The sequence below is a fragment of the Tachypleus tridentatus genome, chromosome 6 (genome assembly GCF_004210375.1).
Source record: "Tachypleus tridentatus isolate NWPU-2018 chromosome 6, ASM421037v1, whole genome shotgun sequence".
Taxonomy (NCBI): Eukaryota; Metazoa; Arthropoda; class Merostomata; order Xiphosura; family Limulidae; genus Tachypleus; species Tachypleus tridentatus.
Genome location: NC_134830.1, coordinates 167,888,057 through 167,960,145, shown reverse-complemented (window position 1 = coordinate 167,960,145; position 72,089 = coordinate 167,888,057). Strand labels below are relative to the sequence as shown.

Genomic DNA, 72,089 nt, shown 5'->3' with positions numbered 1-72,089 from the left:
GCTGTTGTAAGAGCTTGGTTGTCAGTCGGCTGTGGTCGATAAACGGCTTGAGACGAGAGGAGAAGTTTTCACTTTTTACAATAAATCATCGTAAATACCAGTAAATTAAGTTTAATTGTGTGAATGTACGATCTCATAGCAAACAGCTTAGCAACGTACAGGAAAACTGCACAACTGTTCGTAGCTCCGGTCCAGGCAGTTTGTGATTCCAACGATATGGTTCATCAGCAAGTCGATATGACAGTTCATAGCCTCCTCGGGCATTCAGCGTTTAAAAATTCGACTGTCGGTGACACATCATTGTCTTGGGTATATTCAAAAGGTATGTTCACTCGGCTAATTTCCAATTCTACTGGTTAAGGAAAGCACAAGGCTGGTGAAAGTTGATAAATACAAGTTCGTTCATGACCGTTTTTACAGATCTCTTGATTTAGTTGTTGTAACACGAGTTTATGATTGTAATGTGAATTATCTAACACTATTAATAATATTGAGTAAAGAAAACGTACTCATTGCTATGCACAAATTGTAACAAAGCTTTAATAATCGTGTTTCAGATGTACGTGGTTTTTAATATGTGTATTATGAAATAAGATCTATTTTAATATTTAATATATTTTATTTTCAGATGGCTTTATGTCCGAGCTTACAGGCGATGTCCTTGAACCAGACAAATGTCAACTTCTGTCACAAAAACTAGCATCCTGCTTAAAGGAAGCTAAAGATAAACAACTACAGTGTGCTGAAGTGCTAATTCCATCGAATCTCATAGACCGTATTGTGCGGGATATATTACTGATGTCCGAGAAGGAACCTTGTGGAATCCGGGGATGTGCAGTGTACGTAAATCTTGAAGAAAAGCACCTGTGTCGTCGAATTGGCAAAGTGAAGTGTGATCCTGACACTGTTGCGACCTTTGAAGTCATATTAACCCTTAAACAGGACTGTAGTAGTTGGTTAAGTCTACGGCATCTCATACCAGTGAGGCTACTGAAGAGTATAGGGAGGAACTCACCACTTGTTCTAAGCGAAAACTACACACTCAACAAGAAAAAACTGTATCGCTCGTCAAGTTTACATTGATGAAATTTGTTCCGAACGCACAATTACAGAACATTTGTGTGACTGTATGCTTGTATTTGTGTATGAATGATTCTACTGCATGAAAGAGGTGTTGGCTAATATAAACACTTATGAAACAACCGCTGGTCCGGGTTTTCTTGTATGAAATTTGGACCTAACCTTGGAGTATATTCGTTTCTTTGTTGTATATATAAACCTTTGGCATTGTAATATTCATGTGCTGTTTGCTCGAGACTGTGATCAGTAATTTTGTGAAACAGCAACTTAAGTTTTTGTGTTTACTTTTGCTTTATGGATTACGTAACATAAAAGTGAGATTAACAGAAAATAGAAAAACTTCACCATAAAAAGATCTTAAACGTTCATATGTTTCATTGTATCTGCTAGTCAACGAATCATCGCATTTTGTACACCGAACTGTTTAAAACGAGCTTACTTTTAAATTTAAAACCATAAAATAATTCAGCTTGTATTTTATTCTAGTCTTTTTGTCAATTATCCATGCGCTAAACAACAGTACCATTATCTACCACCAGAGAGCACCTTTCGTCACTGTAAACAAAATGTACGAAATGGCCCTTCTTTTGTGCAGCATAGTTTCTACCAGTATTTTACAATAAATATCACATATAAAATAAAATAAAATAAACTATTTTTGACTTAGAATGAAAGTGTTTGGTGTTATTTCTTTTAAAAAAACGTATTTTCAGAATATTTATAACACATACATTCAGTGATCATATGTTATTTATACGTGTCATTTTAACATGTTAATACAGTATATAAACAAGAACATTCAGATATATTACACAATATGCGGATCCGTACCAGACTTAAGGAGGAGCGACCTACGGGGACATCCTATCTCTTGTTAAAAAAAAAAAAAATCATATATGTGTGTTTTCTTATAGCAAAGCCACATCGGGCTATCTACTGTATACACCGTGGGAAATCGAACCCCTGATTTTAGCGTTGTAAATCCGAAGACTTGCCGCTGTCCCAGCGGGGTACAAAAAATCAATTTATTGTTTTTCGATATACGTCTTCGGACATACATACGGATCTTAATAATAGGTTTATCAATGAATAACTATAATTATGTATACACTTGCTTTTGCAATGAACTGTTTATAAACCTCATAAAGTACTGCTATATAGAAAGAAAACTAAAACTGAATTTTCAAGTTTATTCCAAATTCACATCGCCGATTCGAATCTCCGTTACACCAAACATGCTCGCCCTTTCAGCCGTGGGGCGTTATAATTTGACGGTCAATCCCACTATTCGTTGGTAAAAGAGTTGGCGGTGGGTAGTGATGACTAGCTGCTTTCTCTCTAGTCTTACACTGCTAAATTAGGAACGGCTAGCGCAGATAGCCCTCGCGTAGTTTTGCCCGAAATTCAAAAATAAAAAAAAATGGATTGTTGTAATTTTCAATTCGTAATGTATTTAGCGCCATCTGTTTATTCATTTATGAAAACAATATAAACACGACTGCACTGAAGATTAGGCCTCCTAGTGGAACTACTACAAGTATGTGGACCTACAACGATAAAAATTGCTTTTCGGTACCAGTAGTGGGCACAACACAGATAGCCCATTATGTAGTTTTATTCTTAACTTACAAACTTAATAAAATTATTATTCATTTTTGTAGGCTTGTACGAAAGTAAAGTCTAATTTTAACTTCGCAAGTTAATTAAAATTATTTTTATTTCATTTTTTAGAGAATTAATAAACATCATTAACTGTATAAGTGAAAGCTAGAGGTTTCTTTGTTGATTTGTTTAAAATTATCTTGTCAAGCTAAATTTGCACTGTTTCACAGTGTAAAACCTTTTGTCGATTTTGCGGTTCTAAGTATACGAAAGGTTAAACAATGAAAGTCGTACCCTAAGGTTTTAGTAATAATTATAAAAGTAACAAATACTTTCACAGCCAAGCTCACAGAATATGTGGTGCTGGTGAGATTATTACACAATACCAGTATAAAAGTTTGAAATTTATTCGTTATCATATATTTGATTATGATGCAATAATGATAAAAAAAAGATACTTGTCTCGCGCAAACCAGTTTCCCCAAGCCTGCTTAGTGATGTTTTACATGTTTTTTTTACTATATATAAAATTCTACTCTTTTATTAAACCACACTTATATTCTACTTTTGAAAATGGGTTGCAGAAAAAAGAACAAAATCTATTTGAAATAATTACTTTTTTTTTCTGTTAATTAAACACCCTACACTATTTGTAAGAATAATTCCTTTTTGTTCAACACCCTACATTCTTGGTAATAATTAATTGGACTTTTGACAAGAAAAAAGAATTATTTATAGAGTTTGAGATACAACTGTGATATCCATAGTGTAAAAAATTTTTGTACGTAGTGTGACTTGTTTTTAATATATTATTTCAAAGAATATGTGTGTGTTTTCTTATAGCAAAGTCACATCGGGCTATCTGCTGAGTCCACCGAGGTGAATCGAACCCCTGATTTTAGCGTTGCAAATCCGAAGACTTACCGCTGTACAACAAGCGGGGGACTATTTTAAAGAAATGGAGTCTATGCTGTCTGTTCATTGTCCAATTTATCGCCAACAAGTTACAGACATCCGCTACAGAAGAATCATTAACTTAAATATGTATAAAATCTTGACGTTCGTTCTTCAACACTCTACAGTATTATTCCTTCCTCTTAATTAAACAGTTAAAACATTTATGTCTGTGGGTGCAGTAACTAAAATTCATATATATATATATATACTATGTCTATGGATGCAGTGATGAAAACCCACGGATACAGAGCTTCCTGTATCGTGATACATTGTGGTGATCAGAAATTAGACATAAATCTGAATTATCATGTGAAAAATATTTCTATTAATCTGCATGCGTTATTTGATTCGAAATATTTCAGAAAACGTATATATAATATATATATATATGCAAACACACACACACACACATATATATATATATATTACTATCTTTCATTTCTTATTTATTTCCAGTTGACCCGGTATGGCCAGGTGGTTAAGGCATTCGACGCGTAATCCGAGGATCGCAAATTCGAATCCCCATCATATTAAACACGCTCGCCCTTTCAGCCATGGGAGCGTTGTAATGTGAGGGCTAATCCCACTATTCGTTGGTAAAAGAGTAGCCCAAGAGTTGGCGGTGGGTGGTGATTACTAGCTGCCTTCTTCTAGCCTTACACTGCTAATTTAGGGACGGCCAGCACAGATAGCCCTCGTGTAGCTTTGAGCGAAATTCTAAACAAACCAAACTAAACCAACTTTTGGCGTTATTATAAGCCCACTGAATTTCCGCTAAGCCACTGGGGCGATAAATGAAAAATTAAAATTGGTACTCTAAACACAGTTTGTTTTTAATATATACTGTTAATCAAATATCTTAATGCAATAATGTTTGTCCTTATTTTTTTTACAAATTTTCGTGCCACGTTATACACAACAGTGATAAAAAACAACATTACTTAAGTATAGAGGTAATTTAATTGATATACAAATACGCTGACCAAACAAAGTTCTACCTTAATTCAAATATGAGATATGATAGTTCTGCGATTTTTGTCGTACATTATTTGAACTTAGTGCACATAACACAACAGTTTATAAGACAACAGCAAAATATATTAACATATAGGACACGTATGTGTCAACGAAAAAACATAATAAACGTAGAGTTTCCACGAAAACAACCCAAATTTTATATTTTGGGTTTTATTTGACTAATTGTTATTTTCTGGTATTTAAAATACGGCATCTGTTCCTCATAGTGTTTTCTACATCTTCAAAAACAACAAAATAAAAAGTGTTATTTATTATATAAAACAATTCTGATACGAAGAGGTTTTCCAGGTAAAAGAAAAATCAAATATATAAAGTATTTAACCTTTGGGAGCAGCGTAACTCTTTAGCTGATGCTTTGAACTCATAGGTGACAGGTTGCGAGTTAAGACTTGTTGTGTCCTTTACCCTAATTGTTTCAGTCCACTCAAATGTATGATTGGTACCAGCTGTTAGGGTGGAATAACCTGTAATGGACTGGTATCCTGTAAGATTATCATTCTTCTTCTCTTGTGCCACTGAAACCGGAGTTTCATCACCAGCTTTGAGATGTCGTCTGCGTATTGAAAGGATATAACTTTGATTTGTCTTAATCCTAAATCCCAAAATAGAATAATTTACTATTTTTCATAGAAAAAAAAAACCCCTGTGATTACAAGGTTTCAGAATTGAGAGATGGAAGACTAAAAACTTTGATTTCTGGAATAATCGTTTTAACAGTAAAATAAATGTTAGAAGTTTCATTCTGAAAGAATATTATTTTGATACAAAAACGGAAGTAAAGGATTCAATCTTCGAAAATAACTTTTTAGTACCAAAAAAAAGAAGTTCCAACCTTTAGCAATTTAGTTTTAACACACAAACAACAGCTAGAGGCTAAAATATTAGTACATATCGCTTTACTATGTGTAAATATAAATATAATATAATATAAATAAATAAATATAAATATTAGGAAATATTGTTTAAATACAAACAGTTTGGTTTTGAATTTCGCGCAAAGCTGCACGAGGCCTATCTGTGTTAGCCGACCCTAATTTAACACTGTAAGACAAGAGGGAAAGCAGCTAGTCATCACCACCTACCACTAACTCTTGGGCTACGCTTTTACCAACGAATAGTGGGATTGACTGTCACATTATAACGCCCTCACAAGCATGTTTGGTGCGACCGGGATTCAAACCCGCGACCCTTAGATTGGGAGTCGAACGCCTTAACCCATCTGGCCATGCCGGGCATAGATACAGAGGCATAAGCTACGATCTTTGGAAATATCAATTTCGTATAAAAAATATAAAGTAGCAAAATACAAGTCGTTATCGTCAAAATATGTAACGGTTTCAAACATTTCTAAACACTAAATAGACAAAACTCAATGTTGTAAGCCAGATTACTTTTTTCTAAAATGATAAATATCTAAGCCTACATTGGAGAAATTAAAAAAGCTGTCACAGAAAACTTACTAAATACACCGACACCTACAAAATATAAGATTCTTTGAACAGAAGAAGGAGTTTTCAAATGTTCGCGTAAAGATACACAAATGGCTTTCTGCCCAAAGATATCCCTAACTTGCAACTGTCATCAGCCATTATAGCTAAGACTTATAGACTACTCTTTTTATGATCTAATCGTACGAGGAGAGTTTCTGTGGCAACAAGAAGTAAACCTTGAATTCTTGGATTCACACTAGAACATACTAACCATTATGCCACACCTGACTAGCGTTAAAGTGCACTAAACTGTCGAAGTTCTTTTTTTTTTTTTTTTCATGTTCAGAGCACCATCTTTGTTTTAAATGAATATTCTCGACGTGGCAAAATATTACGCAGTGAAAAAATGTTCGAAAAATTAAGGGTGATAAAGCATGATAATTAAGCTTAACCATTTTTTGAAGATCACTTTTTGGGTCTTAGAACTAAAAGAAATTACTTATCACTGGTATTTGTCTCTTAAAAATTGGTTATATTTAACATAACGAATAATATGAAGCACTCATTTTGCAAGTGACGTCATTTTATTAAAAACGAAGGCAAGAGAGCATATCAGCCTTAAGTATTAATATGGATTTAGTTAACCCTGGATTTGGAATAGTGTAATTCCAAATATTATAAGCTTGTGATTAATTGTATCTATAAAAATAATTTACAGATTAATCTGGTTAAGTATAAGTGTGAACAAAATGTTTAAAGTAGTTTATAAAATAGATATTTGAGAGAACTTCGTTGCAGACCCCTTCATAGATGGCGCTACTAATGTAAGCTGTTACGTACGCTAGGTAACTTAATGCAGTGATTTAATTGAAATGTATTTTAAGGGATTTAATAATTTAGATGTTAAACTGAACCTTTTCTTTACCGTTTGAATATTTAAGGAATACTATTCATTAGTCGGCTAGGAATTAGGTTCCTCTACAAGTAAAAGGGGTATTTGAGCTAAGCTTAATTCACTGCCTAATTGTCTAATTTCTAAATGCCATACAAATAATTGAGTTAGTTAAAAGTTATATCCTCGCAAATACTAGGCAACATTTAGAATTCTCCGAAACTCCGGTTTCTGGTGACTCAAGCAGATGAGAATGATGATACATTCACCTAGACGGAATGCTGCCCTTTCGCTAACAGCTGGGTAGACTGGAACAAGCTTCTTGGTCAAGGACACAACAACATGACGCGGGTCAGCCTGAAACTCATAATCGTCCGACTTCGAGTCAAAAATAAGACTTGCTAACAAACTAAGTGACTTTTTAGACCTCTTTAAAAAATATATTTAAACTGTTGACAAAGTTCTTTAAAACTTCATTATGTAAATACTATCGAAATTGTTAAGATTGCTAAGTAAATAAAATATTTAGAATTTATTTTAAAATTAATGGTTAGGGCAAGAAAATTTAAATTAAGACGCAAAACAGTCTAACATAAACGTTTAATAATAACACAAACGTTCTGTGATACAATGTTGTCACAAATTATAAATTCAGTTTAACCAAGTACGTGGAAAGGCTCGTTCGTCCTGATTCTGTGCAGCGAATATCTTCATTTCGTCTTTTTTAGAGCTAAAACTTTAATTTCTTTATGATGTTTTTAATTTTTTTTATAATATAATTATTAAAAATAATTGAATTAAACATTTTTCCACTATAGGACTGAGCATCGCCCATTGCTGTACTGTAGGGCTTTACTGAAAGGTTGGCCAGGTGGGTTAAGGCGTTCGACTCGTAATTTGAGGGTCGCGGGTTGGAATCCCGGTCGCACCAAACATGCTCGCCCTTTCAGCCGTGGGGGAGTTATAATGTAACGGTCAATCCCACTATTAGTTGGTAAAAGAGTAGCCCAAGAGTTGGCGGTGGGTGGTGATGACTAGCTGCCTTCCCTCTAGTCTTACACTGCTAAATTAGGGACAGTTAGCACAGATAGCCCTCGAGTAACTTTGCGCGAAATTCAAAAACAAACAAACAATCCACCTCTACATATTTACAAATTATTTATATTATTTTTCATTTTTTATTAATTATGAAATTAAAATAGCTTCACAATCAGTTTATTGGTATTAAATTGTTTTGTGGTATCACTTGAAAGTATAATTCATTTTTATTAATTATGAGACTAAAATAGCTTTACCATCAAACTATTGGTGTTAAATTGGTTTGTAATTTCAGTTGAAAATATGGTTCCTTTTTATTAAGTATAAGATTAAAATAACTTTACTATTATCTTATTGGTGTTATATTGTGTTGTGGCTTCAGTTGAAACTATGTTTCTTTTTTTAAAGTTACTGGATTAAAATAGCATTACCATCAAACTATTTGTGTTAAATTGTTAAATATAGCTCTACCATCAAACTGTTGGTGTTAAACTGGGAATTAGAAAACTATCTACGGTAGGTCACTAAAATATTACAAATATATTTAGTATAATGTTGAAAAAATTTGCCTGATGATACACTTGTGAAACACAAGAGGCTGAAACAATTTCATTAAAATCAAACAGTTTTTCTAAAACTGTCATATGTTTCATATATATGTATAAACGGCTCGTTTGGGTTGAGAAATTTTTACGTAGAGGAGTGAACAACGTTTCGACCTTCTTCGTGAACCTGACGATGACCGAAGAAGGTCGAAACGTTGTTCACTCCTCTACGTAAAAAGTTTTCTCAACCCAAACGAGCCGTTTATACATATATATTTCTCTACAAGTGGGTTTTCTCGACATCACTGATTGTCATATGTTTCTACCGAAGCAACTTCCTTCTAGTCTATTATAGCTTATAGGCGAATCGGAGACGTGGGACAGAAACGTAATTATTTTTACTAACAAATGCTTATTATAATTGATAAATAGAAATTTAAAGGGGTGGCCACAAATGTTACTTTGTTATTCGCTGTTGGTGTTTTTAGCGAAAATTTCTAAAAACACGAAAGATAAATAAAACCCCATCAAAACCTATGTTGAAGTAAATTCCTATTTTAAGAACAATAATAGTGATGGGCCACTAACGAATACACATAACAGTACAAAAAGTGAAACGAAACAATTTGAACATTTGTTCTGTAGTTATTTCCTTATCGTTTCATGTTGTTGGTGTTTTCATATAGCAAAGCCACATCGGGCTATCTGCTGAGTCCACCGAGTGGAATCAAATCCCTGATTTTAGCGTTGCAAATCCGAAGACTTACCGTTGTACCAGGGGGGACTCATGTTATTTGTTACCATTGAAAGTTACAGTAACTTGTAAGCGCAAAGACGCTTACAGTAACGTTAGTCGATGTTTCTTAGTAAAATGCAAACACCCTTTTGAAAATACATCATGTTAATATATTCTTACAATACAAGTAAAATGTGTCATAAACCATTTTTTCAGTTGTACAATCTGTAAGGTATAGTAGCTTCAGGTCAGAATAGAGTCTTGATGTAGCTTCACATTATACTAATGCAAACCTAAGATATCGTATATAAAATATAAGTTAAAACTTAGAATTGTCACAAAATTTAATTTTGTGATGTTCTTAGTTTGAAATTCAGTCCCTCAAATAGATAATAAGTTACACCATCCCGATCATATCAGCAGTACGCACACTTCAGTGGATATGCCTCCACCTTCAGATTTTTTCAGAGAAAAGGGTGCATTTTCGTCAACAATTTTTAACGAACGATTTAGCACATTCGAGGTGGCCTCGTTGGAAAGTCCAATTGTTTTTTTTTTCGCCTCAAAAATATAAGGCCCGACATGGCCAGGTGGATTAAGGCATTCGACTCGTAATCTGAGGGTCGCGGGTTCGAATCCCGCTCGCACCAAATATGCTCGTCCTTTTAGCAGTGGAGACGTTATAATGTCACGGTCAATTCCACTATTCGTTGGTAAAAGAGTAGCCCAAACAGTTGGTGGTGGGCGGTGATGACTAGCTGCCTTCCCTCTAGTTTTACACTGCTAACTTAGGGACGGCTAGCACAGATAGTCATCGTGTAGCTTTGCGCGAAATTCAAAAGTTAACAAACAAACAGAAATACTAAAATAAATTAAAGAAGATATCGATACAAAACAAACGAAGTGTAATTGTCGATGAACTATATATAGCTTTAACATTGTCACGTAGTGAGTATCTTGTTGTATGAAACGTATGTACAATTGTATTTGTTGCTGTATGTCACATGTGTATCACTATGTTCCTGTTTGTATGTCATCTACATGACAGTGCATATGTGACAAATAACAAGAAGCGCAGTGGTGCATAGTAGATATATAAAAAGAAACACAGCATTACACACACGTGTTTAATACAACAAGAGACACAGCAGTATACAAAAACAAAGTGGAAAGTCAAGTGTGTACCTTCGTGTTTTTTGCTGTGTGTCATATATTTATCATTGTTTATTGTGACAAGTATGTATATCATGGTGTTTCTTGTAGTGTGTTATGACATTTATTGTACAGCAACCATTTATGTAAAGACTTTAGTAAAGTTGTCCCCAATTAACTCAATCTCCACGATGTATTCCAATATACCGTATTAGAATTATAGGTAATTATATGCGAAGTACACCATGAAAATTATAATGTAAATAATGCTGGTACGTATGACAATGTACTGATATTAGACACTTGTAATACCGTATTTAAACAGAACGTTTATAATACATATCCGGTATCGAAAATACGGGCTCTGTTTTGTTTTTCTTCATTTTACAGAAAAATGAAATGACACCAAACTATGGCATTACTAATACTACATTTATTGTGGAATTCTCGAGGGAAGGGGCCCGCTTAAATATTTCATTTGAAAATACTGTACGAGGGGGATTGGGTAAGGGGCAGACGGAAAACATTTATTCCAGGCCAAAGAATTTCTGTGGGAAGTTCTAACTGTATTTAGTTCTTTAGGCAATTTATTTTCAACATTGGGATTAAAAACGAATATATAAGAAAGCATAACTCCCTATAGCAACTAACAGAGATCCCTATCACGAACAGCAAGAGGCCTACCAAGGTTGTTAGTGTTTGAGAGAGCCAGCCATTATTACATTTTTCATTGTTAAGAAACTTAATAATGCCTTCTCATCAGCAGTGAGTAACGTGTGTGAAAATGAGTTACATATTTTGCAAAACGCTCACATCGTTTATATCAAAGATAAAGCTCCACAAGAGGTCTCTTTTCTATCCAACGTACGTCTCGCTCTCTATTATTATAAATAAATAAAAGCTGGAAACCTTAGGTGGGTCGTTGTAGCATAATAACACTTAGTACGTATGTACCCTTCTCCATGACCTAACCTAAATATCGTGACGTTCCTTCTTGTTGCTAGGCTCTTCGAAAAGCCGTTGTTGCTAAGGCAGGCAGGCTCCGTTAGTTTCAAAACCAGTTTTTACATCAGCTAGGCTAGGAACTAGATGTCCGTTGAAAGGAACGAAGGACCTTTTCTGATCGACATTAAACTAAATCAAATGAAATAAAGATAGACAAATTCATAAGTAAGCAAATACAGGTGAAAATAGATAGATAAATAAACTTATGTTGTATATTTGTTGAGAAATTTAATGCTTGACAATACGTTTATATTCTGGAAATAACAGCAAATTAATACGTGAATTGTGAACAACGAATAAGTGGATATTTAAATCACAATATGTAATTAATTTTTAAGTTAAAATTATTCACTGGGTTTCGTAACACTAGCGGAAAGTGACAAGCGAAATTGGTAGTTTTAAATTCTCAAGCTTAAATATTTAAAAATAAAAAATCATAATAGTTTAATCTGGTTAGAAAATTGTATTCACGTGTTCCAATAATTGTTGTTTTTACTATTTCAAGGAACACCTGCGCTAGACGTCCCTAATTTCCAAGAGATAAGAGTAGAAACAAGGTTGTTAGCTAGTGAACATCACTCGAGGGCTACTCTAGACGAATACTGTGATTTTAGCGATGCTCGTATGATGCATCCACAGCCTCAAACTGCAAAGCACAATTTAACTGTAGCGGGACGCGAACCAAGGAACATTGAATCCACAGTCTGACACGCTAACGGAACTCGTCTCCTAAAAAACCAAATTAGCTTACAAATATGATTTAATTAAACAGGTACAATGTTGTGTCGAAAAAAAATCAATAAGCTTTTGAAAATGATTCGAATTTTGCACAAATATACAAATGTGATGTATGCGATATCTGTCCTTAATTTAGTAGTAAAAGGTTAGAGGGAAGGCAAATACAGGGGGATTGGCCATTATATTACAACGCCTTCACGGATGAAAGGGCGATCATGGTTGGTGGGAGAGAGATTCGAACATCAGACTGTCAGATTGCATGTCGAGCACTCTAACCACGTGGCCATGCCACGCCTCTTCTAACTGATAGATAAATAATAATAATACTCTGATTCGCTTTACTTTAATAATGAAATAATCAGTGTAAGTTTTATTGTAATCAGATACTCTGATGCATCTATCTATGAGAAGAATTTAGAACAATATATTTTAGAACAAAAGCTCAGTTGCAGTGAAAAAATAACTATTTAGCAAACTAAATATATTGGTTTGTTTCTCTGTCGAATTTTGCGCAAAACTACCAGAGTTGCAAGCTGCATTAGTTATCCCTAGATCTCAAGTCATTAAATATTAGGAGGTCGCGACCGAAAGTATTGCTAACACTTGTTACATAAAAGCCACACAGTATACAGTCTAAACATATACTGTTCTACAGAAGCTATACAGTAAAGTGTCCAAGCTTATAGTGAATTTCCATTTTTTAGCATTATTATAGCACAACTTTGTTATCTATAATTGTAAAAACACTTAGTTCCCAACTGGTCAGAGCTATTTGTCACACAGATCTATCGATGACAGGTAATTCTTCGAATGATGCACTGCCTTCAAATGGAGTAAAACTGTACGCAATGTTCAAATACGACCCCTTGCCACATGACTGTAAATTCCCAAATATTTTAAACGGATTTTATTAAAAATATACACTTTGTATGTTACAACATCGAATCACAATACAGTATTTTCCTTTTATGATACACATACCGTTCATTTGTTATAATTTCTCTATATTACTTTGTAATTATTGCAGAACTTTTCATATTTAAGCACAATTGTCAAGCATTTAGTTTTGAGGTATGCAAGTTCTGTATCCCACCAGGTTTCCACGTCAATATGCATCTTCTACAGCCAATGGCAACGCTAGCATGAGCAGACTAAACAATTGCTTAGTCCCCTGAGCAGTTTAAGGAGGTTCATGGGTATTTTTCCCCATTATAATTTTCATCTGTCTTAATATTGAACTCATCTGGGGGGAATAAAATTAATGCGATCCAAAGACATGTCACTCACTAACAGACAGACGTTTAACAATTATAGGATTTAGGAAATTTTCTGTCACGTACGCGCTAAGTGCTCGTGCGCTGATTGGTTACTAAGTGCAGTAAACGCATGCACTACATAATTTGAGAAAGATGCGGATGCAGTGGTTTTAACGTGTCAATACAAATTACATTTTAATAAGTTTATCACTTTGTTCTATGTTGATATGTTTTTTGGTTTGCAGAAATACAGCGATTAATGTTTGCTTCAAGAGGAGGCACAACTAAATTGATGATGTATTTTGATTAAATTTGGTGCACCGACACTACACTTAAATCACAAATACTTTGTTAATCTTGAGCGCACTTTCAAAATGGTGGTTGTTATATACATACATATGTATGTGTTTAATGACCTTACTTTAATGTGAAAATTTCAAACAGAGTAAGTTATCCTAAATCATCTCTACTACTAATACTACTTCTGACCACGTGGTTGCGTCGAGAGTTCGAATCCCCGTCGCACAAAACATGTTCGCCTTTTCAACCGTGGGGGGAGCATTATAATGTTACAGTCAATCCCACTATTCGTTGGTAAAATAGTAGTCCAAGAGTTGGCGGTGGGTGGTGATGACTAGCTGCCTTCCTTCTAGTCTTATACTGCTAAATTATAGACGGCTAGCGAAGATAGCCCTCGTGTAGGTGAGCGCGAAATTCAATAAACAAACAAATGAAGCTACTTCGAACAAATAACTGAAGTGTGAAGTGTTTTTTTTAATTGATCTAAATTTAAATAGTTGTTTTTGTTTCACCAAAATACTTGTAAGATGTAGAACTTAAATAATTATTACGCATTTGTTTGCTTTGTTTGTTTTTTTGAATTTCGCACAAAGATACTCGAGGGCTATTTGCGCTAGCCGTCCCTAATTTAGCAGTGTAAGACCAGGGGGAAGGCAGCTAGTCATCACCACCCACCGCCAACTCTTGGGCTACTCTTTTACCAACGAATAGTAATAGGATTGACCGTAACATTATAACGCCCCCACGGCTGAAAGGGCGAGCATGTTTGGCACGACGGGGATGCGAACCCGAGACCCTCAGATTACGAGTCGTACGCTCTTAACACGCTTGGCCATGCCGGGCCACATTTGTTTGCAAAATGTTTAATATTTGAATTAGGTTATTCAATAACAAAAGATATCCTGAACCATTTTCAGATTTCACTGGACAAGTTTATGACAGAGAGAAATGAATTCAAAGCACAATAGCTCGTATACTCAGGAGATTAAAAGATGACCTATATAAGACCCGTGAACTTACATCACCTGACCGATGTTTGTAACTTCATATCTGATATCTGTTAGACTTTTTCCACTATTCGTAAGTGGGGAAATAGGGCGAAGTTTTAGAGGTCTTATGTGATTAATATTTGTACCTGGCAGTGAATTTAAACCATAAAATTATCATCCAATCATAACTATGATCGCTATTATTTTTTTATTAATTTAGTAATGTTACCATTGTTGCTGTGGGAATGATATTCTACAAGAAAAGAAACACATTACGCGTTTATAAATCATCGTGTTTTAAGCTTAAACTTTATATTAATTATGATCAAATGTTTATTTTAATTTTTCGATATTTAACAGCCATGTTTGTCTTGTTTTTATTTATTTTTCTTAACAATTAAGTATTGCTGTTAAAACCGTGTTTCAATATTCATTGTGAACACGTCACAGTTAGCCTATTGTGTTGCTTTGTGAAGTTTGTGCATAAAATCGAACAAACAAAACGTATTTATTGTTGTTGATAATAATACCTGTTTTATTCATAATTAGTAGTGTTTAATATGTATCATAAACACAGTTAAACATTAATATTTAAAAATAATCCACGTTGTTTCCAGGCCTACATACACACAAGGTTTGAAATAAGGGTTTCTCATTTGCAAGATCAAAAGCTGAAACATATCGTGGGAAGCACAATTAACATGGAAAACGTGCTCATCAACGGAATTTGGGGTTATGTCCCCCAGAATATTTGTAAAAGGTAGGTGTTATGAGATTAGATCTGAAGCAACTTTGCATGAAATATAACTTAAACAATTGCATGGCTACTCACAAAAGATTCGCAAACATCCAAAGATTTGTTTGTTTTGAATTTCGCGCAAAGCTACACGAGGACTATCTGCGCTAGCTGTCCCTAATTTAGTAGTGTAAGACTAGAGGAAGGCAGTTAGTCATCACCACTCACCGCCAATTCTTGGGCTATTATTTTACCACTCAATAGTGAGATTGACCGTCACATTACAACACCCCACGACTGAAAGGGCGAATATGTTTGGTGCGAATGGGATTCGAACCCGCGAATTAGGAGTCGAGTGCCTTATCCACCAGGCCATGCCAGGCCAACATCCAAAGAAAGGTCAACAAGTCGTTATTGTATTCTAATACCACATGAGAAGCTAACTTAATTTACTATAAATACGTATGTTTTATTATAGTAAAGTACTGTACTGTTTACGTACAGAGTAGTTATTAACTGTTAAGTTATATTAGTAATTTATAAACTTTGTACAACAATAGTATATTAGGTATTTCAATCATTGGCTATCATATATACACTACTGAAATAACATGTCAGCATGCTACATTCTTTTGGAGTGGTTTTTCCATAAATAACTTACATACAGTCTTAATATTGATAGCAGTTTCATAATGATTATGTGTTAAAGCCAGAGCATGCTGTGATTTGTATGCATCTCAGATGATTATTCAACCGTCGAAGAACAGAAGACAAACGTTCACATGAACTTTGTGGCCAAGAGTTTCAGTAAAATAAAGAAACTTGGTACACTGAAGCACACTCGCCATCTTGTGTTATATCGATGAAGTTCTTCATTAAAAAAATATCAGGATATAATTAATAAATTTTTCTTGTAAAAAATCTATAGCCAATCTGATATAAGTGATATAAAACTTCTATGTGAGTTTTGATGGCATAAGTTTCTGAAACGATTGTACTTGCTTTACAATTGCATCAAACCAGGAGGAAAGATTACTGAAGAAAGTAAAAGAAAAAAATTAAAGTATTTCTCCACGTATCTTTATTCTGCATTTGCACGTTTGGGTTGTGATTGACTAACTCGTGACATGCTAACATTAATATTAGATTTGTTTGTTATATTACTGCTGTGCTTCAATATACGATGTGAATAATCATCTAAGTTTAATTTTGTTGAAGTCTTTTTTTTTTTTTTTTTACAGCTTTGTTCTACAAGGTAAATACCAGAAACGGTAACCCAACAACTGTGTACCTGAGTCATTTTTGAACGTTACATCTACAATTTCAGCGGCGACATATGCGCTTTGGGAAGAGGCACCAACTTATTTAGGGAGGGTGTGTGTGTATGTGTTTTATTTTTCACAGAAAAGCCATTTAGATTATTTGTTTTGTTAATTTAGCGAAAAGCTACTCAAGGGCTATCTGTGCTAGCCGCCCTTAATTTAGCAGTGTCAGACTAGAGGGAAGGCAGGTATTCACCACCACCCACCGCCAACGCTTGGACTATTCTTCTACCAACGAATAGTGGGATTGACCGTCACTTTATAACGCCCCCCGAGCATGTTTGGTGCGACGGGGATTCGAACCTGCGACCCTTAGATTACAAGTCGAACTCCTTAACCCATCTGGCCATGCCAGACCAGTCATTTTGAGCTATCTGGTATATTCATGGAAGAGAATAATAGAGGAATAAATGTTTTTTTTTTAAAGATTTAACCGAAATCATTTAACTCGTATCAACTACCATTACACATAATTGCACATTAATTAATAAATCACAAGAAAGCGCATTATTATAAAACATTTATTTATTATTAGGGTATCAGAAATATATACGTCTGAGGTGGTTGTTATTGAGTTACCTTTTGTTTTAATTATATTTTATTCTTGGTTTTAATTTGTATTTCTTGTATATATTTATATCAATTTGAAATACGAAACTGAAAGGAAATGGGAGGGTACAGAACGGGTGAAGGCCCTCTATAATATTAATTGCAGTGTTGGTGAAAGTGGTTGTTGAAGTGAATGAAGGCCTAATAACGAGTAATTTGATTCCTAGAATTGAATTATCTCTTTGTTGATGAAGTGCTTTTTAGTTACTATGTGAAAAACCTGTACAATGGGTAGTTGTAGTGAAGGAAAAGTGTTATTAGCATTGTTCAGTTTTTCACACTGAACTAGTCCTACCTTGAACTGAGACGTCGAGATTTAACAATTTTCAGAAATCTGTACTACTGGGTTGACTTATAACGATGGCTTGATATTTTAATGTTGCTATCGCCATCTGCTGGTGATGCATTGAAAAATAATATGTATCGAAAAACAACAACATGCAAATTATCTAAGATTTTCAAATGAAATACATAGTTGAAGAACTCGAGATATATTTTTATGTTATACTGTTAAATAATAATCGGCAAAATATTGAGTTTATGACAACAATAAATACACACACACATATATATAAAGATATTTCTTTGTGTTTTGAATTTCTCGCAAAGCTACACGAGGGCTATCTGCGCTAGCCGCCTCTAATTTAGCAGTGTAAGACTAGAGGGAAGGCAGCTAGTCACCACCTCCCACCGAAAATTCTTGGGCTACTCTTTTTATCAGCGAATAGTGGGATTGACTGTCACTTTATAACGCCCCACGGCTGAAAGAGCGAGCATGTTTGATGTGACGGGGATTCAAATCCGCGACCCTCGGATTACGAGTCGAGTGCCCTAACCATCTGGCCATGCCGGGCCACATAAAGAAGTAAAATTTATCTAAGTTAACATAAAATACTGACAATTACAAATAGATTCAGACTTTGAGTGCCTTACACATCGGGCAGAAGAGGCATGTGCCTCACCTTTTACAGCTAATGTATTTACACTGTTATTAACAACTATATTAGACTGACTGTACGTTTTTGTTCCTCTCCCCTTTCTAACTAAATTACACAGCCATGATACTTACTAGTATTAGCTAATTTTCTTTTCTTTTATCATGGTTCATCTTACTTGTTCAGTATTATACACAAATACAAATGACTGTACGCCATCTCGTTGGCTTTATAGGCTTGCTAAAACAAATAAACAAGAATGTAGGCGTGTTTGCAGAATTTTGCGGTCCGGATCACGTATGCTACTTTTTTTTTTTTTTTTTACATCTAAAACCACAGAGCTTTGAAGCATTATATTTTCTTAAGCAACACTTTATGATTATTACAGTGGGATGTCTTCCGGCTAACGACAGCATAATAACAGATACATAAGTAGTTTAGTTTGTCATTTAGACAAATCATGTTCCAGTAATTAATTGAAATACCTTTATTTTGTAGATATTTCTGAGCAAAACGTTTTGTGCTGATTAAAGATAAATAAAGATAATAAATACCAGAACATTACGCTGTAAACGTAATGGATAATATACAACTATTTCTACTGACGTTTTATAACTGATAAGCAGCAAATTGTTATATTCGAGTATGCTCCGTTACCAACGGTTGATGCCAGTTGTTTGCCTTATAGTTTCTGTCTAAACGTCTTTCAGTCTCAGAACTCAACTTTTATCTGCCATGCGAGTTTTGGTTTGTTTGTTATTAATTACAGAGTTGTACTACAGACTATTTAAAGCTCATATCGAAACGTAATTTACAGCGCTGAAAGATCTCAGCCTTTATACTAAGTCACCGGAAGGTGGTATCGGAGAAGCAATAGATTTTACAAAAAAAAACAAAAAAAACTCAGTAGTCGCTCATGGCCAGGTGTTTGGGCGTTCGAGTCGTAAACTGAGAGTTGTGAGTTCGAATCCCCCTCGCACCAAACATTCTCACCCTTTTAGCCGTGTGGACGCTATAATGTTACGCCCAATCCCACTATTCTTTGGTAAAAAGTAACCTACAAGTTGGCGGTGGGTGGTGATGAGTAGCTACCTTCCCTCTAGTCGTACACTGCTAAATTAAGGACAGCTATCGCAGATAGCCCTCGTGTAGCTTTGAGCGAAATTTAAAATAAACAAGCAATAATCGCTTAAGCAGGTGGAAAAAAAAATCAAGAACAAGACAACCAGTAATTAATATTTCTGGTTAGGAATGAGCTCGTTCATAAACCTGTGATTTTAAAATGTTTTTCATTCTACCCCAGCCCCTGCTTTAATACTTCAGTTGTTTTATACTTTGCATTGAACCAAAACTCCCAAAATTTCTGTTATCTTCGTTTTTGTAGTTTTGGAACTTTTCGCTTTAAATTATTTCAAAGGCGATATGTGCTCCAACTATTTTGTTGTTGTTGTTAAAAGATAGTTATGAGAAATACTTTGGAGTAGTTTCTCTACTTTACCTCTCACATATAGACAGTGTCGGATTAAGGTTTTTGGGGAACCTGAGCACAGGTAATATTTGCTAATAATAATAATTCACTATTACTTCTCTTATTCTACAAACCATTTTTTTTATCTGGATAACTGGCGTGACCTCTTTATGGTCCTAAGCCTGGGCCTAGGTAGCCAACGCGTTAATCCTATGGTGTACATAGATGAAATATATTGAAAATAATATTAGCTAATTAATCTGACAAAGACGTGTACATTTTTAGTAAATGTATCTGCACTTTTCTTTAAAAATAAATCATATTTTTCCATATTAAATCAGTGTTAAACAGTTAAAACATTTCAATTTTCAAGTAATTGCCTAAACTGTTTAAATATTAGGAACATTGGAGAGAATATTTTATGTCATAATGTAAAAATCTACTGTATGAAGACAATAAAAGATGCTCGTCTGTCACTCCTATATCTCGGCCGTTGCGGTACCGATCGCTATGCAACTTATACGAAACGACTGAATTTTCTCCCGCAACAAGCAAGTTTATTGTTTTAAAATTCTTCCAATATTATATACATGTATATAAAATGGGCAATGAGCTACGTTGGTCATATATTTAGACTTGAAGGTACACTGGTAGATATTGTGATGCCTAATATAATTGAATGGGGTAAAAGGGCACCCCACACTTGATTCATTGGCGGACAAAAATCATACTTATTGACTGAAATTTCCTATTACATGTGCCTGATTGTCAAGGAGGTGTAATAATGCAAAATTATCTAACTTTATACTCAGCTACAACTGTATAATAAACTGCATGTTTTACCCGCAACACATTTCAATTTTGAAAGTACCCAAATTTAAAGCGCACTTCTTTAGCTCAGCAGATTAAAAAAGCCAAAGCCAGGAAGACAGTCCAAAGAGAATATTTCGAAATTCATAACAAAATTCATTGTCTTTACCATTAGAACTCATAATTTGAAGGATCATATAGTTAACCATGTAGAAATTTGTCTTTGAGAATCAGTTTTTCGCATGTTTCAACCTACAAGGATTTATCAAGAAGAACGTTTGAACGTTGCTTAAAAGTATACAAAAGTCAAAATGCTAGTCAAGCAATATTTAAAACAGATGAGCAAATATATATAAAAATGAAATACTAGAAATAGGATAGTTATTCTCTTTACATATATTGTTGCATGGTCATAATTAATTTTTAGAAAACATATTTATAAAACATTTATTTAAATAAAATTTTGAAAGGGAAAAATATCATAATTTCGCAGCATATTAAGAGCATCAGCTTGTTATATATAAAGAAACTTGTATTACATTTTATTAAAAGAGACAATAAATATTTTATAAATAGGTGATGTTATACTAGTTTGTTAGAGTGGAGAGTGAACGGTGCGAATTTTTTTTTTTTTTTATAGTGTTAGTGTATGTTAACAAGTTAACACTGTTTATGTAGAAAGATTAAACTTAATGTTGGTTAACTGTGTTTCAGTACCAAATAGTTTGTTACTTATCAATATCAGACCTGTTTTAACATGAGCATTAGGTACTGTATTATAATTAATATAATAATTCAATACTATTAACACTAGTCGTAGTACATTACTAGTACTAGTGTGCTACTATGAAATGGAAGAGTGAATTTATAAGCGGTTTGTGTTCTGTTTTATGTTCAAATATTAATGCATAAACTGTGTTCTTCCTTTCTTAAATTTGCTCCAGAAAATTTATATGTTATTTTTTTGGTGGGAGAGAGGATTAGTTTATTAAATTAGGATTTGGTGGTATAGAGGTTAATTACAGAAAGTTGTGTTATTGGTAATATAATTTTACTAGAGAGTATTAGGTTAACTTACTACTATTAGTAGTATTAGGTTGTTTAGTGTAATTTATGAATTTAAATAGTGTAGCATTATACTTTCTAAGAGAAGATGTGGATAACTTAGTTGCTTTGTGCCACAAAACACGAAACCAACCAATCCTAAAAGTAAAGATAAATTAGTTGTTGAATGTCTGAAAAGTTTATGTTATTAGTAATAACATCCACTGTTGTACATAAAAATGATAAAATATTGATACCTAAATAAGGAGTAATAATACACTATTATCTTTTGTTTAGGAAATGAACGTTATGATGAGAGAAGAATGAAGAGCTGGAAAGCTGTTTTTTTGGGAGCAGTTATTGGAACATCATGTCTGAATGTTTTTGGTGCTGAAAATGAATTAACAAAAAGTAAATAATACTGAAAATTTTCTGTAAATTTTCCTTGTATGTTGATGTCTTATTGTTTTCTGGTTTTAGTTTAACATTTAAAGCAACTAAACTGTGATGTGAAATGCTTGTATTTAAAAGGTAAGTAATCCATTTATTTGTAATGTGTTCTTTGTTCTGTTGCGGGTAAATTCTTGTGTATTAGTTGGTAAAAATAATGCAAAATTCAGTCACTACAACAATAACAGATTAATTTATTTAATAACATATTATATAGGTTACATTTACTAGTAGGCCTAAGTTTACAATCAGCATTTCAACAGAAATTCAAAACTAATGTACACCTAACTTGCAAACTTACATGTAGAAATTTTTTGCTGATTGGTAACAAGCACGTTGACTGTCTCTGTTTAGCTTAGTAATTAAATCACTGTCTGACCCATTGACTGACACTGAACTAAACTAATTAACTTATTCAGTGAACTCAATAACTAGTTCACTAATCTTGATATTTATATAATCTAACTTGTTTTTAGTGTAATACAAGAAGTTTCCAGATTCTGCTAAAGCCTTGACTTTCACTGGATTTCTATATTTTGCATCGTCATCATTTTTAGCAAGTAAATATTTAAATGAAAATATAGCTGACAAACAACACTGCTCCTTATCTGGATTGTGAAGGTTACAATTCATCTTTGTACAGTTGTAGTACAAAGTACACTACATTGCCCAAGTCTTATTGGTAATTTTCTTTTCTGGGTGTTATGCAGTTGGGATGACTCCTTGTCAGTGGAGAACTACTCCCTAGATTGATGGTTGGGCAAATCAACTGGTGGCTGTCTCCGTAGTGGGCATTTGGAATTGGCCTAAAAATGTTGAGTTGCATTCTTGGTTTCACTCAGAGCAAAACCTTCGAGTTACTTATATCACCCATCATGAAAAGTTATTGTTGAGCATTTCAGTTATGCTAAGAGCCACAAGGCAATAACATACGGTAAATCTACATTTTTATTATTTAAGTTATGTCACATTTTAAAATGTGAATGTTAGCATGATTAGTTCCTAAAAATTTAGTAACAAAATATTCTGCTTGAGAAATACAATTTGGCATCAACATTATCCAAGCCTGTTCTCCTGTCATTTCAAAAGTGACTGTTGGGCTTTGTTAGCTTGCATGCACAGCTTTTCAAACAGGAGGTAGAATAACGCGTGGACAGACACTACAATTTGCAATAAATACACACACATACACACTTGTTTGCTTACACATACAACATAGTGATTTTTTTATTTTATGAATAACTGATTTCTTTCCCTGGTAAAGTCATGTATTAAATTAATGGTGTTCCTTAGTTTATATATTCTGTTGAGTGACATTCTGCTGGATGTGAGTACAGAGGGTTCATCGGCACTTAAAGTTCTCTCCCAAACACCAGTGGTGAGTGTGTGTTGTCAGTAGCTTCTCATATCACCACTTGATAATTTCTGAGTAGCAGTAGAATATTTTGGCTTCAGGTTTATTTACTTCAATATCCACCCATATGAATGGCCAGTTAGTTTAATTGTGCTTGGTTCTATTTCTACACCATTTCTTCAGAAGATGGTTGAAGGGTTGTTTTCCTAGACTTTTTGGTTCCAAGGACTTCCATTTCTGCAAATAAAGTTGATTAAAAGCACTGCTCCTGATATGAGTGAAGTTCCTTAAGCACCCAAAATCTTGAAACTAATTCATTGATAAATGTTACTGGTAGTTTCTGATTCCTGTTTTGAAACAGCATTTTCTTTTGGCATGGTTTATTTATTTCCTTTATTATTCTGTGACATAGGACCAAGCATGTTGACAGCAGTTCTCTCAAGTGGTGCACTACCATGATACTACTGAAGATACTTTTGCTGTATTTTGTTGACATTTTTGCCTGTATCATAATTCACATTGTTTATAGCAATTCTTTACAACATTGTCAACCTTTTTAAAGGTTGTGGGGATAACAGAGTGCTTCTGAATTCATAGACTGTGAAAGTATCATTTGCAGTTCTTGTTTTTGTTCACTGATAATTTACTGTTTATGAGATAAAAAGGTTCTTGTAGGTATAATAAGTCCCACTGTGTCAAGTATATCTAGATCTTTCAGATGTATGGAGTGACTGTTAATCATGAGGGTTTTTCTGCACTATTCTTGATACACTGAATAATTGTTGTCAGACTTATTTTTTGCTTGAGTATCAAAGTTCTTTTGCATTATTCTTTACCACATAATTGGTTTCACTTTCATTTTTTGCCTAAGCCTATTTCAGTTGATTGTTGGAACACATTAATTCTTCATCATCCTTTAAGAATTATCCATCTTGAACGATGTTCTTTGTACTTCAGGTTAGTAATATTTACTATCATTTGCTTTCCTCTTTTGACAGTGTTTACATTTTTTGTAAAAATTGTTTGAGATAATGTTTGAGCAATTTTATGGTTCTGTTTAGGATGGTTCACACTGTTAAAGTTCCTGGCCATCTGACTTTATGGATTATAGGAATTCACCAGTTACTTTAATGCTGTATTATCTGTCCATAGTGTCCATACAAGTATTGATGAAAATAACCTAGGGTTCTTTCTGAGTTAGATATTACCCCTATTCTGCATCATTTATTGCATATTATAATAGGCAGTTGCAGGTTGTGCTTATGATGCTGCATCCACTATAAAATCATTGTCATCTGTATCTGAAATGAGTGGATCTTCAAGATGTTAGTTATCTCAATACATGAATAGTGATTTTATTCTTTCTTCAGTTAGTTTTATACTTGTTTGTAATCAGCAGTGCAACAAAAACTTATTTGAGTTTTCATATAATTTCTATAGTGGATAAACTGTGGGAGAATGATTTTACAAAACATTAATATTTAGAACATTGTCCAAGAAATCCTTTTGCCTTGTACAGGTTTTTTGGTGTTGCCCATATCTGGACAGAATAAATCTTTGAGTCTAAACACTTCCTTTCAGTTAATTATGTGATGCAGAAAATTCACCTTTTGGTGCAACAATACACACTTGAGATTCAGCTTCAGAATTTCTTTCCTTGACCAGTCTTTCACTGCTTCTTCTGCTCATTTCCACTACCTTTCCAAGATCAATCTTCTGAGAAACATTTTGTTAGGGGGAGAACAATTTCAACTTGGTTTTTCCTGCCCCCCTTTTTTTTTTGCCTCTGACATTCTGCATACAGTCAGCTCAAAGAGTTTGCTAACCATGCATTTTTAACACCTTATTTATCATGTTTGTCACAATTGACTGCTTGATTCTTTTACCTAATATTTCCTTGGAGAGAGCTTTTTTTCAATTGCTATTATTTTCTTCTCTCTCCTGATCTTCTTGTTCATATTCAATATTTTGCTGCTTAAATACAGTCAGGAATAGGAACACTTCAATTTCCTTGGCTTTTGGACCAATTCCCTTTTGCTTACCAATGTGCTTCTAATTTTGAGGCTTTGCTTCATTTTAATAGGTCCCAATTTAGTGAGTTACACTACATTGACCATGTTTTATGTGTTCTTTTGTTTTTGCAGTTACCTCCAGACCAATATTTTGCTGCTTAAATACAGTCAGGAATAGGAACACTTCAATTTCCTTGGCTTTTGGACCAATTCCCTTTTGCTTACCAATGTGCTTCTAATTTTGATGCTTTGCTTCATTTTAATAGGTCCCAATTTAGTGAGTTACACTACATTGACCATGTTTTATGTGTTCTTTTGTTTTTGCAGTTATCTCCAGACCTTCCTGGGGTTTACTATGGCCAGGCTTTCAACCTCAGCCTTGTCCTTCATCACTCAGATTTTGTGTTGTTGAGATTTACTCAGGAGGGATGCATGTTCCATTTTTGTCCCCTGAGTGTGGATTCCTGTACATGGTGAGGGGACTTCCAAGAGAAGGTTCTGTTCTTTCAGTTTATCTTTTCTGGAATTTGGACATTCAGCCATGTGTTTGCTATGCATGGCAACTCTTGAAGGAGAGGAGAGGATTCTAGTTGTTGAGGGGGTCCAACCCTAACACACCTCTTCAGCTTTGAATTTCTGTAAACGGGCACCCTTCGGGTGGCCCCTCTAGGGTCAGTCAGCTGGTCCACTCTGGCTAAGGTTAACCAAGTACAGGTGTTGGATGTTTTCAGCAGGTGTTGTGGACATTATACCTGATGCTGGTGTTTGGGCATATTGCTTAGAGAACCATGGTATTGCTGCAGTGTTCTTTTTTGGCACTGTAGTGTATACCCTCGTATGGCTTCATGGCGGGTGGGGACATTGGGCACCGAAATTATCTTTCTTTATTTTGGATTCCCCAAATTAAAACTTAAATAGTGAATTGTCCTTAGGTAAACAACCACATTTTGAAGATTCTGAGCAGCAATCTTCAGCATCTGTGACACCTGTACCTCATTTTCTTGTATTAAATTCTCTTTCAAACAAACTTTAAGGGCAGATGTCTCCTTTTTTTTATTAAGAAGAAACTAGAGGGACTTGCTGACTCTCATAAGTCAGTTAAAAAGCTTTGCTCTGGTGACATATTGGTGGAAACATCCACTCCTAAGCACAGTGAACTCCTCCTGCAGTCAAAGGCAATTGGGGATATATCCATTGAGGCTACTCCCCATGCTACTTTGAATTTGTGACAAGGAGTTATTGTTAAGAGGGATTTGAAGAACATCCCCGAGTCAGAGCTTTGCTTGTTTCTCCATCCATGGATTTCTGCAGTGAGGCGTATCTCCACTTGCAAAGAAGGAATTATGATGATGATCATTTTGACATTTACATATCACCACATCTACTTGCCATCATCAAGGCAGATTATCTTAATTGCAAGGTATGGCTATATATTTCAAACCTTCTTGGATATTTCTAGTGTCAGTGGTTCAGTCACTTAGACATCATGTCATGGTTCCTTGATGTGTGCTCATTGCTGTGGGAAGGACCACAATGCCTGTGAGTGTGAAACAGACTCCCATTGTGTCAATTGTAATGGCTTTCACTCATCCTACTTTCATTCTTTTGCTAAGTGGCTGGAAGAAAGATGTGCAATGTTTGAAAATGGTTCAAAACATCACTTATCCTGAGGCTCAAAAGTTACTGCTCTCCACTTTATCTTGGATGCATGCTGCTGCACTTTGTTCCACTACTACAGTGGTTTTGTACTATATCAACACCCATCTCTGTCCCTAACATTCATTCCAGCAATGTTTAGTTCCCGGTATAGACATTTTCTCAGTTACATCTTCTTCCCCCCCCAAGATGCAAAGTGATCATTCGTTCATGCCCTCAGTTGCTGGAATATTCTTGCAACAAGAGAGACCTGCCTAACTGACCCAGGGCAAGATCCATGGAGGTTGATAGACCTCCTTCCAATAAAGAAAAAAGATGTGGTTGAAAACAGGAGGGCTATCAACCCAATTAACCTACACATAAATAACAATGGCCACTTTGATATGATGGAACTGACATATGCTCTCTTTGTATGCTTGTTTCTTTTAGCTTTCATATCCAGGCGCAGTTGGATGAATTGGGTCCATCCCTGGATAACGTTGCTGTATCCAGGTGCAATTGGATGAATTTAGTCTGTCCTTGGATAATGTTGCTGTATCCATTGGTCAGCCCATCCTACTGTGGCTTATTGTAATCCCAAAATGTGACTTTTCTTTAAATAATTTGAGAAAAGCTGAAACTCCCAATTGGAAGTACCAACTTTCATTTACTGAACATCTTTCGAATCATCCCTCCACTTTCATTTATATGGATGGTTTGAAATCAGGTGACTGTGTGGGCTCTGCCATGGTTTGTTGTGGTTTGGTGGTTGTGCACAGAATCCCCTCTACAGTTTCTGCATTCACTAGTGAACTGTATGTTATTTCTCGTGCCCTGGATCACACAGAAGCTAAGCAGTACTCAAATTGCACTATTTATACTGACTTGCTTAGTTCTCTACTGGCCATAGAATTGCTTCACATTAGTTTTCACCCTTTTGTTGCCAATATTCAAAACTGACTGACCTATTTCTCTCTAACATTTATTTCCATCCAGTTCTTCTGGATACTAGGCCATGTTGGTATTTGCAGGAATGAGCTTGCCAACACCACAGCTAAATCTGTCTGCTCTGTGCTATCACTGCTGTGCCTGTTCCATACAAGAACTGTGGTCCTGTATTCAAGGCTCGGCTTCATACCAGTTGGTAGTTGACTTGGAGTGAGCAATGTGAAAACAAGCATTTCCAAATAAAACCCTCTATTGGACTTTGGCACCTCCTGTTTCCATAAGGTTCGGAAAGAGGAAGTTGCTTTAACTAGACTACACATTGGTCACAGTTTAACTCATCATTTTCTTTATCTGGAACTGATGCACCAATGTGTTGTCTGTGTGAAACTGGTGTTAGAATAAGCCACATTTTACTGTCTTACCATGGTTATGACTTTCAACAACAGCACCATTTTAAATATTTTTTGTCCCAAGGTTTATCCCTAACATTGGACAGTATCATTGGTGATGGAGACAATGTACATCTTACAAATGTTTTTAGTTTTTTAAAGGTCATTGGCCATTTTAATTTATAAATTAGACTGTTTTTTTATTATAATTCCTTTTTACATATTAAAGTACAATTAGTTTGATATGAAATTGGAAAATTGCTGTAATGTCAAATAACTTGAAACCAGGACTGTAAAGTCCAACTTCAGGTGAGTAGTGCTGATGTTTGAACTTACTCGTAGTCATCCTTGTGATTTATGATAACTAAAATTATGTTACAGAAAGTCCTTTAAAACTTTTATTACTTTACTTTCTTTGTTTTAACATGATTCCTTTTTATGAATTTTAATAATTTTACTTTTAATTTGTTTACTGCATGTTTGGCACATATAGCCTAGTTGTTTTGTGTGATAAAATGCCAAACCAACCAACCAACCAATCCATTTTTGTCATAATGGAACTTTCTCAGACCTGTTTCTGCCTGAAATAGTTTTGGGGGTCTCTTGAGTTTTTTTAGTTCAGAGTCATTGTTGTGATTACATTCTTTTCTGCCCTCCTTTGCTTCTCATTTATCTTGCCCTACTGATTCTGTTCAACCTTTGCCTGTTTGAATGCCCTGTGCTCCTTCTTTGCCTTGCCCCAATCCATACTCTCAACATTCCCTTTCTTATGCCTATTTTTCTTGGCCTTGCTGTTATTAGTGACAGGATGCATTTCTTTTGAGTGAGCAGTTAGAGCCAGGTTACATTTCTTTCCTGCCATTTGGAAACCTTTCACAGTTGATTCGTGGGAGTATAGGTTCTGTTAGGGGGTCTGTGCATTAAGTTCTGATCCACTTCTCCCCTGTAATCTTTAACAGTTTCTTTTCCTCCTCCTTGGGATTGTGTCTTGTCTAGTCATCTGGCAGAGTCAGTTCTCAATCTTTGTCACAAATATGCATTTGAACTTAATGCCTATTTGTTTGGCTTTTTATTCCCATCAGTCAGTTCTCAGATGCTAGTAACAATACTAACAGAATTTTAGAATGCACTTTCTACATATTGGCTCCAAATTAAAAGAGGTAACTACATTTTTTATATAAATCACTAGTTAGATTTCATTTAGAGTATTGTCTACAGGTTTGGTCTTATCTGAGACAAGATATTATTGGGAAGTATTAAGAGGAAAACTACCAAAATAATTCTGGAATTGATGTGTTTAGCTTTTTGACATGGATTACTCTTTTCTAAAATATATTGTATTGAGAAAAAAATGGTGAGGGTTAATCTTATTGAAGTTTGAGATTTTCTGGAAAAATGATTAGCATGAAGGCCCCAGGCTTTTAAAAACAACAACAGAATGAGAAAATGTAAAGTTATTGAAGACACTCCATATGGTTATAGTATTTTATGATGTTCCATTAATAGTGGTTCTCTATAGAATAAGATTTTTAACAAAATGAGTTTGTTTTTGAGAGTAGGTAGGTTAATAACTGTTTATCTACAATTGTTAGATGAACTTCCCTTCAATAATTATGGTGATGTTGAAAAGACAAGGACATTGGAGGAGACACATGCTTCTAATAGAGACCAGATTCTAAAACTAGGTAGTGTGGATGGTAGAGATGCCAACAGTGAAAGCCTTCCTGAAAAAGAACAATCTGAGATAACCATAAAAGAAACAACTGTTGCACAAGAAGAAAATGTAGATGAAGAGATTAACAGCAACGAAGCACCTGGAAATGAAACTCAAACTAAGAATTCCTCATCCACAAATGATTCTGATAGTAAAGTCACATGTGTTAAGAAACAACTGGAAAATGATGAGGTAAGCTAACACAGTATCTATAGATTAGTTTTCGTAAACCCTACTGTATTAGTGATTATCAGTGCAATAGGGCAGTAAAATATGAATATAGATTATTATTGGTTGCTGGTGTTCCTAATAGGATGAGTTCATGATGTTAATGATCAGTGTCTTATTTAAGGTTAGCTAGTGGCTGACTTGATAATTCCCACCAATAATAATTTCTTTATGGTGAGTGACTCTTTTATTTTACTTCTGTTAATCAATCTATGTGCAAACAAGTATAAAACACTTGTGACATATTACAGTTATAAATGGACTATTCCTATGACTGCTTATTCATTGTGAGAAGGCCAATAGATCTAAATTCATCTTCCTGGTGAAAATGTATCACTGTTTATATTATATGATATGTAGAAAGTAACTAAAGTGTACGTATATCAACTGAGAATTTTGATGGTGAAAACTAAGATTTTCATTGTTTATGATAACACAAGTTTTTTATATATGTAATTTAAAGTAAATATCTGTTTTAACCAGTAATACCAGTTTAAACTTAATCGTAACATGAAGCAAAAGGCTAAAGCCCTAACCTTTCTCAATTTATAGAAGAGTCTAATGAAAACTGCAGTTTTTGAACTAAAAGTCTAGATTTGAATGAGAATTGGTTAAAAGTAAAAGAAACAGCTGGGGATAGAACTTTAAAAAAATTAAAATTATTTTTACTGGTGAAGAAAATTGTGCTGATGTTGAAATTCCAGAAGTGATGAATAATGGCCAATGGTAATAGTGAACAGAATGCTTGTATTGAAGTTGGCAGAGAATGGCCATGTTACCAGTGTTAGTGAATGGAATAAATTCACTGAAACCAGGTAAGAAGATTAAAGCATTTATTAATCTATACATATGGTCGTGACAGTGTACAACTAGATAGGAATAGAAATATTTCATTGATTGAAACTGAACAAAGAACCTCTCATTGACATGCTTATTGGTATTTATAAGAACTGTAATATTTATTCATGACAACATGGATAAAAATGATATTTCTGCATTTGTAAGGAATTTAACTTTGCTTCAGGAATTTCATCTTTTTAGTTAGCTTTCCAGATCGAGAATACATGAGGGAATTTGACCTTCTAGAATGCTTTCATATGAATGAATGTTATTATATTTCATTATTTATATCCTTAGATTGAGTACATCAACTTCATTGTTTCAAGTCAATCAGTATACTATATTTTTCTTTGTCTACTGCTTTTGATTTTGTCATATTTCTTCAATGATTTATTGTGGTGGTAAAACCTTGCTATACTTGAATGGACTTCCTCTATCTGTTAAAGTGAATGATCCAGGACTAACAGCATTTAAGTGTATGTTTTAATAGTTGACACAAGTTGTCATTTGTATTATAAGTAAGGAAACTAGCACTGCGTTATTATAAATTGAGAAAGGAGAATTTTTACTGCTGATAAAGAAAGTTGGAGTGGTCTAGAAAGTATATTTTATTTCAAATGTAGATACTGATGTGTTTCTGTGAAAATTCATAAAGTTCATAAATTGATAGAAGTTTGTAATGCTGTTTGAATCAAGGGGAGTTTTTAATGGTATAAATAAATGACTTTAAAAGACAGTGACAGATTTAAGATATTACAGTAACATTGCTTGAATAATGGAAACAATATGTGAAGCTAATATTTGTCAGTCATTCCAAAATATCTTGAAAGTTATACTTTGAATGCATATATTTGTTTTGGTGATAGAATTATATTTATTTTTCAGTTACAGGAAGTCTTTTTGGAAGAACAGAGGTTAGAGAGACAAATGGTTTTAGAAGTTGGAAATGTTGATTTTGATGGTTGCAGTTCTTGTTATAGATGAATAAACTTTTGTTTTTAGGTATTAGATACAAGCATTATTGTATTTGAACCACTGCTAATAGGCAACAAACAGAAATGGATCATGTGTACTATAAGAACTGGAATAGATCCTCTTTTATCATGGAAACAGGTATTTTAGAATGGTTTAGGAAAACCAAAGCCATGCATTGATTGCATTTTAGAAAAATGATCGGTGACAGAGATTTTGGTGAATATATGAAGATTATAGAAGGAGTCTCATATGGACACTTTGTAGAAAACTTTGAAGGTGCAAAGCATTCAATTTAATAAAATACAGACACTTTTTACTCTTATAAGAACATTAGATGAGTATACTATCCTGGACTTCTGATGGAGGACAGGGTATTTTGAATGAAGTAATATGTTACAGGAGCCATCAGGTACAATGCTGAACAAAATAATAGTGTTTCACATTTATGAAACTACTTGAGAAATGGGTCCTATCATACTTTTGTAAAACTTGCACAAATATAGTAAAAAATCAAAAATTGTTATTTGTATAACATCATTATTAAAGCAACAGAATACAGTATGAAAATGAATGAAAAGAACACTGTAAGAGGTCTTGAGAACTTTACTGGGAACATTGTTGAGGACAGTGTTTGTGTGTGATATAAAAAAGTTGTTTACTTGGTAGGTTTATTAAAAATGATGCAATTTTAGAAATCAGAGGTACTAAGAGTTCCATATTTAGGACTCCAATAGAAGCATAAAAAACAATAAGAAATGTTTGCTGTACCACGAACATGTAGAATCGGTTATTCTTGAAGAAAAACTCTAATTTCCATTATCACATTTAAGGTCAGCTGCATATTACAGGACAGAATTCTACAATTTCATAATGTGAACACTTGAAGGGCTGAGCACAGAAACAAATTACTAGTGGAAAGAGAAATGTTTCTAAAGGAATTTCTTGTCTCCCTGGAAGCCTGAAACTCAGAGTAACTGTGTATGTAAACAAATCAAATAAATAAAACACCTTCAGAAGCACAACCAATGTACAATACAAATTTATGTTTTTTAGTAAATTTGCGATTCACTTATGTAACATCATTAAGTTACAGTTAACATCATTGGTTACAGTTTATAAAATGCAATATGTATGTATGTATGTTTTATTACACAAATTACAGAAAGCAGGACTATGGATGGAGAATTGGAACTAGATATCTCTTTGTTTTTATTGAAAATAAAGTTTATTTCATTGGTGTTTCTTTTATATATCCATATGTCTTTCATATATCCAAAGAACATCTATTCTAGTGGATAGAAGGAAAGACAAAACAACAAGTACAATAATCACAGAAAAGGATAGTTTGTCTGTATTCCAACTGTAGTTTTAAATCATATCGCATCAAATAAAAAATGTCTTACGATGAACTAGTTTTTCCTAGATTTTTAACTTTTATCAGTCAAAAATAAACCAAAATATAAATATTTAATATTTTTTAAATCTTTTTCAAGCTTAATGTTTTTATTTTTTTGTTTTTGTAGATATGCAAATGTGAGACATACATACATACATACATACATACATACCTACATACTTTACTTGTATGTATACAGAAATAAAAATCAGTTCCTATATTTTCATTTATGCAGTTATTGTTATGCCTAATCTAGTTTTGTAATCTTAAGGCTACTCTCTTCAGTGGTAAAAATGAACATTTCAACAAAGAGCTAATTTTAAAATTAAACAGGTTACAAGAAACATAAAGACAGGAGTGATATTATAAATACAAAATCATGATAAATAATTAATCCAAGATCATTCCTGTAATACACAAAAAAACATTTTATCACAACTAGTAAGTATTATTGTAAGAACAAATTTGTAAGTAGCAAAATTAACTGTACTAGTTGTAAAAGGTTTCATTTCATAAAAGTATTTACTAACTTTAAAGGCTCCTGTAAATAAATGTTCAAGGGCAAGGCTGTTGAATTGAATGCAACCATATCAAGAATTGTGATATAAATGTATCGGAAAGCTTTGATTTCTGCTTCAACCAAATAGTATTTTTCAGAATTTTTATTGCAATAACAGTTTCTTTTGAAAAGATATGGTTGAAAAAAAAAAAAATCAATATGTGAAGAAAATATAACTTTTAGTAAATATTGATATATACATATAGAAAATAATTGAAATTCATTTTATGGCCTTCTCTAAAGCAATTTAAATTATTTTTATATGCTAAGTTTATACAAAATTTATTAACTAAAATAATTATTCTGGTGATAATAGGTATAGAAGTATAAATCTGTAGTCTATGAAAGTGAAAGACATTGTTTATCACTTCATAAATAAGACATTTGTTATTTTCAGGCAACATCAGGTTGTGTTCTAAACAGACAAGCAAGGGCATTCTTTATGTACTGATAAAAATAAAACATGCTATTTAATCTGTATTATCATTATTAGTTCAGCTCGGCATGGCCAGGTGGTTAAGGCACTCGACTCGTTATCTGATGGTCGTGTGTTCCAATCTCTGTCATAACAAACATGCTCGTTTTTTCAGCGGTGGAGTGTTGTGATGTGAACAGTTGATGATCAATCCCACTATTCATTTTTAAAAGAGTAGTATAAGAGTTAGCGGTGGGTAGCGATGACTAGCTGCCTTCCCTTTAGTCTTACACTGCTAAATTAGGGATGGCTAGTGCAGATAACCCTCGAGTAGCTTTGTGAGAAATTCAAAACAAACCAATTGCTATTAGTTAACTATGAGTTAAAAAGGACAATCTTTTAAAATTTGGTATGTTTATTTACAAGAAAATTATTTTAAAAATATTTCAGTATCAGTGTAAAATTAGAAAATTAACTACACTTGGAAATAATGCAAGATATATTTCTGCAAAACATTGGATGCTTTGCTTGTGTAATTTTGATAAAGTAGTGAAATTTTGTTTTGAAAAAGTTACTTTTTAAAATTCATTTAATAAAATTGTTTAGTTAACTTTATAATATGTACTTCTTAACTCTGATGTATTTTTTTCTTTTGAACTAAAATTTATTGATTTGCATTTATAATTTATCTTTGGGTAACTAAACAGAAAATTTGTTTTTAGGTACCACAAGTCCAGCTAGTAAATAGCAGTACTCTTACTGACATCCTAACTCCTACTGAAAAAAATGATAGTGAGTGTGTGGTGGTTTTGTTCTATTCTCCATGGTGTGTGTTTTCAGCTAAAACAGCACCACATTTCAATGCTTTGGCTAGAGTTTTTCCATATGTCCATTTTTTAGCCTTAGACACTGCAACATATTCAGGGTAAGTAGCATAGAAGTAAAGAGTTTTCATATAATCCTTATACACATTATTGAGCTGTAGTTTTTGTGTTAAAAGTTTTGTGAATGTGGGAATTTAGCAGTAGTTTTAAAAATATTCTATTTGATTTAGGTTTATTTGTTTTATATTAGTTCTCAAATAAATTGAACTCACAACTTTGTTTATCAGATTTATCTGACTTTGTAAATGCTTACACAATATTTATGTAAAACTACACAAAATTCTCTATCTTTCACATGTCAGAATTATAAGTGTTTAATGTTAATTATAAGTGTTTTCTCTTTAATGCCAGCTGTTCTTAATTTTTCAGAATTTTGAAACACTTAGATTTAGTGGTTTGTGAGCTATCTGTAACATATTTTGATATTCAACAGAAAATTGGTATTATACAGAGTTGTAGTTGATTTTCATATGGAGTGTAGATATTCATAGCTTGTTAATAATTGTTTTTTAGCCTCAACATGAGATATGGTCTTGTTGGTGTACCTACTGTGCTGTTATTTCACAAAGGAAAACCAATAGCAAAGTTCAATGGCTCAGAAGCTCAGATTGAAAATTTTGCTGTATTTCTGACTAAATATACAGGTATGATGTAAATTGCAAAACGTATTTTGTTATTATATGCAGTGTTGATAAAGGTTGGAATACTATATTAACATATAATTGTATGTTCATGTTACTTGTGGTAACAATTTCATAAATCTTTCCAGTGATGCTGTGGTTGAGGTTATCAATTCCATTACAAATACTAAGGCTCTTTGTAACATGTCAGTTGGTACTTTTAACAGTTTAAGACATCTAAATTGTTTGATTTTTTTTTTAAGTTTGATAAGTTCACATGATTAGCTATATTCTAGAAAGCATGAATAAGTCTTCATAATTTATTTTTTCGTGCTTAAGATGAATTAATGAAAAGCTTTTGGTAGGCATGTTAATGTGATGTGTTGTTTAATATAAACCAACTGAAAGTGCTTGAGAGGTATAGAATGTAGTACTTTGACTTGATTTACACATTAGAGCTTAATATTTGAAGAAGTTCAGGCTTTTCATTCTCCAGTCCAGATAGTATAGCACTATTCATAATTCTAAACACAGGGCATCAACAGTCTGTTAACAACTACTTTTGCTTTTTAGTTATTATCATTGAGCCTTTTACTTGTTTATTTCAAACACCAAGTAACCAATGCAGATAAGATGATTTCAATAGACTTATTCCTACTATAAAGTTGATGAGTTTGGCACTATATCTCCAGCATCGTATAATATCTTCAAGTGATGATAATGTTCAGTTTTATTTGACTTAAGTAGCATTTGTGCTTTCCAATGTTTTAATGACAAGAAAAAAATCATTATTTCTCCATTTCATAATTCACATGTTATATTATTTGTTAAATATGTATTATATTTACCTTAAACATTGTAATAATAATAAATTGTTGTTTTTTTTTTGAGTTTTCAGTTACACATTCAAAATTTAAGTGTTTACCAACTGTTTACATATGGTGTTAATGTTCAGAAAAGTTAAGAAATATAAACTGTAAACATTTGTATCTGTACTGGTGGCTTAATGTTGCCACCTTAGGGCTAGCTGTATAAACAGTATAACAATTCTGGAAACCTAAAAGTATGATCTTTTAAACTAATTTTGGTACAAATATCATGAATTAGGTTCTTACGTACTCTAGATTTTAGTGATGAACAAATAAATGAGATAATTATCTTTTTAAAACTCGATACCTTGTGAATTATCCATTGCAGGCTTTGGTAATGATAAAATAGACAAACAATTTCTGTGGTTGTTACTTTCTTTAACTTTCAAACAGCAAGAATGTTGCACATAGCAGCATCAATTGATGGTGACTGCCGTTTAAAGGTTAATGGGGTATCAGTCTAAACAATCTGTATTTACATTGTTAAATATGCCCATTTTAATTTTTCAAATTGTACATAATGTAAAATCATGTTTTTTGAGGCTAATAAAACTTTAGTTATAATTTTCCATAATATTGTTGAGGCCTAACACAGTAACCTTCCCTCTATGTTATTTGACATAACAGAAAAAATGTAAACATACTTTAGAGATACAGTAGTGTTGTGGCTTTCAACAGAGTTCAGTTGAAGTTGCTTGTAGTTTCTCATAAAAATCATCAGAGGCAGTAAAATAGTGTTTACTAAATAGAATCAAAATGAAGGTGGTAGGAAAGTATATGGTAGTCGAGAAGTTCAGCTGTTTACATGGATAGAAAGCCAAAGAAAATGCTCAATCCAGCAATAATGTATTTTCTCACATCAAAGAAACTTGGTAATACTGCTTAGAGGAGACAGCAATGTTGTGTTTCACATTATAATAAACAAAGATTATGACAACATCTGAAAACAATGCCACCACTGTTTGGAAAAAAAAGTTAATAATTCAAAATTAAATTATGGGAATATTTCTTTTCATAAGCAAAAATGTAGAATCTTGGAAATAAATCGTGTCATGGTATTCTGTCAGTTGAAATGATTTAGTGTTCAGACAAAAATTTAAATTCATAACTGATCTTTGCTGCATTTAGTGTAACTGGTTTTGGTATTGGATATGACAGTTGTAATGTGGTTGACAGGAAATATTCTGTGATTTTACTCATAAACTCATTGACTGGAGAAAAAAGAATTAGTGAAATCTGACCATCAATTAATCTTTCTACCAGTAGTCAGTTCATATCAATTAATTGATTGTTTTGATATGAGACAAATTTTTGTGTTTGCAGGTTGTTTTTAAATACCTTTTACTATGGTAGTTATCTTCAGATATGATAGTTTAGGATTACTTAGTTTTTGAAACAGTCTTATATTCCTTGCTTAAAGCTATCTCAGTTCTTCTAAAGAAAAATGTTTGCCGCCAGCACAGCAGTCATTATGCTCTGTCGATTTCTTGTCGTTTCTAAACATGAACATGTGTCACTACTCTGATCAGTAGTATTGTGCCATTATGCTGGCACCCACTGCTATTCCTGTTCAATTCTCAGTTTCTTGATTGGCACAGCAGTGCTTAGATGTATGTTTTTTATGATACATGTGGCCACTACTGATGAATGTTCATCTTTACCATTTCAGTGTTTTTTCAACAGTTTTTATTTACTGTGTTTTTCACTTGTTTCAACAATTTATTTTGCATTTATTTCTTACAAAATTATAATAAATCATTGTATGAACTTCCAGTTAATCTAAGTAATGACTTCCCATTTAATCAAGTTTGACTCTCTGTTGAGGAGGTATTTATCTTTAGTTTGTAAGGAGCCTGATTCATATATTTGGCTGGTGATTTTTTCTTCTTATGTAACAGTGTTTCTGAGAAAGAATATAAAAATGAGTAGACACTTAGGAATTTCTTTTGTTTTTTCTGACACCTTCCATTTGTTACCATGCTGCCATGTCATTTTCTTTGGTGAAAAATTGTTCCTCTTTCCAGGGTATCTGTCATAAGTTTTTCAACATACACACCTGGTTTGTGTACCTGTAATAAGTGTGGTTGAGATATTGTTTATGTGGCTTTGTGTTTATTTACACAAGGGAGAGTTATATTTCATATCATCAATGTTTTGACTCTGTTTAGTTCAATATTGACATGTCATTTGTCATCTAAGTTACTTTTGATGAACTAGATGTTAGGTGTTAATTATTACTTTTTACTTTTGTTTAATTTAATAATTTTGCATGTTCGTTAACATTACGTGCATAGTAGATTCGTGAAATTTCATGATTTTGATTTTTTTTAGTACAAGTACATTACCTAAGTGTGTCAGATACATATCTTTACTACTGTTAGCATCTAACTCATTGTTCTGTTTGAGTAATTTGTTTTTCTTGTCATAGTTCACTATATACCTTGTTTTTCACATTTTTGTCAATGTACGACTTAATAAAGTGTCCATTGCCATCTCGGCATACATAGAGGAATTGTAGGTTACTTATTGTTTATTAGTGTGCTTTCAGTATAACTTTAATTGGTTTACACATTCATTATTATTACATTCTTTGTGAACTAGGTACATTTAGATTGTTTGTTTCATATATATATAAGTACTTTGTTAACTAGGTATGATTAGATAGTTTTTACATCATATATTATTACTACTAGTAACACATAATACATGGTTCTATTTGAATAATTTCTTTTTTGTTGTTAACTATGGATCTTATCATCCTAATATTTATCAGTATCAGAATTATGTGTCCATTTTCATCCAGGTTACTTTTGGTGAGTGATCTCTTTAATGATTTGGGTTTCATTACCATGGGTCAAGCTCATATAGATCCCTGGCTTTGTTGTTAGACATAATTAAGAAAACAGTGAAGAGTTGATCCCTTCACTTCATCCAGATTTATATCTGTTCATGTATTAATTTTTAGCAGGTTGGGGATTCTGAGCTCTGCATTCGGGTGATTGCGGTTAGGTCGCATTTTACTGGGGTAGATGTGACCACTTCCTTTCCTATATGTTTTCTTTTTGAGCTCCCAAATCAAAACATCTTTTATGGACTCCAACTTGTGGAAGGTGTTGCCTGGTTAGGCATGCTTTACCTCAAACCCACACTAGTTTAATGCTCTCTGTAGAGATATTGTGTTTCTGTAAGACTACTTGTTGCTTACCCAGTGGTGTATGTTTTCAATGTCAATCAGTTTCAATCTACGGTGGACTGCCACTCATGAACTTCATGGGTAAAGCAGAAGGAGATTTCTGCCTATCATTGCCAACCTTTTAATTGGGGTTGGTGTGTTTTTGAAAATTATGGAATCATAGGCACCCATTGCACAGTCTCCGATGTGTTTTTTCTCTGAATTTCCCACTGCATCTCCCTTTCTTCAAGTGAAGCATAGAAGTCTTTTTCATTCCCAATTCCAAGTTGTTTGGGTAATGGACTGTGATGGTTTCCTTCTGAGTGAGTTTCGATATTTAATCATGGTTATCTTAGTGAGAAGAGGGTTAAACTACTTCCATACAAAGTAACTTATTCAGTTAATTGTGTTTTTCTGGATGTTTTTGCCCAGGTGAACTGTACTAGACAAATAATTTATTCAGTTATACTTGGTGCTTGCCCTGGATGTTTTTGCTCAACTAGATAATCAATTAAGATATGCTTCCTCTGTATGCCTTTACTTTGGTGGACTGTATTAGAAAAAATACCTTATTAACTTTGTAATGTACTTCTCTGGGATGTTCTGCCTAGGTGGACCTCACTGGACAAAATAACTTAATTTTAAGGCATTTTCTCTGAATACTTTTTGCTTATGTAGACCACACTAGATAATAAAGTTTCATAAGTGGGTCGCAATATCAAAACCCAACTTGAGTTTCCCCTGGATATTTTTTCCCAGGTGGACCTCAATAGAACACTTACCTTAATCAGTTGTTATCATTAAACAACTTACTTTTGCTTCCATTGAATGTTTTTGTCAGGGTAAACTGCTCTAGTCAGTTCTTTTAATTTATTGATATCTTCAAGTATAAAATATGTGGTCCTCGTGCCTTAGCCACATGTTCTTATTCCATTTTTCACACTGGCACAATATCAGGCACACTCATCCCTAAGACATGTGCCTGGCAATGATCAGTTGCAAACTCTTTGTTAGCCTGAAGATGACCTAAGAAGGTCGAAACGTTGTTTTATGCTTTATTAGTAAAAGTGTTAATACCCATACCAACCATCCTGAGACACACAATATCAGGCACAGTACTGAGACAAACAGAAAATATGTTCTTCAGTACTAGCATCACTTGTCCAGTGCTGTAAGTCATATTATTATTACATTCAGTTGTGCCTGTTTCCCCATTCCAACTGTTTTGTGTTACTTTCCTGTTTTCTGAGCAAAGAGCATACTTGTTCCAGAAGTAGTGTGGCACCCCACTGATGTGCTTTATTTTCATCTCATAGCACACATGTTTATATGACTGCCAGTGCCAGAAGTAGTGTGGCACCCCACTGATGTGCTTTATTTTCATCTCATAGCACACATGTTTATTCCAAATGTTAGCTTTTCACTTGGCTTAATATTTGTACACGTAAGCTGACCTCTCACCTTTGCAATATGGTAGTCTAGAAAATGAAGGTAACATTTCATTACAGTGAAGATTATTTCTGATAGGTACTTACCTCTTCTTACTCACTTCCCACCCTTCTTCCCCACTGCTGGTGTTTTTATGTTAATACATGACAATTCTTGAAAGTAAGGACTGAGCAGGAATAGCAGATGGAACTAGCTGCACCTGTAGAGATGATACAGTAATATTGGTAGAGATTAGTTAAGAAAATGTTAACATGATATGTTTATCATATTAAAGTTAGTTTCTAATACATTCCATGGATTTCCCCATTATAACTGATGGGGTATAACAATATGACTGTCCTATGAAAACAAAGATTTTACAATAACCCTAATGATATATTGGTTCCAAGATCAACATTAAAAACTTAAAAGAACCTTTTTTAAGTAAAAAAGCTTTTGACTCAGAACAGCTGGTATGGGTATTAACACTTTTTATTTATAGAGCAGAGAACAATGTTTCGACCTTCCTAGGTCGTCTTCAAGTTAACAAAAAAAACCCCTGAAGATGATCTAGGAAGGTCAAAACATTGTTCTATGCTCTATGAATAAAAGTGTTAATACTCATACCAACTGTTCTGAGATTCATTTTTATTTCAAGTGTTTCTCATTGTCAAGAATATGTGAGCATGTTGAAGAACTAATAAGTCAAACAACTTAAAGGCAATTGTGTTTAAGCAGCATGTAATTACAACAAAATTTTGTTGTCTTATTTTAGTGCTTCCTATCTGGCAAGAATTGTTCATAAATAAATACGAGTTTTGTTTATGTAAATTGGCTGATAATAATATTTTGTGTTGTGAGACTGTTAGTAACTCATGTCTAGTAATTTTTAACATAATTAAATAATAAAGTTGTGTAGCAGTCAAAATTATATTTTAATGAATGGAAAATATTAAATATTGACATGTAATGTTTTGGTTGAAGCAGTCTTATCCCAGGTAACATTGGTTATGTGTGTACATTGTAATAAATAAACAGTATACTAAGGTAAAGCTACTCTGTTGTTTCATACAAATAAGGTGAACATGAACAGCAGGAATAAACATGTCTACTTATGTTTCAATTTTGATTTGTTGGAATGATGGAACATGATAATAATTGAAACTACTTTTCAGTAGTTTAATTTTGCGAGTCATGACTGGCTGATTGAATTGAACAAATGTGAATTAATCAAAAGATAACATAACTCAGTAGAAATATGTTGATTATTTTAATAATTAGAATAATTAGAAACACTAATTTCAGTTAGATGATTATTTTAATGAGACATGAAACTAATTGATTAAGCTGAAGAAACTTGGATTAAGAAAAATCATTTATAGAACTTTTAATACAAATACTTGGATAAGCTTGGATAGCTGGAATTATTGGAAATACTTATTTCATTTAATAGTGATATTAATACGCTTTAACATCTGTTCACTAATTTCATGTAGAGAAATTGACAAAATTTCATGTAGAGAAATTGACAAAAAAGTAAAAAATCCTCAGTTTTTTTATGAGATCTAGATGCATTATCTTTCACTATCTGCAGATAGCTGTGGGAAGGTGAATGTTCTCTAAAGTAAAAGAAAAATAACAGTAAGTAAGATAGACTTATCTCCTGAGGTTAACATTCCAGCTTTTTTATAGTATAAAAGTTTCATTTAACTTAATAGTAGTACAGAATAAAAATTACAAAAAAGTTATAAAAGCTTAACCAAGTTATCTAAAGTGGTTAATATAATTCCCAACAACTACTCATTAAATCCACTGTAAATACTCATTTCAGATTTTATGTGAGCCCTTATATGCAATAAGGTGTTCATTTCCATAAAAAATAGTGCTAATTTGTTTCAATGACTTTATTAAAAACTAAAGATGCCTATCCAAAACTTCCAGCAAAAACTCCTTAAGTTTTACTTCTTTGTAGTTATGAAATACATTCTTATATTTATTACAAAATATTGTAACAATTGTATTCAATCTTTTAATACACTGAATGCTAATTTTTCATCAATATTTCAACATGAATAATGAATCAATTTATTACAAATTTTACAAAATCTGAATAATTGTGAGGTTATAATACTTATATCAGAAGAATATGGCACATTACTATTCAAATGTGTAAAGTATATTTAGTGGGGAAAAAAAATTAAACAAAAACATTTAGCATTTAGAATTTTTAATTCTACTGGATAAATAGCATTAATTAAATTGACTTTTAGATATGTAGATAATTTAATTGGTGTAAATAATCCTGAGATAAATAAAGCCAAAAATTTTGGTACTTATGCAATTTTCAATAAACCCATTCTCTTAAATATAAAGATATACATTTACAAGACAAATAGAATAGTTAGCTCCAATTGGAACTCCTATTACTTGCTTAAATACCTGGAAAAAATGTAATTATAATAAATACAAAACTTTATATATCTTTAATATATTTGGAGGTGAATTTTCTTTATTCAATTACTATAAAAGGATGATGGAATTATTATGTTAAAGAATTCATGACAGAAATTAAATGTTTTAATGGAATCATGGTGTACAGTTTAGTAAAATCAAATGTTTGAATATTTTTTGCTTGTTCACAGTTATTTAGGTATTTTAAAATGGGTAAATTATTTGTGTCATCCAAAAATGTTTCTTGTTTTCATTATTTACAGTTTTAATTATATTGAATAAAATGGCAAGTTGCTGAATAATTGTTTCCAGTGAAGTAGAAATAAAACTAAGTTTAATTCGGAATTTATGCAGTTTAGAGAAATGGTAAATATAGAAAATAATTTTAGTTTAGAAAAAAGTTAAATATTTCTAATGTAGTTATTCTAATAGAATTAAAAAAATGAATTCTAAACTGCTTTAATTCTGTGGAATTCATTAGTGTTTTTAATTTGAGATCTGCATAAGTTCATACTTGTATCTAACGGATTTGGAGTTTGACCTACATATTCTATATTACATTCAGTACAAGATAATAGATAAAATGCATTATTTTGAAAAATGAATTTGTATGAAAAGTGGGAAGGTGTGGCATAGTCAGCAATGAATCACAGTAATTGAATCATATGAATAAAAAATTTATACTTGGTCAGTCAAGCAAAATCAAATCAAAAGGAAGGACTGCATCAAAAACAGGAAATTCAAGCTTGTGATAAACAACATTGTATTAAATAAAACAGATCCAAACCAAAAAAGTAAATTAAAATTCTGCATAAATCAAAAGGATCCCCAGGGTGCAGGCTATAATGTGTGATATAAAGTGAGCCTTGGGGTTTGGAGTTGACTACAGAAGTAGGACTTGCATTGTGGTGGGGGTACACCATCTACCAGTTTAAACCTACATTCATCAGTTTCACATAGAGAAATCCATCAAAACAATTGAATCATTTAAAGAAATGTGAGTTATGAGAGATGTGGGTGCTCTAACCCACAATGTCTCACATCAATATCACCCTTTATTGCATGCAGATAGTTGTGGAAGGTGACTACTCTGCAAAGCAAAACAAAATACAAAAAAAAAAAAAAAGGTACTAGTGGGTGGTAAGTAAGATAAACTTATCTCCTGAGGCTGGTATTCTAGTCCCATAAGACACTACTACTTAGGAGGTGAGATAAACTTACCTGCTGAGGTTGGCATTCCAGCCCTTATTATAGTAGTAAAACCCTAATTCAACATAAGTTGTACAGCATTATATACATTACATTATTATAAAATTGTAGCTAATCCATAATTAGCTAAAATATTAAGTTTAAACAAATAGTTTTCTGTCTCCTATTTTGAAGAAGCTCCACAAATTTATCTGGTTTGATAGTGTGGGTGTCAATATTATCAAAGATGCATTTTCATACTTTATCAATGGAATTAATAGCTCCATGCTTTCATTACTTACAGTAATAATCTTAGAAATTCTAAAGTTAACATTCTCTGTTTTCTATTTATTTCAGGCTTGTCTCCAGAAGATGAACTTAACATTACAACAGCAGATATGATGGGCCCTGTTCCAACACAGCCAGATCAACGTACTGACTTTGTCTTAATACTCGCCTGGATATTTACTCTTGGCTGTTTATGTACGTGGTTCTTAAGATCCTCCTTGTGGCAACGAATTGTAGAGTGTGTGCATAACACTTGGAGGGAAGCGGAGGCTCAACATGAGCACGTGGATTAATTTGGCAACTGACAGACTGGTGAGTATGTGGCACAAATATTTCAAACATACAAGTATCAATAAGATTTTTAAATCCTTTAGAAAACTGTAACAAAAGGTAGGTAATTAAATAAACTGTTTGGGTTGATGCACAGGGTTCCAGTGGAATGCTGAAGGTCATTTTGCAGCGACCAAGCCATATGTAACCCCTTTCCTGCAGAGTGGTAGTCACGATGTAGTGACTATCTACAGATACTATTCTATCTGTTTGTTGTGCACCAACAACGGCCTTGATCTGGTCTCTTGCAATAAGTGTTTATCACCTGGTAGTGTTGCCAAAGTCAATTGATGACACTTGGTGACACACTAACATGCTTGCCACCTTCCTTTGGGCCTGGCCATCCAACAGCATCTGGACTGCCCTGGCCACCTCATTCTCTGTGAGATGATGCTTAACTGCTTGGATACACAAAATTAAGGTAAACACTGACAAAATGAGCCATGTTGGTGTTTGTTTCGAGAATTAATGAGGAATGCATAGTTTCATGTTACAACCTTATATAGGGTACCTTGAGTTGTATTCTCTTTGAGTGAGTTGATTTTCATTTGAGTTGCTTCAAACTTTACTTGCAAGCTTAAAAGTACACTTGTAGATGAATGGATATGTTTTTCGTACATAAATGTGGTTATGACAAAAATATACTCAAATACATATTTGTTCCTTTAATTTTTTTGAGAAATTTAGATAGATAGTTGTATAAAGAGTTCTGTAAGGTAATTCAAAGCTCTTATTAACATTTTGTAAAATATGAAGAGATAGTTATATTCATAAGACTTTCTACAGTTGCAATTTTGTTGCATGTGAAACATTACAATGCCAATTTTGTATTGGCTGTTATGTTCTTTACATTTTAAACCCAGTCCTTGTTGTAATTAAAACCATCAGGTTTGCTAGAAAAGCACATTATATTCATTATTTTCTAAGCAACTTTATACAATGGATTTCATCTACTTGTATATTTAGAATTATATCAAATAAGATAGAACTAATTTTTAGTTGTCTGTACTTGTATTTAGAAAATTAATAAGTATAAATATATCTTAAGGTGTAGCATGTTCATGGTAATTTGTATATTATTAACTCTTTCACATCAGACTCGTATGTGAAACATCACAGATTTCACTTGTGGAACACCTCCCGGTGGCACAGCAGTATGTCTGTAGGCTCGTACCTCTAGAAACCAGGTTTCAATACCCATTGTGGCCAGAGCACAGACAGTTCATTGTGTAGTTTTGTGCTTAATTCAAAACAAACACTTCTAAAACACTACATATGTTAGCTCTGAGTTCTCTTAAGGTGAATGTTTCATTTTCTCTATCATTTCACAAACTCCAACTATTAACATCAATGTACAATATAAGGAAATAATTAATGTTGGGAAACAGAAAACTCCAGTAAAGAGAAAATATACAACTTTTAATTTTTTTGTAGAATATCTTTATAAGTTTTAATCTTGTTAAATTCATAATATTTGGTTTTCCTTTTTACACATTTTTAATGTTTTTTTTTCCCTTTTTGTTTTTTATCACTTACTATTTGCCTCGACACAAGTCAACAGTGCCTTTGAGGCATATCACAAGTTCTCCCAGGGACTTGCGCAACCTTTCAGCAAAGTTTTCACACACCTTGTAATATTGTAAGCATCGAGAACTAACAAAAAGTAGAATGTATATTTTAAAAAATATTTAAACCTTTCATTTAGGCATTTTTAAACATAACTAATTCATAGTTAACTAAAATATAAAAATAACACTTAAAATTATAAATTATATCTCTTACTATAAAATAATTTGGTAAGTAACAACTGTCAATGCTATAGTTGATTAAGCAGCCAACCATACTACACTTAGTCACATGTACTCCATGTGGACAACTGTATCTCAATTTTAAAATAACCATTGTTAGATTACAGTGTAAAATGACCTCTTTGTAATAACTGCACATGTGTATGTAACATCTACATCTAGGCTATAAAGGGCAAACAAATCTGTTGAAGGTAGGCTTGGCACCTGTTAGGGGGTTGAAAAATTTATTGTTTCAACTACATTTATTCAGAGAACGTGCAAATGTATGAGTTGAAAGGTTGTGTAAGCATCTTATAGTCTAGATGTACATGAGCACAACTACTGTTGTATTATTGAAGATAAATTACCGAAGCAGAGAATCTTCAGAGTACGTTGGTTATGTGAAAATACTTCTGAAATTTTAAGCAGTTTTTAAAGGTTTCTTTTGATGTAAAGGATATAAAACTTGCATATCATGAAATTTCGAATCATAATTTATATTATAATAATAATTTTATTCACATACAATGATAATAAAGGTGTTTAAATTTTAAATGTAATACAGTAACTTTGGCAAAAAAATGTTTAAAGGTGTAGTCATTGCAAAAGGGTTAATAGATTAAAACCTTTTTAGTGGTACATTGTAGTTAGTACTGGCAAATTGATGTATTTTTCATTTTAATTTGAGAAAATTTGGGGGCATTTTAAAACTGTACATTATTCTTGTTTATGTTTATACTTTGTGATCAAGAATAGGCTTTTTATTATTTTGTTTGAGAAAATATTAGTTTTGAAATTTAATAGGCTTGCATGTCTCATAATAATTAATTTTCTTTGTTTCTGGCAGGATATCTTAATGAAATTCAGAAGGATATGATGAATGTGCTATTTGTACTACAGTCTCCAGAATGGTGGTGTAAAAAATGTTTTGAATAAGTCTTGGAATCAAAAAGAATTTTGTATGGGAAAGTCACTGCAAGAAGTAAATCATAGAAGTAAAGACTGCAAGACTCTGTGTAACATGAATATGTAAATATTTGAAATAAATTTAACTAGGAACATTTTTTTGCATTTATCAGTTTGATTTTTCAGCTATGTCGTAAGGCAGTATTCGTGTCCACAAATCTTAAAAAAATGGCCATACTGATAATTCTAGTTTAATTGGATCAAAGAATATTTAATTTGATCACAATTACATAAGAGAATATTGATGATATTCAGAAGTTATCTGTTATGTAAAACATTACTATGGCTCTGGTTATAGTTTTGAGCTAGTTTTATAAGATAGTGTTTTGTGTTATCACTTGTTGACACAAAATAGTTCTATGTCACATCTGCAATAAACTAATTTCATTTTTCAGAAAAAATTAACTTTGAATAAATAAAAGTTATATCTTGCTTAAAGACTTGCATGAATTCAGGTCTAGCTCTTATTTTATTGTGAAACAGTGCTTGACAAATGCTGTCTAAAATGACCAATGGAAGCAAAAACCTGACCTGAGTGTTTTTTATTTTTTATTCTACTTGCCTGACTTGGCAGGTAGATCTCTGTGTGAATTCTTTGTGTTTAGCATGTATGACAATGATTGAAAGTTAGTCTTTGTCTTGACTAGGTTTTCTTTCCATCATTACATTTGAATTATTTGCCTTTTATTATAAAGGGTGTTTTGAAAGTCACTGTGCAGTTTTGTAATCATATTTAATTCAGTCTATTTCAAGCCAGCAACTGATAGCGGTGTTTAGCAACAAAATAAGAATGATCCAGGCCTGTATTGATGTCAACGGTGGTCACTTTCAACTTTGTTTATAATTGTCATTCCTGTATTCTATATTGAAACATGTCTGTTAATAAATATGTAAGTGCACAGTGACTTTCTGAACACTCTGTATATGGTCATCATCTTGGAAACTACATTCAGAAATTTCTACAGTACTCAGTAGTTGTAAATGTATCATGAACATTCATTCCTTTTATTTATATTAGTATAATATCAGACTTGTTGAAAATAAGAAATACCAGAAAGGAAGAAAAATTGATAGTCTGTTTTAATCCACAGTCTTATTAGTTATTCTCTATTTTGTGTTTGTTTATTTACCCCATGCTGTATGTGTGAGTCCTAATTATTTGGTCCTTGAGACTTTTGGGAGAGTCCTATAATTTCATTTAGTAAAGATTATATGAATCCTGGGAATTGTTACTTAGAAAAGAGAATCTTTATTCAGGTATACGTAGGTAAGTTTTTCAGAACTTTTGTATATTAATTCATGTCTCAGACTAGGGTTGTCTAAGGGCACCATATTTTTCAGAAAGTGTATGAATACATTTCAAGGATGGAGAATGGTCAGACACTGGTGTCTCAGTTTCCAGAGTGTCATAAGTTTGGTCATAAATGGTATTAGTGAAAAGTTAATGTGATTCCTAAGGAGCAGACTTCAACAGTAGCTTAAAAACGTTCTTAGGAAGTGATATTACTTTAGATAACAATTCATACTTGTTACTAAAATATTCCAAAAGAATATTGGAAAGATTCTACATCAACACTTGTGTAGTACACACTCTCATCAAATTTTGTATCCTGTATTTCATGAGGAAAACAACAAACTTTTTTTTCTTCTGTATTGTGCATGAACTGTTCTAAATGTCTTACCAAAGTATGCAATTTTATTTAGAACAGTAGGTCTAACAGGACAACCTTCCTTCTTGACTTCTGGAGTACCATACTAAATAACAGGGTGATAACCTGATGACTTATTTTGAAATGGTTATTCTGTTTCAGTAAATTACCATGTTTTTGATGTTAACACACCTCCATAGTGTAGTTTCTCTTGTTGTTTTAGTAAGATGCAATTTGATATAAATATTCAAAATATTCTCAATCTTTTGACTGTAATTTGATTTGTTAATAACCACACTATTTGTTTTAACAATATTTTTATTTCTATTTTTCTCATTTCATTTTTACATACTAGCACATTTAAAATCATGGTTTTATTGTTAAATGCACATGAATTAATATCACTAACTTGTTTGAATTACTACCAAAGGATCCATAACTGTCAGGCCTAGTTTACTGTTTAGACAGTTACTGCAGTACATGTGCAAACAACAAGGGATCATTTTTCAGATCTGTGTTTCATGAGAAGTATGGCAAACCGTAAACCTTGTGACAATTTATTTTTCTGTTAATTTGAAATTGTAAAAGTTAAATATTAGTTTCTTAGAATGTCCAATAGATGTATTACCATTTGTTTTTCTTTTAATATGTTTAATTTTTCCAGTTGATTTTTGTCTATGTGTAAGTAATAATTTAATTATTTGTATACAAATCTAATCACTCAGATGTATATTGTTTATTTTTGTTAACTTTTTCTTAACGAAGAGAAGTTACAATGATATTACAATGATATTCAGTTTTGATACCAGTGTAAGAATGTAATATTGACACTTAAATCAGATATTGTGTATGAACTTAAATATTGAGAATGTGAATTTTTATATATATATTGGATATATTACCAGAAGCTTTAAAATACATTTGAAAACATACAAATCTGACACGAAATATGATATTTGTGTAGTGACATGGTGGTGCATCTGATTTAAGATTTGTTCAACGAGTTATCAGAGTTGTCAGTTCATAGAAAAACCTCTTGATCAGTAGGTTAGGGCCAAGATTTAAGGAAACTAGCTGTGTCATAATTTTTCTACTGACATTGTGATCACTGGTCATCTGATTGTTTGGTGTTTAATCTGCACTATTGTTTTGCAGTTTTATTGATGAGAAAGAAAGTTAATCTATCAGTGTTTAAAGGGATAACAAAAGTTTAATAGCGAAGGTGAAGACGGTTGACAAGACATACATTTTATTTACAAGTTTGAATGTTTTGGAATAACTTGTCATCAAAGAAATCTGAAAGTTATGTTATAAAGGTGATTGTTACTACAATTATAATATAACGTCATCATCAATGTATTTAGTTATTAGGAATAGCAGTAAGTGGTTGGATAATACAATGTTTATGTATATTACATGACAGCTGATTTAAATGTGAACATTTAGCATAATTTTAGATTTAAAGAGCTGTGTATTTAGTTATGAGTAAACTATCTTTAATATAGAGTTCAAGGTCTAAAGGTCCTGTGGTGATGATAGAGAAATTGTTAAATACGATACTGTGATCCATGGTTTTAGAATGTGAACGAATGGACAAGTGTCTGGGTTTAAATAGAGGATGATTGGTTCTGTTAGATAGGCCTAAATGTTACAGACACTAGTTTTTAAGTAGTGTTTTGTTTTGCCAATGTACATGACCTTGCAGTCACTGCACAGATATTTATACACAGTCCATAAAGTTCAGGTACTTGATACAGCTTTTAGCAGTCAGTTGAAGCTTTAAAATTAACTCACAATAGTAAGTGAACCTTGCGTTACATGGCTTGAGAGCTACATAGTTTTTATGAACTGTATAAAATTTCATAACGTTAGCATTAACATTCCTTATATCTTCGTGAAATTAAAACAAATCATGGCCTAAAACTATCTGATTACTCTAATGCACTTAATTTCTTAGTGTCTGCTGTGTTAGCCGTATGAAAGCAATTTGTTTTGTGTGCTTTTGAATTTTCCGCAAAGCTACAAAGAGGGCTATCTGCGCTAGCCATCCTTAATTTAGCAGTTTAAGACTAGAGGGAAGGGAGCTAGTCGTCACCGCCTACCGCAAAGTTTTGGGATCTTATTTTACTAACGAATAATGGGTTTGACCTTCAAATTATAGCGCCCTCGCGGCTGAAAGGACGAGTGCGTTTGGTGTGACGGGGGCTCGAACCCGCGAACATAAGAGTCAGTGCCTTAACCACGTGGCCATGCCAGTAATTTGTTCTCTACATTACAAGATGATTTCTAAATTGTTTCTTATTGAGCAAAAAGTTATATATTGGGCTATTTGTGCTGTGCCTACTATGGGTATCGAAACCCAGTTTTTAGTGTTATAAGTCTTCATACTTACCGCTCAGCTATTGGAGGGCGAGTTTAAAACAAAAGTCAGAACGGGATGGTTTTATGGAGGCGGGATTGGATATTAGATTTTAACGCAAGAGTATTTTGTTTGATATATAGAAATGATATTGTAGGCGTACGTTTCTATGAAATATCCCAAAAAAATAAATATAAATTAACACGAAACATGTTAGTCATGGAAAAAATTATGGAGTTTTGAGTCCTATAATTTGTTTAAATTCTGGAAAGAATTTTTAATTGCAATTTACTCGTATTAATGGTAGGCTAAACGTAACTCACAGATTTAAGATAAAGGTAATATTTTGCCGGTAGATATTTAACTAAAAGAAAACTTGTTTCACATTTGTAAAACAGATTCACATGCAAAACATATTCAAATGTTATGAGAATAACCTAGTGACGACAAACATCCCAAGGGAAGCTACGCTGCTTCTGGTCTCCTAATATATATCTACATCTATCCAAACTTCTCTGCAATTCGTTAATATACTCTCTCTGAAAATTGCAAGCATAGAATTTATTACATATTATGTGTTTGTGACTATGCTAAAATATAAATCTACTACCTTATGGAGTACGGCTGTGGTGTTATGTTTCATGATGCAAACATTTTTTCAAAGCGGATAAAGGCGGGGTGTGGTCTCGAGGTTAGCATACCTCAATGTGGGGGTTCGTGGTTCGCGTTTCGTTACTATAGTTGATTTATTTTAGATTTTGCGCAAAGCTACTCTAGGGCTATCTGCACTAGTCGTTTATTATTTAGCAGTGTAAGACTAGAGGGAAAGCAGCTAGTCATCACCACTCACCGCCAACTCTTGGGCTACCCTTTTGACCAACGAATAGTGGGATTTAACGTTGTCATAACGCTCTTACGGCTAAAAGGGCGAGCATGTTTGGTGTGACAGGGATTCGAACCCGCGACCCTCGGATTACGAGTCTAGTGCCTTAACCACCTGGCCATGCCGAACCGATATAATAATATGTATGCTATATACATATGCATATATTATTTGCCTAATGTTGTACTCAGTAACACAAGTATGGCTCTGTAGTCCCCGCAGTTGTGGTGGAAAACGGACCAAAAGAGGACCAAATGGTCTGATACGGGAGGGACTATATTTTGTAGTTACGTCACTGGTTGTACTTCTTAAACTAATTGTGTTTAGCAGCATCCACTTATGACTGTAGGAACTTAGCTACTTCCTTGACCAACATAAGCTAATTAACTAAACACACCAGCAAATATCAAGCTGGAATAATGGGTTATTGTACTTCGGCATCTTATCCTCTACTTTGACGCCCAAGTGACCACGAACTTAGTAGTTTGGACCTGAAAATGTTTATTAAGGAATGATATGTGCTGAAGGCGATAATTATTACGAGCACTGTTGGAAGGTCCAGTGTAGTTCTGATGAACTGACATGTTAGGGCTTGTTTAGAAAGTAGAGAAGTGGCAATGGATGTCAAAGCTTCCACTTTGAACTCAGATGTAGCTAGTAATTTAGAATTCTTATGAAAGCTCTTTTTGAACTTTGAGGTGTAGTGGATCCATTAGAAGGGAATGCATATTTTCTTATCTCTGTCGTCACACATCGTCTGATGGGGCACTTGATTTTATGCCATCGGGAAACTACTTCCCTTGGCTCATACTTGATGGATGATGTTGGAGTTGGCTCTGAATATGGATTGAACTGAGGGATAGCTAGACATTCGGAACATTGCAGTAGATGAGTCTTTTTTTTTTTTTTCTTTTCTAGAAGTGTGTAAAGTCTGCATTATTTAACACACAGAAGTTTGCATTTCAATAACTTGGAAAGATAACCATATCTCAGATGTTATGATAAGTGTAGTTAAAGAATAAACGTTCCAGTTAGAGATTGAGTGTAACTTTCAGGATGTACTAGTAAAAATGAAGATATTTTGCATAAAGTGAACAGATCCTTATTCTATACTCTGACAAATATTTTCCTTTATGTATGAGTTACAGTGGTTTACAAACAGATCATTCAATACAGATAAAATTCAATTGTAAAGCTAGACCAGGAATAAAAGGTTGAGAATGACGAGGCAGGGAATGATGAAAAACATTGTTTTGTTTTATCGCAACTTAGCTGATGAAGAAGATGTTTACAATACGTATCTGGCTGTACAGGATTAGTCTGGCAAAATGTTTGTTTCAGAATTTCGCGTAAAGCTACACGAGGGCTATCTGCGATAGTCGTTCCTAATTTAGCAGTGAAAGACTAGAGGGAAGGCAGCTTGTCATCACCACCTACCGCCGACTCTTAGGCTTCTCCTTTACCAACGGATAGTGGGATTGACCGTAACATTATAACGCCCCCCCACGGCTGAGAGGGCGAGCATGTTCGGTGCGACGGGGATTCAAACCCGCAACCATCAGATTGCGAATTGAACGCCTTAACTCACCTGGCCATGCCGAGCTTAGTTTGACAAGGAACACCCAAAGAAGAAGTGTATGACAGCTCTTCTGGTCAGCTGAGATGACAATTACCAACTTATCACTACAGTTTACATCAACGTCTGAACCATCTATTAGGACAATTGCTCATTGTAAAAAACAATGCTTGAAAGAAATGTCCTTTTTTTGCCGACTTATGAGGTGAGGTTTTTACTTTGAAAGTTATGCACAATCTTGTGATAGTACCACTGCAGTTACTATGAGTGGCGGTAGTAGATGTAATGTCCAGAATGTCAATAGTAGGGCATGACTGAGAATTATTACTACGAGCTCAGAAACTTAGGTAAAAGGGCATTGGACCCTTATTTTCTCAGCTATCAAACAATTTTTGAAACAAAATGTTATCTGGTGTTTTGTGAAAATCTCTCATTTTATCTATTCGAGTGATGAAAATTTTATGTAACTACACGACAGTCTTAAAAGTAGTTCCAGTATACTTAAATGAGATATAACCCCTCCATGTGCAGTGAGGCAGTTGTTTTCTCACTCAACAGGGAATATATACGAGGTTGTTATGAGCTTAAATGGAATTATTGTTGTTTCATTGGGTTTGCCCGTATTCATTTTCTAGATGACCCTAACTAAAGTAGGGTCGAAATATCATGCTAGTGTGCCCACTGGTGTTGGCATCTGGGTAGGGCAGTTAATGCGTTTAACTGTAAAGTGTTGTATTTAGTGTAATTTGTCTTTGGGTTTACTTATATATGTCGCAGTAACAGCATGAAAATCGATCATTACTGAAGTAATTTTAACTGAAAGGTTTGATTTGGTTGAATTGTACTAATGGTTATTTATTTCCACGTGTCTAGAGAAGGTGTGCCAAGCTTAACAGCTTAAAAATGGCAACACATAAAATGCTGTCTGTGAAGAAATAGCGAGTGGTGAAACTCCACGAAGTTATGATGGTAGTGGCGAGTGAGCCTGAAACAATCATATGAAACTATTAATATAAGTGTGTAACGTTGAGATACGTATACGTATGTACGAATAAATATACGTGTGTGTGATGTCTGGTTGTTAAGAATTTGCGATATGAATTTAGTTGTGATTACTGGTTTGTAGAGCGTTAGTTGAAGATACACCACACCCGATATATTTATTAACGTTGGTGATATGAATGCTTGAATTCAAGACTTGGTCTCGCTCTAAGAATAAAAATTAATATACATTATTGAACACCAATGAAGAAACCAAGTAGAGCTACTAATGTTTACATTTTCTTTAATTCTTCTATGCTTGGGTTGTACAAGGAGTTCTGTTGTTGTTTTTTTTAGTAAAGTTATAAGTAACTTGTGTTCTTGTGTATACAAGAACTAGCATGAAATACCCGAGCTCTGCTGTGGAAATCAAATGCCTCTCCATGATTCACAAAGGTCTCTATGTACCGATCGAACTTCTCTAATATCTCCATTTGCTACTATATTTATACCAAAGTGCCAGTAAAAAATAAATATTTAGTACACCCACCCAAATAACCTGGGTAAATGTGCCCAGTTTGGCGCCGTTGTTTTTTTCAGTGAAAATATGAATATAGTTTTCAAAATTGTACCCCTGATTCAGAGAAGGGACAATAATACAAATTTCGATGTCAGATTCGAGTTCAGAGAACCTGAAAACCAATTCCTGGACCCTTATTCATCTGTGGACGACTTCCTCGATACGATTTATCCTTCCTTGGTATATCAAATAAGTAAGTGTAGAGTGACTACTCCATATATATAAGGACATCCAGAGTCAAATCGAATCTTGCTAGTTCCAATACTCTCGGAGAAGTTCGCAGAAAAATTCGCGAACGTATAATATGAATGAATAAAGGTTGTTATTGTTTTGAATTAAGCACAAAGACACACAATGGGCTATCTGTGCTCTGCCCACCACGGGTATGTAAACCCGGTTTATAGCTTTATATACTATAAGACATACTGCTGAGCCACTGGGGGCCAAATGAATAAAGGATTGCAACGTTTTTAGTTTTCGTAATTCTTGAACAACTTGTCTAGAATGGAAGTGGTGTCCCAGTTTATTTACTGTTTTTCAGTTGCATCACGTTTCACTGATTCTTGATTTTCATTTGTATTTTAGGGAAACAAATATATTGTTAAATAAAACTAACAAGTGAAATTGAATTTTATTTTACTTTCTGTTAGTTTTTTATATTACCATCAAAAGTGAATATTTCTTCTTTTCTTCTTGTTTATGTATTTTATGCTAATTATGAATATAAACTAGTAATAAGGCTGAGCTGTCATCACTGTACTTCCCACAATAGCTTCGTCTCTTTCTGTGTCTGTTTTTCACATCGATCCTTTTCACGAATTAATTACTCACAAAGTATGCATTAAAACTGAAGAACAAACTGTTGGACTCAATGTAATAATTCTTACCCTACCCAATTAGGGCCTGGAAATACGAACAAAAATAATTCGTCATTAAAACGGACTAGATGTAGACCAGTAGTTAACTTTGTGGGCTGTAGTACATAAGATACAAGGTAAAAACATTATAAAAGTGGTATTCATAAGAATGTATTGGGTTAAGAGTAACTTTGTAGTTAGTGGGTACAATTGACTGGTTGCGCAACTCTGCTCAGCACTTTTAAATTAGAGTCTCTGACCTAGCGTTCTGCCCGTGTATTGTATAAAGTGTTTCTTATTTTGAAAATACCAAAAAAAGGACGTGTTTGTGCATTTTTAAACACAAATATCCTACCTGTTCCAGAAGTTTCCATTCGGGAAGCTGTGTTAACAGTGTCACCAAACAAACAATATCTAGGAATGATTAGGCCTAAGTTCAAACATTTCACTACTGATTAGATCCTTGTGCGATAACAGTTGTAGTTGAGAGAAACTTGTTGACAAAGTAAGGTTTAGATAAATTAAATGTGTTACAATATTTTCTTGTTATACTAATCTATGAAAGTTCATAATAAAATATAGTATTGTTGTCAGAGTTGTATTAGCTTGAAACTAGCGTGAAAAATCAGTGAAATGCTAGATAAGTGTTGGAATCATCAATTGGCACTTCGAGCTATTAAAGATACTGGAGTAATTAAGAGTTTACAGGCGCAATAAATGACTGTTTTATTTAACTGTACATTATGATTTGCTACAATTCATTCATAGTTCGTAATTATTGGATCTCTTCTTCACTGGGATAGAACTCATAACTTCTCACATGAAAACTAAAGTAAAAGGTAGGTAACGTAAGTTTTTTTATTATTATTATTTGCTAACAAGTTAGGCAGTTAAAGAGTAAAAAGTACTATTTTTCATTATCATTATTGATTATGCTATTCTTACCTGTGTGAATTCCAATACGAAGCATTAATGGTACGTTGGGCACATGCCTAATTTTGAACTTGCCACAGACATGAAGTAAGTCCAAAGCCATAGTGGCAATCTCTTTTACATGGTTTTGTATACGTTCTGGGAGTTTTCCTACTACCAAGTAGGCATCGCCAATCGTTTTTACTTGGAATTAACACTAATAATAAAAATAAACCTGCATTATTTCAAAGAAAATGAGAAGTAAAAAGGAGGCCACAAAATTAACTTCATTTTTAAACATGGATTTGTTTGTTTGTATTTGAGAAGAAAGCTATACCATGGGCTATCTGTGCTGTGCCCACCACTGGTATCGGAACATGAGTTATAGCATTATACGTCCACAGACGTACCGCTATGCCATTGGACGAATCTAACACTGAAACACATAGCTAACATTTCATAACTTGTCTGTGTTAATAATTTTTTGTAATCTCATTAGTTTATGATCTAGAAAGGTTTTCCTACAAGTTAATTAAAGTTCATGTATACAGGGTTCTGTTGAAAAATTAAAAACAAACAAAAAAATTAGGTGGTTGAACACTAAAACATTTTACATGCAGAGTTTTTAAGATACTGTATTGGTATCTTTTATAAATATATAGCCAACCATCACAGATAATCAGCAATGTAAACATATTTGGCTTCTTAAATAAAAAGGTATAAAGGACTTTGAAATATAAATCATAAGTTTTTGCATGGTTCGTTTGGTCGGTTGGTTTTTGAATTTCGCGCAAAGCTACACGAGGTCTATCTGCGCTAGTCATCTCTAATTGAGTATTGCAAGACTAGAGTGATTACAACTAGTCATCACCACCCACCACCAACTCTTGAGCTACTCTTTTACCCACGAATATTGGGATTGGTCGTCACTTTACAACTCCCCCACGGCTGAAAGGCCGAACATGTTTCGTGTGACGGGGATTCGGGCATGGTTCGGTTCAAGAAGATTTACGTTAGAGATCTATGCTTGCATCTTTTATATGTATCTGTATGATGTTGAAGCGTCTTTCTTTTCTCTCATTTTATAAGCTGAAAACAACTTCAAGGATAATACAAATCCTGAAGTAAAACCTTATTCAAATAATAAAGATTACTTACCCAAGTCTTTATTCCAGTTTGTCAAACTATGATGAACTTGTTTCATATACAGTCCAACTCTAATTTTTTTCAGGTGTTTATCTGAAGGATTTCAAAGAAACTACGGCTTACCTTGTATACATGATAATAGTTTATAGTGTTTACGTTAACTTGATGGACATATAGAACTTACTCCAAAACTCCACTCATAAACTTGATGTTATCAGCAGTTGTCATCACGGTTAATTTGTTTGGAATATCGCATAAAGCTACACGAGGGCTATTTGCACTAGACGTTCCTAATTTAGCTGTGTAAGACTCTAAGCAAGGCAGCTCGTCATCACCAGTCACGGTTGACTCTTAAACTATTCTTTTTTACCAACAAATAATGGGATTGACCATGACGTTATAACGTCTCCCTGGCTAAATCGGTGAGTATGCTTTGGTGTGATGCTACATTTCGAGGAATGATTTGTAGTCTTTTGCTATAACATTTATCAACGAAGAAAGTACAAAACTGACCACAATATTACACTGCAATAAATAATTCATGTGTATTTTAATTATTTCCAGGGAATTAACCTGTTCAGTGCCGTAGACGAGATAACTCGTCCAAGCTGATCGGTAACACAGTGCCACAGACGAGTTAATTCGTTCTCAATAATACCTAACTTCAACACTTAGATGCCAGTACCATACATGCATTTGACCTACTTACAAATTATTTTACTTTCTATACAAATTGGCCTCTCAAAAAAGTTACAAAAATGAAGAAGCATTAGAGTTGTATTGTAGCAGCTGAAATACTTGGCAGTCAACAGGTTAAACCTGAATTGGCTACATGCAGTGGGCCCATGTCATGGTTCTGTATTAACCATATTTAGCGGCTGGAACCTGGTCATTCAAATCGAAAAATGATGGCAAGGTTTATTGTTCCACATGATCGTTTCTACAACTCTCCGCTCTATGGGTGTAATGCTCGAAGAAATGCACGATTTCGTGTGACAATAAGTTTAAAGCTTGCGTGGACTTAGAAGTGATTAAGATTGGATTTTCGGACCGGTGTACAACATTATTACGTCCAGGTCTTTTTCATTTTTTTTTAGAACATCATCCATTGCTGGTGTTCATTAATAATTTATTTGAAACCTGATGGACGCTATTACAAAAATTGACGGATCTAATAACCATTCTTGTTTTTGAAGGTAAATTAACTTCTTTCATCATGACATCTTGGTTACGTTTGGTTAGCTTTAGAAAATATTGACTTTTGCAAACTCTATGCAGAACAACATGATGTGATAAAAGTGCACATTCAGTAGGAACTGGTGCATTATAATCTGGATTGATGAAACTGATATATATTTGTGTGTGTGTGTGTTTTATTTATAAATTTCTCGCAAACCTGCACGATGGTTATCTGACTAGCCGTCCCTCATTTAGCAGTGTAAGATAAGAGGGAAGGTCGCTTGTCATCACCACCCAACACGAACTTTTGAGATATTTATTTTTAAAAGAGTACCGTCACATATAACGCCCCTACAGCTCGAAAGGCGACCATGTTTGGTTGACGGGAATTCGAACCCGAGACGCTCCAATTACGAGTCGAACGCCTTAGCCACCTGGCTATGATGGGCCGTATATATATGTCAAATAAATGAATAACATTTGAATATAGGGAAAAGTTGTATTCAAATACTAATGTAGAACAAAAACAAATAAATAGATCTTACAGACAACGTGTGGTACTAATAAATATGAACATGCTCAAATAACACCTGTTATTGAGAAATGTTATAACGTTTCTATATCAAATATGATACTGAGAAATATATTTGGTTATTTTTCACCTGAGCGGCACGTTATGCACACAATGAGCTAAATTTCCATGTTAGAGATGTCGAGAATTTAAGTACTGCCAGCGCCATTTTAGTACAATGTTTGCTGTCTGGTGTCAGCAAGTGACAAACCAGTAGTAATATATTCTTATTTCGTTTTATAATGTTATCTAACATTAAGTTTTATTGGATGTTTTATGTTTTAATTTCAACAAGACAATGTATGTCAGTTTATTTCTAAGTGTAAAGTGATGTGTAAGTGTCGATCCGTCAAGAGCAACATGTCACTTGTTTATTTCAGTATATTTATTAACTGCCACGGAAAAAATGTTGTTATTGCTGAATTTAAGTTCTTAATTGAACGCATTGATCATAAAAGTACTTAAAAACATAAAACAACGTAACACCTGAAGTGAAGTCAGGCCTAAAAATGATTAATCAAAACTAATATAAACCCAAGTGCAACCAATCGTTTTAATGTTAACCTTATTGTAGGTTCTTACTCAGTACTATTTCTGTTGATACTTTACTTCTTCGGTTCTCATTGAAAAACAACGAAATAGAACAAATATTTCTTATAACATAAGTAGGCTATGTTAAATAGAAACATTTTCATTTAATCATTGATATCATGTCTTTTTAATTTAAAAATTGTTACTTTTACAAGACTAGCTCGATATATTATTTAGTGTACAGCAGAACGTTTTGTTATACTGAAGATAGATTTGGGTTTGTTAACGATTTGAACCAGTTAAAATTTTATAATAATGTAGACCATGGATTTTGTGACAGTCAAAATATATCACTGGATGAAACCAGAACACTGTTAGAACTCTTATAAATCTTATTTTTGGATAAAGTTTGTGGTGTTCGATATGCCGATTTTTAAACATTTTTATGTTAAGCAAGAAAGAAATTTTACTGCACTTATTAATTGTGTTAAAATTGTGAGGAGTCAAATGGGTTGGCTAGAAACTTGAGCCTTATCTCCACTCTTACAAACTTCTTTCAATGTTTGCCTTAAAGCTAATTTTAAAGTTACCTCCTTAAAAATTAAAATCCAGGTAGCATAGAAGACACATGAGTTATTCTGTCTGTTGAGATATTTTTTTAGTATTAAAATTGTAAGAATCCAAATACTAGATTTATTGTTGAAATTAAAAGAGCTAATACATTCATCTTTTTGTACAAGCCTGTCTCAAATACATATCACAAACTTGCCTTCAAAGTTATATATATATATATATATATATACACACTGCTGGCCAAAATCTTAAGGCCAATGAGCATAAATAAAAAATATGCATTTTGCGTTGTTAGACTCAACCACTTATTTGAGTAGAGCTTCGAAAGATGAAAATAAGAAAAGAGAAAGTAAATATAAAATATTGTTTTAGCATTTAATAGGGAAAATGTGAACACTATAAATTAGCCTAAATACTAGCTGGTCAAAAGTTTAAGACCATACTGAAACGAAGCGTTAATTGTTAAACACGTAACGAAATTTAGTCATTTGTGTTCAAGCATTAGCGTTATCAACATCTCTCACTGACATCTCCTGTGTTACATTGAGCAACAACATGGCAAAGGCTAAAAAGTTGACAGAGATTGAACGTGGCAGAATTATCGAGCTGCAAAAGCAAGGTCTCTCTCAACTGCCTTCGCTGGTGAGACTGGGCGAAGTAAAACTGCTGTTGCAAATTTTTTAAAAGACCCTGAGGAATACGGAATAAGAATTTCAAATTGTCGGCCCAAGAAAATTTCGTCGGCGTTGAGCCGGAGGATTCGACGGGCTGTCCGGCAAGATACCAATCGATCGTCGAACCAGATTAAGGCCCTAATGGACACAGAATGCACCTCAAGAACAATAAGACGACATCTACGAGAGAAAGGCTTCAAAACCGCTTAAGATTTTGGCCAACAGTGTAAACATATTCATTTTGAAATTTTAACTCCATCTCAAATTAAATAATATTTGATTACATTTCTAATCTACAGAGACTTTGAGATTTTAGGAGTCGTAAATAAAGGAATCGAAAATACTTGAAAGAAAGAATATTCCACTGCTTCTCTTTAATACGATTATTTCACATAAGATCAACAAACTTGATGTTTTGTTTGATGTTACACATTATCTTTCGAAAGAAACCTGTAATTTTAGTTAACCTTTTTTTTTTCAAAACAAATAAAGGTCCCCAGTGATATAGCGACATCTGTACGGATTTATAACGCTACAAACAGGTTTTTTTATACTCCTGATGGGTAGAGCACAAATAGTCCTTTGGGTATCTTTGTACTTAACTACTGATACACACAAACAGACCAAATAAAATTCTATAATTCTAGTTTAAATGCGTCTTGAAAACAAAAACAATTTTAAACATTTTAAATATTATAAAATTTAAGAGCCCAAGATGTAATCAAGGGTATGTTTGAGTCTACTACTAGAAGACACTGCAGTCGCATCAATGGATATTGTGAGATTAAAAGTTCCAACGTTATAGTATTGTAAAATTACCAGCTACTTGTTGTTGGTTTGTTTTTTAATTTTGCGCAACGCTAGTCGTCCCTAATTTTGCAGTGTAAGACTAGAGGGAAGGCAGATAGTCATCACCACACACCACCAACTCTTAGTCTACTCTTTTAACAACGAATAGTAGGATTGTTGAAGGGTTGAGTATGTTTGGTGTGACCGTGATTCAAACCCGCGACTCTCAGTTTACTTGTCGAGTGCCTTAACCATCTGGCCATGTCGGGCCTGCTATTGGTTGAAGAGATTTAATGCTTTGCCCATTTTTGAATTGTTTTTTGTAATCGCACAACAAGTTCTAGAAAAATTCCAATTGTCAACATCTGAAAATCGCTTTTACTGAACCTGTCACGGTTCAGTGGTAAGTATGCCGGCCTGGGGATCCAGTGTTCTGTGGTTTACTGTCCACTATCGATAAAGAAAAAATAAAATAAAATGCGCCCTACACTTTGAATTATAATGGTAACAGTCAATTATAGTAGTACAAGCAGTAGATGCTTTTCTCTTGTTTAAACACCTGAAAATTAGGAACGTCTAACACAGAGAGCTCTCGAGTAGCTTGAGCATGATATGGGAGAACTCCAACACAATGGCTTTATTGAAAACGAATATATTACCATAACTAACAACTGTGTAGCAGTAAAGTAATCTGGTATCTTATAAACATGAACAAGAAAATGGACGTTGAAACTCTTCACTAGATTAATCATTGTTCTTGTGATCTTTGGCTACTGAACACAGATTCAATTTCCATAGATAATACGCAGACTTAAGCAATTGTCCAACAAAAGTTGAAATTTATAGAAAAAAACTTTCAAATGATACGATTCAATTATCTTCTATCTTCCTGTGACGAAAATAAGTTTTAATGAAACGTACAATATTAGAACTACAATAATGATCACGTTAAATATTTAATGTAGAAAAAGAGAGAGATAGAGAGAGATCACCTTCAGCTGATAAGTGAAGCATGCAATAAGACTGCCATCTAACGACTACTTCTTGCATTACTATAGAGAAACTATAAACGTCACCAGTCTGAGTTTCCCTTCTCAGCAGTGTTTCGTCTCTTAAAAGTTCTGGTGCAGCCCACAGTTTATCTGGAAGGAAAAAGTAAGAGAAATAACAGTTTAAATAGTAATCACTTTAAAAAAATATTTATTTTCATATTCGAAAGGTTCGAACAGCTTGATACAGCTGTGCCTATTACATAACAGCAGTTACAAGAAACAGTTAATCTAAATTCTATGGCTTCGCTATAAGGCATGCTATTAACTAACATTGTTTAGAGAGGAAAACTATCACCATATATCTAAAAAAACCTGTTTGGTTCTGTAAAGCAGAGGTCTGCTCTTAATAAAAGGGTTGGAATTCTAAAGCTAATGTGAGTTGCTATCGAGTACCGTTTTTTACTTGCTGTGGTTTGTTGGTGTATGTTGACAAAAGTCCATTCTAAATATAAAAAGACGTTATTGGTGTGAAAAAACGGTGTGATTAAAAAATGATGGAGCGTACTATTTGAAGGAAAGAAATAAAAAGTGATATCAACACTTGTGGTATTTTTTATTTGTTTACAGCAAGTTTACATTCACTAGCTACCATGACCACGTATTTTGTTTTATCTACCATCATGCTCCAAGCTGAACAATCACGTATTCCTGATTGACTGATGAATGAACATTCATCATAAATCTGTTATCAATACTATAAGTATAGCTACCAGTATGGACGCCAATTTTGATTTCATTCCTTTAGTCGCATACTCATTTTTTTTCTTTTGGTTGTACTTTCCTTCCACACCCGAGATATTTATGGTTAGATAACTATAACATATCATTAAAGGCTATACGGAGGTAGAAAATCATAGATCAGAAGGATGTTACAAAAAATTTTCAAAGTCGCTGATTATCTCTTTAAATACGGTAAAGTTCATCATTGAGAATTGGAATGTGCTTCATAATAACGTTTTCAGCGAAACAAGTAAATAATATGTTGTAGAAGCTGAGGCATTAATAATTGAGTTTTTGGTGTAAATTAAAGGCGTTACGTCTGGCACTAGATCAACACAATACATCACCAAGTAAATACCATCTCGTCTGTCAAATACGGTGGTGACAGCATTGGGAAGTTATCAGGATTGAGGAGAAGATGGATGGTGCAAAGTACGGGTGAATTCCAGATGAAAACCTGCTTGAGTCAGTCAAGAATCTAAAACTTGGTCAAGAATTCACATTTCAGCAGAACAGTGACCTGAAACACAAGGTAAAAGTCACATTAGAGTGATTTCAAAAAATAATAAAGTGGATGTTTTGGAGTGGCTTAGTCAAAGTTCTGATTTCAATACGATAGAAAATTTATGGCGAATCTTGAATACTGCAATCCATCAACGATCTCCAAAGAACTTGTTAGGAATGAACCAATTTTGCCAGAAAGATTGGGAAAAATTACACCACCCCATTGTGCGAGGTTGGTAGAGACCTATTCAAAAAGACAGTAAGACACTTGTGATTCTTGTGTAGTAGAAATTAAATTATACTCTTTCTTGTTTTTATATTTGAAGAAAATGTTATCAAAATTCAGAGAAATTTAAAAAAAGTTTAAAACAAATTCTTAAGAAATGGAATGTTCTTTGTACTTACTGTATCCCTAAATCTAAAAATAAAACATTGGTTTTAAATATAGCACTAATTTGTGCGTATTAAAGTCTTGTTATAAAAGAAATGACCTGGCATAGTCAGGTGGTTAAGGCACTCGACTCGTTATCCGAGGGTTGCGGGTTCGAATCCCCATCACACCAAACATCGTTGCCCTTTCAACAGTGGGAGCGTTATAAGTAATGGTTAATCACACTATTTCTTGGTCAAAGAGTAGCCCAAAGGTTGGCAGTGGGTGGTGATGACTAGCTGCCTTTTCTCTAGTCTTACATTGCTAAATTAGGGACGGTTAGCGCAGATAGCCCTCGTGTAGTTTTACGCGAAGTTCAAACCAAACCAATAATAGAAACACATAAAACTCAAAAATAAAGATAAAATTTAAGATAAGTTTTCAAAGTTACTTTTTACATTCGTACAAATGGATTCAGTTTTCGTCATTCCTATAAAGAAAGATATACAAATTAGATTATCATTAAATAAATAAATTCTAATCGGTATTGTATGCTTTTGAATGACCCCATCTTCCAATCCAGCATTATGTAGCACAATTTACTGTCAGGAATTCCTGCAAGGAATAAAACGATGTGGTCGAAGTTAGCACAATTTACTGGGCCTGGCATGGCCAAGCGCGTAAGGCGTGCGACTCGTAATCCGAGGGTCGCGGGTTCGAGCCCGCGTCGCGTTAAACATGCTCGTCCTCCCAGCCGTGGGGGTGTATAATGTGACGGTCAATCCCACTATTCGTTGGTAAAACAGTAGCCCAAGAGTTGGCGGTGGGTGGTGATGACTAGCTGTCTTCCCTCTAGTCTTACACTGCTAAATTAGGGACGGCTAGCACAGATAGCCCTCGAGTAGCTTTGTGCGAAATTCCAAAAACAAACCAAAAAACACAATTTACTTTGTCACGAACAAATAAAACCTTATCGTAATCATATGATTTTGAGTGAGATAATATTCAGTACAAGTAAGAAAAAAGAAGAAAATTGCTTATATTTAGTAGCCGCAATATTTCATAGTAAATGAAATTTTCCTTCTAGTATTTTTAGAAATTTTTATTTCTAAATGTCATTCACTATATGGCTTTGCATGCCTTTTCTTAAAATCTGCTTCTTTTATCAGAAGTTACTGAAAACTGTATCTATAGCCTCACGATCATGCTTTGGGGTCAAGAAACTTATTTATACAATTCTTCTGATGTATAAACAAGCACAAACTTATTATTTAGTTGTTAAGTTATGATCTGGGTGCGTGTGTGTGTGTTTTCTTACAGCAATGCCAGATAGGGCTGTCTGATAAGTCCATATGATCCGTGAAGGAAGTTTGATTTTATCTCACGTTGTTGATAATTTACCGTGTGGAACGTAACATGTAAGTACAACCAATGTTTTTAAGCCTATAACAATTAATGAAGTTATACTTCACACCAAATATGTTCAGCTTTATATTTTCGAAGCATTTTAATGGCACTATTTGTAATTCCAATATTAGATTTTCCAATATCTTTTAACCTTTAAGAAAAGGTTGTTCAAAATGTGTGCAACTTTATACTTTGGTAACAACGAACCTCCGGTTTGTTTTTTTTAATTTTGCGCAAAACTATATCAGGGCAATTCGCGCTAGCCATCGCTAATTTAGTAGTGGGTGGTTATAATTAGCTACCTTCCCACATGGAGCATTTGCACATCTGACATTTCTAAACGTTTCTTTAGTTTTTGCGATCATTGTTTAACAGCATATTTAGTTATGGTAGGTTATCGTTATCTTATTTGCTTAATTAACAGGAGTATTTTACAGAAATCATATATTAAATCTCGACTAGACAAAAAACAGCATTGTAACATTAAAGTCAATCAATCTGTTAAAGTGACAACATTTAGATATTCCATCCAATTTTGAGACTATCGATATATTATATGCAGTATCTTAATATCAGATGAAGACTGTTTAATTGTGTCGCTTAGGATTTTAGTCAGTCTTTATGCACTGTGATCTATAAAATATATGGAATGCAAGTATGTAAGGATTGTTGATATAATCTAGTAATATCTGTTCCACTGAGAACTTTAATTAGTTTAAGATGATTGGTAGAATTTATCTGAGGTATTTTTAGTGTAAAAAACTGAAGCGTTTGTCTTCCCTTTCTCTTTAGTTGTTGTTTGTTACAGACGTTTGACACAAAGCTACACAAAAGGTTATCTATGCAAAGCTGTACCTAATTTTGAGCTGGTAGCTAATCGACAGGATCCACCACCAATTTTGGCTTACTTTTGACTGACAAAATACTTGGATTTGATCGTCTCTCTTATAGTGAACCCATGGCCCTATAAATTGGAACGCATTTTTTAAGTAATGTTTTGTTTGTTTGTTCTGGAATTTCGCACAAAGCTACTCGAGGGCTATCTGTGCTAGCCGTCCCTAATTTAGCAGTGTAAGACTAGAGGGAAGGCAGCTAGTCATCAACACCCACCACCAACTCTTGGGCTACTCTTTTACCAACGAATAGTGGGATTGACCGTCACATTATACGCCCCCACGGCTGGGAGGGCGAGCATGTTTTAGCGCGACGCGGGCGCGAACCCGCGATCCTCGGATTACGAGCCGCACGCCTTACGCGCTTGGCCATGCCGGGCCCTTTGAAGTAATGGAAGGCAAACCATCGATTCTTAGATTCAGAGTCCGAGCACACTATTCACAAAGTTACGCAAGGTCTCAAGGATCGTATTAGTCCAGGATATCTGATGTCAATATTTCAAAGACAGGCGACTTCTTTGCATAATACTTAAATGCAAACTATTTAACGGTTAATCTTAGTTCTCAAAATGAATAAAGCTGATATTTTAGAAAAGGTTGCGAAAGGAAAAAAAAATTCTGAAAACGACACTCTGGTGATATTCTATGAATCGTTAGCGGTAGCTCAGGCCTACGAATTTAAACTTCATGAATGATGTTTTGGTTTTAATAATTAATTTTCCATAATTCAACTAAGCAAAATTTAAAAATATTCATTTTTCATATAAGGATATTATAGAAGTCTGGAACAAAAACCTCTTACTTATATCAAATTATTATTTTGTTTACCACAATGAACATTTTTTGTTATGTTTGTTAGCACAGAAGTACAAACAAATTGAAAAAAGGGAAGAACATTTATGTGAAAATGATATGTATCCTCATTCATACCGATGTGGCTTTGCTGTAAAAAACACACAAACTTAAAAAACCAATTTTGTTTGCTGTTGGTTTTACATTTGAAACTTACTACTTCCTGTTTGTAATTTGTGTTATGTTAAACATTTTGCAAAAAATTCAATTGTTTAATGTATTGTTCAGCTATAAAAATACTGCATAGTTATAAAAATATTACCCTGTTATTATTGCTAATGTTCTTTGCAGTAGTTTCCGCGATCTCAGTTTTGGACTTCTACATCGCAAGCTAGATGAAAGATTAACCTCAGACAGGACAAAACCATTTTGGTGTGGTCTAAGCTGATTTCTCTTCCGCTGGAACAGCGGTTAGTCTATGGATTTACAACACTTAAACCAAAGACACAGCAAATAGTTCGATGTTGTTTTGCTGTAAGTTAGCTGAATTTTATTTGACCAGGCTTTTATTAATCTCAGAAGGTGTAGAATATCTAACTATTTGTGAAAAGACGTCAATGGTTTATTCTTCTTTATAGTTGTGAGTAATTTTAATTCTTTATTGAGTAATATACGGATTTAATGTTTATAAAAATAAATGAATGAATGGGGAATTCTGTGCACTCAAGGATCTTCTTTATTTGTGGTTCAACGAAGACACCAGCTTTGACCTTTGCCTCAGACAGCCTAGGGAAAAAGTCTCGAAAGTACTTAAAGGCTGTAGACTCCTTAACAAGAGATGTGACAAATTGTTTCATAAGACACAATTTTATGTGCAATGATGGGAACAACACCTTCTGGAGGTCCACTAGTTGCTCACACTTGACATTATGCCTCCCCACAGAGAATTCGGTTCGTTGTGGCCTGTTGTGGTGCGCTGCGGTAAGGCAAAGATAACAGGGAAACTTGGTGAAGCCTCCTTGGAGACCCATCAGGAATACCACCATTTTGAAATCTCTGATAATCTCCCAGCGATACTCATTATACTTCAAGGCTTCTGGCAAGGTATTAACACTGTTGTATTCCTCTTTGAGGTGCACCGAATGAATTAGGATAAGAGTCGGATACTTATTCCCGTTATGGAGCAGCACAGCTTTGAAGCTTCTGAATGAATCAATCAAGTGGCGCCACACGTTCGGGTTATAGGCAGTTCAAATTGACTCGTACAGATCGGATACATTGTGGCAGAAGCAGAGCCCACCTTGACGAATAAAAAAGCTTGAGAAATGTCGGTGACACTTCCTCTGACTTTCGACTTGCACACTTTCATCTAACAAATCTCCACTCACTAGATGTTAAAAACTCGGAATTCGACTTGGTTAAACTAAGATCTCTGGAATGTTCAAGAGAATGGGTAAATTTGAAAATTTTATTATCCAAGTCACAAAATCAAAGTTTGAAGAGAAAAATAGATATTTTCCATTTATTTTAGGCATAAGCAATTCAGAAATAACACTTTCTGCTAAAGAACAATAAAAAGTAAAAAAAAAAATACATAGTGTGGCTGCTTGTTAATGTTATTACATAGTGTAATAGTGTGGCTGCTTGTTAATGTTATTACATAGTGTAATAGTGTGGCTGCTTGTTAATGTTATTACATAGTGTAATAGTGTGGCTGCTTGTTAATGTTATTACATAGTGTAATAGTGTGGCTGCTTGTTAATGTTATTACATAGTGTAATAGTGTGGCTGCTTGTTAATGTTATTACATGGTGTAATAGTGTGGCTGCTTGTTAATGTTATTACATGGTGTAATAGTGTGGCTGCTTGTTAATGTTATTACATGGTGTAATAGTGTGGCTGCTTGTTAATGTTATTACATGGTGTAATAGTGTGGCTGCTTGTTAATGTGTAATAGTGTGGCTGCTTGTTAATGTTATTACATGGTGTAATAGTGTGGCTGCTTGTTAATGTTATTACAATGTTATTACATGTGTAATAGTGTGGCTGCTTGTTAATGTTATTACATGGTGTAATAGTGTGGCTGCTTGTTAATGTTATTACATAGTGTAATAGTGTGGCTGCTTGTTAATGAGTTTAACTTTTCATTAGCTCTTATTCTTTCCTAAAAATCCAATATTATGATCAGATTTAACACTTTGCTAAAATACCGTAAATCATATCACTTTCCCATTTAACCTTTCCCAAATCACAAATGCCTGTCAGTAAAGTATCAAGATGTTTATAGAGAACGAAAATGTTTTTAGCAGAACCCACGTGCCAAAACTATGTTTTTGTTAAGGAGGCATTAAAAAAAGACAGTTGAATGATGGAACTGTGAAAACGCTACTCAGAAAAACTCACGAAATGAATTTTACCTGTATTCATATCGTAGGATTGTTGTTATTGTTGCTGTTTTGAATTAAGCATAAAACTACACAATGGGCTATCTGTGCTCTGCCCACCACGGAT

General features: G+C 33.6%; 2 protein-coding genes across 5 annotated transcripts; both read left to right on the top strand.

Annotated features, from left to right (window-relative positions):
- Positions 1–7: 7 nt before the first annotated feature.
- On the top strand, positions 8–1,749 carry LOC143254403 (DNA damage-inducible transcript 4-like protein). Its single transcript, XM_076509511.1, has 2 exons — positions 8–322; positions 629–1,749. Exons 1-2 carry the CDS (start codon positions 124–126, stop codon positions 1,081–1,083), a joined length of 654 nt encoding a protein of 217 aa, XP_076365626.1. The 5' UTR covers positions 8–123; the 3' UTR covers positions 1,084–1,749.
- Positions 1,750–21,181: 19,432 nt separating this feature from the next.
- Positions 21,182–56,118, top strand: bug (thioredoxin domain-containing protein bug). 4 transcript variants are annotated; one of them, XM_076509508.1, is made up of 7 exons: positions 21,182–21,336; positions 21,980–22,093; positions 30,063–30,376; positions 35,320–35,522; positions 35,995–36,125; positions 45,567–45,809; positions 48,462–48,679. In XM_076509508.1, exons 2-6 carry the CDS (start codon positions 22,006–22,008, stop codon positions 45,788–45,790), a joined length of 960 nt encoding a protein of 319 aa, XP_076365623.1. In that variant the 5' UTR covers positions 21,182–21,336; positions 21,980–22,005; the 3' UTR covers positions 45,791–45,809; positions 48,462–48,679. The 4 variants fall into 4 exon arrangements, with proteins under 4 accessions (XP_076365623.1, XP_076365624.1, XP_076365622.1 ...); XM_076509509.1 differs by having other exon boundaries at positions 21,287–21,406; XM_076509507.1 differs by lacking the exons at positions 21,182–21,336; positions 48,462–48,679 and adding exons at positions 21,470–21,512; positions 55,921–56,118.
- Positions 56,119–72,089: the final 15,971 nt, after the last annotated feature.

Coding starts and splice junctions, on each gene's coding strand:
- LOC143254403 (XM_076509511.1), top strand. CDS start 124: ATGTACGATCTCATAGCAAACAGCTTAGCAACGTACAGGAAAACTGCA. Junction 323..628: donor GTCTTGGGTATATTCAAAAG/GTATGTTCACTC, acceptor TTTTATTTTCAG/ATGGCTTTATGTCCGAGCTT.
- bug (XM_076509507.1), top strand. CDS start 21,485: ATGAAATGGAAGAGTGAATTTATAAGCG. Junction 30,377..35,319: donor AACAACTGGAAAATGATGAG/GTAAGCTAACAC, acceptor ATTTGTTTTTAG/GTACCACAAGTCCAGCTAGT. Junction 36,126..45,566: donor ATTTCTGACTAAATATACAG/GTATGATGTAAA, acceptor TATTTATTTCAG/GCTTGTCTCCAGAAGATGAA.